Below are 72,089 nucleotides of genomic sequence, written 5' to 3'. Positions count from 1 at the left end.
TTATGGTCAACCTTTAGTGTCACAGAAAACTTGTGCCACTATAGAATATCTTTATGGTTCCAATGAATCCACATATTCTTTGGTTTTATGGTTAACATTTCTTTATGTATAACAAGACATATGCATAAGGCTAATAACCAGATGCTCCTAGCATTCACTCAAGGTTTATACAATACCTTGAGACTTTTATGAATATCTATTCAACATAATAACAACACACTCAAAAATATTTTATTGAATGCAAAAGTTGATACATATCAAACTGTTACTAAGTGTAATGAACACAGATGTAAAATTTATTAGAGTTAAACCGAAATAGCTCCCACTAAACAACAACAGCTAATGATGCTCCTAAGCTCATATTAATGACATGTTGTTCAAAAACAAAAGAAGGAAGTCTTTTAGTTAGTGGATCAGGAACCATATCATATGTGGAAATATGTTATATTATAACGTCACATTTCTATATCGTTTCTTTATGGTAAAAAAAATTGATTGCCATATATTTAGACCATTTGAGACCTCTGTTGTTAATAAAGAATACTACAAATTTATTGTCTCAATATAACCGTATGGGTTAATCCATAAAGTTAAATACGGTCAACCCCTTAATGAGGTTCCAAAGCCTAATAACCTAAGTAACAGCCTAAAAGAATGTTACAAACTCTGCTTATGTAGTAAAAGCTGACATAAAGCTTTATTTACTACACTTCTCATTAACATAAATATGTGTTCTGTTATTGATCTCATATCATCTATAAACTTTGTTAGTTACAAGACTTGAACATGTATGTAAATAAGCATATAACGCAAATCAGCATAAAACTGTAAGACATAAGATACACCATTTAATTAGATTTTCTCAATATCAAAATAAGGATAATATAGTGGATTCGGTCCATCACCCTTAATGATAGAAGCAATTACAGGCTTGCAATGATGTATATTGAATATTTCCAAATTACGATCAGCAAATGTCCTTTGAGATAAATCCAATTAAAATTCAATATATTTTGCGAGAACAATCCTTACAGATCTCAGTACAAAGGACAAAAGATACCTCAAGGTTACTACTTGTAAGTAAAATATCATGTATATAGAGTATGGGAAAAAATAAATTTCCTCCCACTGACCTTGCAGTATATATGTACTAAATTACTTTGTTCCCAATTGAACAAAATAACAACACTACGAAACTTTAATAATATTGTCTAGAAACTTACTTAAAATTATGAATAAGATTTTTTAGTCTATACACAAGTTAACTTGAATTATTTGCTGCAAAATCCTCCGATTGCACTATATATATTTTGTTACCGGCGTGTTCATTTAAAAAGATATGATCTATTTAGTGTAACTCTATAATAAAAAAGAGCTATCAATGTCATGTTCACTCTGAAAGAATCTTTAAAAAATACTAGAAAGAAATATTTATTTATTCATTATTAACTATCTACCCCTCTTTTAGAGTGAATATTTTGGCTACCAGTTTAGCTTTAAACTCCACAAAATTCTTCTTTGAAATCCTTTAAGTTTTGTATATCTATTTGCAACTAATGAGCTTACGATCTATAGGCAAATCAGAATGTTTCCAAACACTATAATATTTCATAGATTACATATTATCTCTTATGGCATCTAATGACATACTTGATTGAGAACAAGAAACAACATTTATATAAGTCACTAAATCAACAATGCAGTAGATATTGTAGTCATGTTCTCACAGATAGACTATATAGTCTAATGGTAGAACTAATCGTTTTTTCCTAACAGATCTCCTTATACAACAACTTCATTCTACACTCAAGAATAGTACCTTGAACCTCAACAAGTTTAGTTTATGGTATAGGAGATTCCTCAATTGTTTATATAGGCAAAGACAAAGATATGATTTCAAGCCATTAAAGCTTCCATCATTTGCCTAGCAGTGCAATAAGCTTGTAAACCATTTTTCAAATGTTCATAAATGAAACACTTCATGGATAGTAAGCAAATTCTATTACTCTTTTCCTAAGCAGCAAATCCTATTTCCACTACTTAAAATTTAAACTAGTGAAAACCTCAATAATAGTGGAGTTATTAATTACGGATAAGATGACTAAAATAACAAGCAATGTATGTAATTAGCGTCATATGAGCACTCTGTAACTTGACATATAAGTATACATCCAGAGAGTTACATGCAAAATCATATAATCACATTTGAGCAGAATACATAATGTGCAGTTATACACTCCCCACATGATAACGATTATGAGAATATATTCTAACATTTATGAATTCATTACCTTTGGGCATATGAACTACTCGGATCAGTCATTTCTCTACCACACCATCATGTATCATTCTATGAACTAATATACAATCACCTCCTTTGGGAGTATGACCATGTATTAGACCAGGAGACATCCTAATCATTATACGAGATCGATATTTCTTAAACCCAATTAAGTGTGCCACTTTGGCGGTCATAACTCAATTGAATCTTGAAACTTTCTCATACTGGGGATATAAACCTTACTTATCACATATACCATATACATGTGATTTTAACTTTAGTGATAGGGGCAACATATTACTGAAATCATATATCATACTAATTATACTGCTTTATTCATTAATAAAAGTTAAAATTTATATATATTATTAATGAATCATACTTTTATAATATTTATATGATAACACACCTGTAAACTAACACTTGTATTTCCAAAATCACAGAAAAATACATGAAAAATACGTGAAAATATACTAAAAATACATGTATTTAGGGTTTCTTATGTATTTTACATCCATAAAATCATTAAACGTATAAAATAAATACACCACAATATAGAGAATAATCATACAAATCTGTAGTCGCTAGCCACGCGTCGATCGGACTCACCACGTGCCCGCATGCGCCACATGAGTGCGCAGCGCGTGGAGCTCACGCACGAGTGTATAAACTAGTCAAAACCGGTCTAATTGGTAGCAATCTAATCGGTTCCTGGCTCGACCATCCGGTTCGACTAGTTGACTGGTCCAGTCCATGGTCGATCCGGTCGGGTCGGGTCAACGGGTCATAGGTCGGGTCAAGCCCCCGGTCGTTGACGTCATCATGACTTTAGCCTCCGCATGTGCGTCGCACGCACGAGTGGCGCATTACTCGTGGGAGCACGTGAGGGCGCGTAGGGCCTCCCTTGGCGACGCACCGCCCACGGTCTTGCTCGTCTCGACGAGTCCAATCCGAATTTATAATTTAATTTAATTTTTTATTGAACAAGAAATCATGAAAATCACAAAAATATGGCGAAAATTGTATGCACGAGTTTTAGGTTATGGTTGCTCTGATACCACATGATAGATGCAAAGCGTGCAAACCCATGATCTCCATAACTAGAACAAAAGCACAGATAATTAAGTAGAAAGATTAACACACCAGTTTTGGAATCCATCGTTCTTGATGCGGAAGCGAAAAAATGATGATCCACGCACAAGTTCTTTTTCTCTATTGCCTTCTGTATCACTAGCTCAATGAGATGACCCCCTTACCCTTTAGTGAGGATACTTGTGAAAATTAGAGTTAGAGGAAAGATTTGAGCACTATTTATAGAGTTTTGAACCAGGCTGTCACGCCTCGATCCTCCGAGTGCGTGCCCATCTCTCATTGGTCGATTAAATGGTGACATCCTAGGACACATTGTTGACCCATTCATTTTTATGCACATGCGGAAGCAAATAAATAATCCCTAGACAAAAAATAAGATGGGATATGAAAGTAGGGCCATAATTTTGAAAACCAACATCACACTTATATATACATATCACAACCAGTCATGTACAATACGAACTTATATATATATATATAAGGTCTACAAAATAGGGGGGGTCTCATAAAACTACAGATCTTCCTCTTCCTCCACCTCCTCACTCTCATTTGAGCCTGCAGTTGAGTACACCAGAGTTCTGGGATCTTTAAGATCCGAGTCTATCTGGTCTACCACTGAACCTTTAAGGGGATCTGCTATGCCTTTTCCAAAAGTAACCTCTAGCACATACAGAGGTATCTCAAATTCTGGTATGGGACCCTCTCTCTAGCCATCCTAAGCCTGGCGGTACTATGATCTGTATCGGTGACGTACCTTTTTGGGTAGAACCGTATCAACCAAGACCACAGACCTCACCAGCTTATAAGTCCAGACCCTAGGGCTCCTATGCAGCGAAATGTAAGACCTCTATTCTGTGACCTTCTTCGACTGACCAAAATGCTCAGGAGGAGCTGCCATTTAGGGACCTAAAAATATTATCCCACAACGGGGTGAGACGACGTCTCGGCGAGTTCAACTCCCTAAGCCCCGACTAGTAAGAAAATATGCCCTAAGGGCTACCTAAACACAAACACGAGTCAGAGGACTTACCTTTGCCTCCACTCCATCATGCAAATCAGTTTAGTTCAAATACTCACAAATCATATCATCTAATCAAATCAGATCGAGTCATCGATCAATCGACTCAGTTAATTCCATGTCATCATGACTACTTCTCAATTAAACCACACAATACCATCTATAAGGTCCTATCAAATCAGGATAGCTCACCTTAAGCTGAAGATATATAGCATAGCTCACCCAAAACTAATAACTTATTGCTCACCAGAAGCTGAACACAAAGTATACTGCTCACCCTAAGTTGACATATCGAGGCCTGTAGGCTGATATAGTATACTAATAATGTTCACCAGAAGTTGCTAAGGTATATTGCTTACCCAAAACTGATATATCATGGCCCTCAGGCAAATATAGTAGACCGGTATACTGTTCACTTAAAGCTGACATATTAGAGCCCGAAGGCTGATATAATATACCATCCTGACCCTCTAACCAAATCACCATTTTTATCATACCCGATGAAAATTATCGTGTGTCGGTACACAGTCGGCTTTAGCTAAAATACAATATTTTCACTTTAGAAAATCCCATTAGTTATATAATCGATAAAAACATTTTTGGCGTTGTAAACCGATGGCCGGTGATTTTTTTTTATTAAATATTGAAATTACTAAATTTTGGGATAAATTCTCAAAATTGCAAATTACACTCAATCAGCACAAATTAGCAGTCAAATAAATAATTCAATCACATCATTGCAATCGCATAAAATTCTGTCCTTTGGTTATCTCGGTCTAATTTCCAAAAAATAAATAAATAATTAAATGATTTCAAAAATTAATTATTAAATGCCAATAAACACAACTTATGCCGGAAAAGCCTAATGAAAAGCCAAGACGGGTCCGGAAAATTTTTGAACCACTCTAGAAAAATACTATAGCTTGTCCGGGCTCTAATTACACTACTCTAATCACCTAACATGCAATAATGATTGATTAATTCACTAATATATTATAACTATCCACCAAATCCATACTTAGTTTAAACTAATCAACTCTTAAACGTCATTAACTTACTAAGTAATGATTAGTGAGTTAAACTCACTAGATTAACGATCCACTCGGATCAAAATGACGGGGATGCGGCGAAGATCAACAAACTCCAAAGTGGGATCGCCAAGCGGGGTCGGGAAAGCCATCAAAACAGGCCAAACAGTGCTGGAAATACCCACAATGTTTGGTTATGGTCTTGGCCAAGAAGGGCTACTTCGATGGCTTGAAGCGGCGAGGATGGTTAGCTGGGATTGCAGCAGTGCTCGGCAGAGCTTCACAACGGCAGGCGGGCAACTCGACAACTCCGACGACGGCGGGGGAGATGCCATTGGTTCGGGGGACTCCCTGGGGTCACGGCGGAGGTAGAATGGTGGCTAGGAACGCGTGGGTCTGGCGCGAGAGTAGGCGAACGGCAATCGGGCTCCAGGGGCGCGACGATGGCATGCGGTGGTTTTGGTAGGGCTTCTGGCTCGCTGGTCGGTTTTTCTGGGTTGCTGAAGACTTCCAGGAGCTGCAATGGAGGAGGGGTTGACGGATGAGGGTAGGGAAAGGAGGGGGAACCGGTTGGATGGAGGGGCCACCTTTGGTCTCAATCTCTCATCATTTTGTCCCCTTGGTGTGTCCCACCAAGCTTGTTGTCATCCACAGCCAATTTCCCAGCCCTTTGGCTTCCTCTAGAAGTCTTGAGTTGGTCCAAAAGTTGGGTCCAAATGGGGTATACGAATTTTGGTGTGATTTCCCCAAAATTGGACTTTACTTGCTTCTTGAATCAACTCAATTCGACCTCTATAAATTCCATTATCGAGTCCTCGATCAAATTGGCATTTTTCCTTGCCAATAGAACCTACTTGCATCCCAATTTTGCGATAAAAAAAGGGTCCTCTGATTTTCCCAATCGAAAATGACGCTACTTTGACTTTTTTCGCCAAAACCTCGATTTGCAAAAACAAATCTTTAGAGACTGAGTCGGTATTCCTAAAATGACTTGTGACATGACAAAATTTTTAATTTATGAAATTGGATTCAAATTCGCGGTTAATTTCACTCACTGGCGCGATTTTAGCATAATCTAAGCTACCGAGGTAGCTTTCATAAATTCTTAGTACAAATGATTCGTGGTCGATTTTTTTTCGAGCCATAATGAACCCATTCGACACATTGGTGACTCTCGGTTGTCGCGAAAATCTCGAGATTTCAAATACAAATACAATGTACCAAAATGATAGAAAAATCAGTTTAGTGTCGATCGATGAGAATTTTGCAAGTTAGTGGAACCACCCATGTTAAGCCACACATCTCTATCAAACCAACCAATCTCTGATCTCTAATCAACTTTTAACTATGCCATAATGATCTTTGCAGATGAGCACGGTCGAGTAATCAATTCTTGGTCGAATTTTCAAGTCTAATGCATTAAAATTCCTTAATGACTTCCCAAGATAGTCTAGTTATCCCAGGAGTGATCAGCTCTGAGAACAGTACTATAGGCGTGTCGATGAAAGGCCCGATTTATTAAATTGAAAACAGAATTGCAAATTTCAGGATGTCACACAGGCCCTCTCATTACGGGTTAGACTCAACTCGGCCAATACTAGCCAGCCCCATATTAGACTAGTTAAAAAGCCTTTTATCTCACTTTAAACCAACAAACCTCGTAAAATGGTAAATTACAATATCAATTAATGTAATCCACATCAAGAAAACTCTTACAGTTGCATCTCCTATTGCAGTAGCAACGTCGACTTCACCAAGGAGACCATTTGTTCCGCTCAAGGTTGCTGTCAAGCTTCCATCCCAAAGGGGCTTAAGATCATCGACATTAGCATCTCCTACATCTACCAAAACGTGTTGACCTCTCAAATTAGACTCTCATGAGGTTTGAGGATGTGGGCAATACCCGGGCCTCGTTGTGGACTGAATGGTCGAATCGGACGTGACTTGCAGATAGGCCATGTTGAACCAGTCGAGCTGTGCCTGGGGTAACAATGCAGAATGCTAAGGACTTCGACAACGGACAGGGTCGTTGACTCATTGTTACGTTTGCAAGGCTGGGTAGGAGGGGAATCCGTGTGATCACATCCAAGGGGGTACATGTAATTAACACATTTATAACTCCTCCTGCATTATCACACTCGAATGAATGATGTAGATTACTAATTAATTACTCACCATATAAGAGCTGGATAGCGAAGTAGTGTATCCGTATATTGATTCCATCTAGTTTTACCCCATTTGATAGCCACCGTTTGATTTGTGCTATTCATGAGTCTAAATTGTACCTCATCTCGGCAGTAGCCAAAATGAAGGAGATGAAATTTGCTTGCAAGAATGGCGAAGATGAAATTGCATCGACCTTTCATCAAGAGAGATGAGGCAATGGTTCATGGAGGTGGAGTCGTGACCTTAACTCATTTGAACATCAATATCGACGGGCGGGGATGGCAATGCAGAGGTCACAATGACTGCAACGTTTGCAACATGGTTGGGCTGCAGTGTTGGTGGAGGGGATGTTGGGTTGAGTGGAAGGTGATAGGGGGAAGACGGAGGAAGTGAGTTTTGCTCATTTATTAGATGTGTCCTCCCTCATGATATAATTCTAATATGAGGCCTATATAAAATTGGGGAATCTCATCTAGATCCAAATCCATCTCCGAAATTGATCTTGTCGACTTTACATGGAACCCTCATGATTAATGATTTTGATAGACTCAATTGAGTATATTTGAGTTTGGCAAAAAAATTTCTTGAAGTTCAAACTTTTTTCATAATATAATAAGTCAAGACAGTTGCCACCACCCTACCAACATCATAGCGAAAATTTCTAGTGACTTTATTCCCATTTTACAAAGAAAATTTTGCCTTCTCTCTCAAACCTTTTTGCCTCCACTCCAATATAGGTATGCATACTATGATGCATTTAAAGGGTTAGATTTGATGAGTCCATGTATTTAGTAATTCATATGCATATTGGCACATCCACCTCACTCATGGAAAAAAATCTCATATTTATAATTTATTGTATGTATGTAAAGATCAACCTACTCCTTCCTAGGCTCAGTCATTGTCCCCAATGAGCATATAAAACCCCTCGCTGGCTCTTGCAACATAGGGTTTATGCATTATTTCAAAAGCTCGATTTCTGCAAGTTCCGTATGCCAGATTCTTTACTAGCTCATGTGCTCTTCATGGGTCTCGTATACATAGTTCGAGGCAACGTCAATTTCCATCAATGGCGAAGAACAATGCCATTGTTGATTTCGGATTTGATGTGGAGAGAGACAGAGAGTAGAGAAAGAAAATATATCTTGAGAGAGAGTGGACGCATGTCACGATATTATAATCGAAAGCTAAATGGGTTAATGTTATCTGTCTAATAATCCATGCACAAACTATTTCAATTTGTTTTTATCATTAACTGAGATAATAGTTTAATTTGTCTTCAGCATAATGTAGACATTGATGAGTGCAAGGAACCAAAAAGACACCCATGCCATGGAAAATGCAAGAATAAGCCCGGAGGCTACACATGCCAATGCCAGTTTGGAATGTAGGGCAATGGTAAAGTCCATTGCTGAATTTCTCGTTGGCTCATAGTTGTTTCAGGTCATTTGATATACATCTCCTTATCATTCATCAGACGTTTCATTGTTAATTTCGCAGTAGATTTGATATATTTTAGGGATTATCATTATACCGTACTTAGTTGGTGTAACCCCCAACACAATCAATGAGCCACAAGCTGCCACGTGTCCCTATTTAGTCCTAGGCTAACGCCTGTTACATCTTTCCTTAGTTTATTTTTTGCATATCTTTTTTCGTCCTTTTCCCCCTTTTTCTGAAGCTAACGCTTTGAAACTCCACTTGTGGGAGGAGACACGGCACCTTTAAGTGAAAATATCTCCTCCTACCAAACCCACAAATCATGGAGCAAAACGAACAACTGAATCTTCTGATTTCAAGAGGAGAAAAGCCCTAATAATGGTATAAATTTCAAGAATTTCTTTCTTCTAACATCTTGTGAATTGCTGAAGTAATAATGGCTCGTAAGCACTAGAGCGACACGAAGGCCAAAGGCCACTGCTTGGTGAACTTGCGCATAAGGATGACCTTCAAGATCGATGAAGCTCAGCGGGATTGCCAGAATTCAAGAAACCCAACTCACCTTAAACGATCACATCGATGGATTAGATTTGGGCTTATTTTTAATTTTCTTTTGCAAGATCCTTTTACAGGAATTATTATTCAGACTTGCAGGTCTTGGTTGAGTTTGGATTTGGGTAACAAATATTCCTTGTAGGTTATTATCCCGTAAATGGTTCACAAGATGTTCAATTGCTTATCTAATAAAAGAGATTAAAGAAAAAGAAATGGAAAAAAAATGTAAAATAGTAGAAAGAGACAAACAGAGATTTTTAAATAAACAAAAGTGTAGCTATTGGACACGTGACATATCTCACTTGCAATGCTTGTGCAATTTGAGAGTAGATTTGTAGAGTACAGTATAATAATCCGCGGTAATAGTTTAATTGAGATTGAAGTATTAGTTTGTCCGGGGTATAAAAATACATTTTCTCATCTATCTTACATACTTAAAGTTATTGAAGTTAAGCATATACATAATTAAATGTCATATTTGGATAATAAGCCACAAAAAAGGAATGTATCCATGCCCAAAAACCTGGGGACGGCGGGGTCTGTTAGGATGGGGACAAGGCTTGAGGAATCTCTGCCCAGGATTGCATTAACACTGCCGCGTCTACACTTTTAAGAAAAATTATATTTTTATTTCTTTTATTTTATTCGTAATAGTTTTTGTAATAATGATGATGACAACAATAAGAAGAAGAACGACGACAACTCTTCTTACAAGTCTAGCTTTTTCTTGGGTCTGAACAAGTCTTGCTTTTAAAGAAGATGCAAGTTTGAATAGTCCTTTAGGTAAGCAATGTGGTACAATTGTTTTCTATATATTTCATCTTCACATTATCCCACGTTGACCAATTTGTAAAGATTGGAGGTCGTTCGGCTCTATAAAACCAGCACATGAGCCCGCTCATTTTGTATGAAATCCAGTCCTGAAACCATTCATTCTTATTAGTATAGAAAAAAATATTTGATGGCCATCTAAAAGAAAATATATTCCATGGTGGTGCCCCCACACAGGGCATGGAGAGGCGGTGAGGTAATTTTTTCATTTCAAGATGGTTAAAATTAGGTTTAGAGACATAATTAATATGTAAATGTAAATGGTTGTGTGTTCTTTCATCTCTAACTAGAGTATATATCCTTAAATCATGTTTTTTAATTGGCATGTTATATATTAACTAGATAAAAATTTGAGCGATATCTATGTTCATGCATAAGTGGTTAAAAGATTTGACTGAGTTTTCATACCATATATAGGATGTGAATGCTTCCTCATTCTTTTTTCTTTAGGACAAACTTTCTTGATTATAATCAAGGAAAGACATTGCGAGAATTAATAGAAGACGCTAGTAATATGTACTTGAATTGAGTTCAATTGATTACTTATTCGGTTTTGTAATGACACGCATCAAATCTTAGATAAGGACTCACATAAGGGTTGTTATATGATACATATGTAAAGCCTTTCAAAAACCATTTTTATCACCATTAAATTGGTTAATTGTATTCTGAAAGATGGACTAATCGTCCCAATAGATGATAATGGATGTGGATTATGTAATAATAGATTAAATGGGTAGTCCATTTGAAATTCACTTATTTTATGAATTATGTGAAGCGGATGTGGATTACGTGCTCGAATCACCAATCTAATGAAATATATACCTTGGCAGCGATTATTGGAGCCTTCTTCTTCATGGTTGTTGGTACTTTAGTCTTTGACGAGTGGCAAAGGAGGAGAGTCAAAAGAAAAACTTGAGCCGAAATAGAGGAGAGCTCTTGAAACACTAAAGTGTCCAAATCTTTACGAAGACCGAGCTGGCAAAATCAACCAACAGTTATGATGATAGCAATAAGCTTGGCGAGGGCAATTTTGATTTAGTCTATGGAGGCAAAATAGCGGGGGACACCATGGTCGCAGTCAAGAAACCTAAAGATGTGTGCAAGTCTCTAATCAATGGGGATTTCCAACATGAACTCAAAATTATGATGCAAATAAACCACAAAAATGTGGTGAAGCTCCATGGCATGTGTTGGGAGACTAGAATATCCTTGTTGGTTTATGAATACATTTCAAATGGTATCCTATTCCAACACATCCAGTAGAATGCATCAACCATCTTTAAAATCATGGAAAAACTAGTTGAGAATAGCTGCCAAAGCTGCTCTTGCACTCGAGTATATGCAATCCTGTTTGGAACCCCCAATCATTCACGGCAACATCAAGTCAGTGAACATACTTCTGGATCAAAGTTACTTTGTAAAAGTATCTGATTTTGGAACTTCAATATTTACGTCACTAGTGAGAGTGCTAGTATGAACAAAATAAAGGAGTTAGGGAAGAGAATAAGAACACAGAAATTATAGTGGTTCGGCTTAATCCAAGCCTACGTCCACTCTCCCACGATAACAGCCTTCTTGGCTGGATTCCACTATGCAATCAACAAGAGATTACAACTCCGAGTGCAAACACTTAGTAGATCACACTATCTCACTAAGTCACTCTCTTGGTATTTCTCTCACGATTACAAACGTTTAAGCTCTCAAGAGACAAGTATATGATCTAAAGTCGCTTAGACTTTGGAATTATAAATTCTACGCTCTGTCTCTTACTTGCTCATCGGTCCATGATCTCCTTAAATACTCCTCCACTTCCAAACTACCGTTGGACAGCATCCCGGAGAATCGTCTTCCAATATACCCATTGGACAGCTCTGTATCTTAGAAGATTTGGTAGCCGTTGAGTGACAAAGGTAAAATCCCAAATTGATTCCGATCGCCCATACAAACGAAATCTTGGTTTCCATAAGTAAAGCTTCTTCGTATAGAAAGATCTTGTCTTCAATCAAATCAATCTTGATGTGGAATCCAAACCAGATCACTAGCCGTTGTATGATTGGGCTTGAGTTACGATTCATCGAATCTGGATGTAAAGTCTGAGTCTTGAGACTTTACGATATGAGTCTTGAGACTTTACAATCTGGGTCTCTAGACTTTACAATCTGAGTCTGTAGACTTTAGGTCTGTACCCAGTTCAGCTTCAGCAAAGAGTCTGTCTTCTGGTTCAGCTTTCAGCATAGAGTCTAACAGTCTTCAGACTTTGAGTCTTGAGTCTGACAGTCTTCAGATTTTGAGTCTTGAGTCTGGCAGTCTTCAGACTTTGATAATATCATTTACATGTTCTATTATCTGCATGGTCTATTACTCAACCATCAAACATGTTAGTAGCCTTTGATTTATTTTGTCATCTTCAAAACATCATAAGGGATTTCCCTAACAATCTCCCCTTTTTGATGATGACAAAACAATCTCTGAATATGCAGATTTGTAAACATGCTTTTAAACATTTAAATCAAAGGATATCAGAAGATAACAAATAGATTGAGCATAATAATATTTAGAAAATAATCACAGCTCAATATTATGCCATAAATAATATCAACAAATTAGCACATATGCATATTCATATCTTCTCCCCCTTTTTGTCATAATCAAAAAGTGATAATGGATTCACGTAGAGAATGATAACAAATATCTTGCATGAATCACAATTTTCAAAAATCAGCTTTTATCGAATATTAAAGATATGCAATATAGCTCACTTCGATTATATCAGCAAATATCCAATAAAAATCACGGATGCATCATAAAATTTACGTACCATTTTTGTCATAAAAGATTTGTTAATGACAAAAGGTAATAAGAGATGCACTAACCGGATTTTTGTAGAATAAATTCTGACACAATTACCTTTCCTTCCATCCATAATAAGATCACGATCAATCAAAAAGATTTTTCCATAATTGATCAAAGCTCCCCCTCAATTTGTTGCCTTTTGAGATGATCACGATTCTTTTCCTTTTCTTTTGGATTTGATTTCTCCCCTTGATTTCCTCATCGGATTCTGAGTGCAGTTACGAATGAGACTGCATTTACAGTACGTATCTGAGTTAGACTCAGATTCTGAATGTGCCATCAAGCATATATTTCTTTGCACATCATCTTCTTTCGTTGTTCTTTTCTGGCCATTCTGTTTGTATTTTCTTCCATCGAAATATGGTGGCCTTGTGTTGCTTTGCCCTTCCATAAGTCCTGGTGCTAACATAACAGAAATTATAAAAGTGTTTTTACTTTTGAGCTAAAGATTCTTTTTGGCTAGTATGTTGGCACCAGGACTTATGGAAGGGCAAAGCAACACAAGGCCACCATATTTCGATGAAAGAAAATACAAGCAGAATGGCCAGAAAAGAACAAAAAGAAGAAGATGATGTGCAAAGAAATATATGCTTGACGGCACATTCGGAATCTGAGTCTAACTCGGCACAGAGACTCGGGGGAATCGAGTCGATTCGAACCGACTCAGAATCTAATGAGGAAATCAAGGGGGAGAAATCGAATCCAAAAGAAAAGGAAAAGAATCGTGATCACCTCAAAAGGCAACAAATTGAGGGGGAGTATTGACCAATTATGGAAAAATCTTTTTGATTGATCGTGATCTTATTATGGATGGAAGGAAAGGTAATTGTGTCAGAATTTATTCTACAAAATCCGGTTAGTGCATCTCTTATTACCTTTTGTCATTAACAAATCTTTTATGACAAAAATGGTACGTGAATTTCATGATGCATCCGTGATTTTTATTGGATATTTGCTGATATAATCAAAGTGAGCTATATTGCATATCTTTAATATTCGATAAAAGCTGATTTTTGAAAATTGTGATTCATGCAAGATATTTGTTATCATTCTCTACGTGAATCCATTATCACTTTTTGATTATGACAAAAAGGGGGAGAAGATATGAATATGCATATGTGCTAATTTGTTGATATTATTTATGGCATAATATTGAGCTGTAATTATTTTCTAAATATTATTATGCTCAATCTATTTGTTATCTTCTGATATCCTTTGATTTAAATTTTTAAAAGCATGTTTACAAATCTGCATATTCGAGATTGTTTTGTCATCATCAAAAAGGAGATTGTTAGGAAATCCCTTATGATGTTTTGAAGATGACAAAATAAATCAAAGGCTACTAACATGTTTGATGGTTGAGTAATAGACCATGCAGATGTTAGAACATGTAGAGGATATTATCAAAGTCTCAAGACTGCCAGACTCGAGACTCAAAGTCAAGACCGTCGACTCAAGACTCAAAGTCTGAAGGCAGAACTCTATCTTTGAAGGCTGGCAATCTCTAGACTTCAGTTGTAAAGTCTAGGGCCCAGGAAGTCTCAAGACTCATATCGTAAAGTCTCAAGACTCGGACTTTACATCCAGATTCGATGAATCGTAACTCAAGCCCAATCATACAACGGCTAGTGATCTGGTTTGATTCCACATCAAGATTGATTTGATTGAAGACAAAGATCTTTCTATACGAAAAGCTTATGGAAACCAAGATTTCGTTTGTATGGGCGATCGGAATCAATTTGGATTTTTTGTCATCAACGGCTACCAAATCTTCTAAGATCTGAGCTGTCAATGGGTATATTGGAGACGATTCTCAGGGGGATCTGGTCCAGCGGTAGTTTGGAAGAAGGAGGAGTATTTAAGGAGATCATGGACCGATGAGCAAGTAAGAGACGGAGCGTAGAATTTATAATTCCAAAAGTCTAGCGACTTTAGATCATATACTTGTCTCTTGAGAGCTTAACGTTTGTAATCGTGAGAGAAATACCAAGAGAGTGACTTAGTGAGATAGTGTGATCTACTACTAAGTGTTTGCACCGGAGTTGTAATCTCTTGTTGATTGCATAGTGGAATCCAGCCAAGAAGGCCCTGTCGTGGGAGAGTGGACGTAGGCTTGATTAAGCCGAACCACTGATACTTTCTGTGTTCTTATTCTCTTCCTAACTCCTTTATTTTGTTCATACTAGCACTCTCAATTGGTCCTGGTGCTAACATACTAGCCATAAAGAATCTTTAGCTCAAAAGTAAAAACACTTTTATAAACCGAGCACTTGGCTCTGATACCAATTGAGAGTGCTAACATACTAGCCATAAAGAATCTTTAGCTCAAAAGTAAAAACACTTTTATAAACCGAGCACTTGGCTCTGATACCAATTGAGAGTGCTAGTATGAACAAAATAAAGGAGTTAGGGAAGAGAATAAGAACACAGAAATTATAGTGGTTCGGCTTAATCCAAGCCTACGTCCACTCTCCCACGATAACAGCCTTCTTGGCTGGATTCCACTATGCAATCAACAAGAGATTACAACTCCGAGTGCAAACACTTAGTAGATCACACTATCTCACTAAGTCACTCTCTTGGTATTTCTCTCACGATTACAAACGTTTAAGCTCTCAAGAGACAAGTATATGATCTAAAGTCGCTTAGACTTTGGAATTATAAATTCTACGCTCTGTCTCTTACTTGCTCATCGGTCCATGATCTCCTTAAATACTCCTCCACTTCCAAACTACCGTTGGACAGCATCCCGGAGAATCGTCTTCCAATATACCCATTGGACAGCTCTGTATCTTAGAAGATTTGGTAGCCGTTGAGTGACAAAGGTAAAATCCCAAATTGATTCCGATCGCCCATACAAACGAAATCTTGGTTTCCATAAGTAAAGCTTCTTCGTATAGAAAGATCTTGTCTTCAATCAAATCAATCTTGATGTGGAATCCAAACCAGATCACTAGCCGTTGTATGATTGGGCTTGAGTTACGATTCATCGAATCTGGATGTAAAGTCCGAGTCTTGAGACTTTACGATATGAGTCTTGAGACTTTACAATCTGGTCTCTAGACTTTACAATCTGAGTCTGTAGACTTTAGGTCTGCATGGGCCGTTCAGCTTCAGAAAGAGTCTCGTCTTTCCGGTTCAGCTTTCAAAGATAGAGTCTAACAGTCTTCGACTTTGAGTCTTGAGTCGATTAGTCTTGATTTTGAGTCTTGAGTCTCGGGCGTCTTCGACTTTGATAATATCATTTACATGTTCTATTATCTGCATGGTCTATTACTCAACCATCAAACATGTTAGTAGCCTTTGATTTATTTTGTCATCTTCAAAACATCATAAGGGATTTCCCTAACAACTAGAGCATAGTCATGTTATAGAAAATGAAATACAAGGCACGTTGGGCTACATCGATCCAGAATATTTAACCACTGGTATACTAATAGTTAAAAGTGATGTATATAGCTTTGGAGCTGTCTTTATGGAATTGCTCACTAGAAAGAATGCTATAAGTTTTATTACTAAGTCCGAAGACTGAATCAATATTATCCATTATTTCATCTCTTCTGTGAAGGATAAGACACTCTCCAATGTCATAAGTTTCAAGGCCGCTAGTGAAGATGAAATGGAGAGGGTAAGGATGGTTGTCGAGATTGCGGTGAAGTGCTTCAACCCAAGTGGTGCGAGGAGGCCAACAACAAGGGAAGTGGCTGAGCAACTTGCTAAGGATTAACCGCGAGCTTGATAGCTCAACATTTGAAGAAACAATGAAGAGATCAAAAGCATGGTTGATGAAGAAAACATTTACTCCCATGCGACTTCAACTACTTTCGAGATGAGCCAAGGTGGGATGACAGGCTCTCATTTCTATTAAGCAGGTTTCATCATCTGATCCTTTGTTATTATAATGACATGTCTATTAATTGTCCATAAGGACTTCTCGGGTTGATTTTGTATTCTAAATATATGTTATGTTTGCCATTTTTTTTCGACTTACCGTTGTGCAAGCATTTGCACAAGTTTAATTGTCACAATCTAATATTATAGTGCACTAAGGAGTAGACTTATAGAAGGCCGAAATACGGTCATTTTGGCATTATCATTATCTCTCTTTCTATAACATCCTCAATTTTGACTCTTATTTTGATTTTGACTAGTAGGCCACAAAACCGGCTATAGGACCGTTTGATTGGCCCAAAGACTGGCTAGTAGACCTAGTCACGAGTCCCTTTAACTTGGTAAAGGGGAGCTCGACCTCGGTTTTGCTGATTAAGCCCGGCTGTATCCAACTCTGTTTGGCCATGGCTTACCCGTGAACCTCGAGTCAAATAAGGTAGTCGATTGCGATTAGACTCGATTAACTCCCACCTAATGATATGGCCTTCAAACTTAGATATCCTTTTATGCATTTAATGCTCTTGGAAGGCAGTTAATTCATGCTTGTTGACAAAGTAGGACACTTGGCACGAATGGTCTTACCCTTGGGAGGTAATCATGAAACTTTGGATTTTTGTACATTAACAGAGGGTGAGTCATAAGCCTAGTAAGAAGACTTGGAGTTTAAGCTAGATAGGCCAATCTTCTTTTAGATCAAGAGTCAAATGCATTAAATGGGGCTAATCAATATAGAGACTTAGGTGTCTCAAGTAATTAATGAAATGGGGTGACACATGCCTTAAAAGAACGATGGCAAGTGATCTTGCAAGCCTAGTAGGGCGCCACCTCTTCTCCATAGACTTGCCACCTTGACTTTCATAGGTTTTGGCTTTCTAGTTTTTCGCAACTACTTGACCTTTCCTAGTTTCTAATTTTATATAGCTCTTTGTGGCTCGAATTTAGAGAAACTTCATTCATGAAAGTTGTTCAAAACATTTTTCCCTACAACATACTTAAATTTCGGCAAAAGATTGCTTCAAGTGCCAAAAGTTAACACAAATGGACACTCATGTGCCAAAAGTTACGAAAGTGATACTTAAGTGCCACTTTCGTAGAAAAGTGCCACATTCGGCGAAGCCGGCCGGAAATCATACGTGGCAATTAAATATTAATATTGCTCGCCTATGTGACTCGTCAGAGAACTAACTCAGCTCTAATTCACCCAAAACGATGTTGTTTCTATAGTTGGCCAAAATAGAGCCCTTAAATTGGCTAAAACAACATCGTTTTGGCATAATTTAAATTTTAAGATAATATAAAAATTAATTAAATTAAATTTAAAACATAATAATAATTTATATATATATTTTTTAAATGGAAGAGGAGGAGGAGGAGGAGGAGGAGGAAGGCAGCCAGTGGTTGAGGGTTGAGCCCTAGTCACCGCCACCTCCCCGCCGTCGCCGGAAGATGGGGGAGGGTCGTCGGCCGAGTGGCGGCGGCAGCGAGGGTTGAGTCCTCGGCCGCCGGCTACCTCCTCCTCCTCCTTCCCCCCCCAGGTTTTTTTAATTAATTAATTTTTTTTACAAATTTAATTTAATTAATTATTATATTCAAATTCAAATTATACCAAAATGATGTTGTTATGTGATGTTGAGATTAGAACGAAACCTTACCGTATATGCATTTTGCCATGCTTGTTTGAATCATCTAGAAATCAAATCTTGTTAGTATGCCTTCTTGACAATTGAATTGCATGTTGCAAGGTTTGCGTACATGTTTAGGTTATATCATTTGAGCATCATCTTGCATGTTAAATTTGGGGATAAGTGCTGAGAAAGTCCTAAAACTTGTCACGAAAATACAATTGAGTCATAAAACTTGCAAAAAGTGCAATTAAGTCCTAAAACTTGTTAACATGTTTCAATTGAGTCCTAAAATCGACGTTGGCATTTTCCGTTAAAAATGCTGACTTGACATTTTAAATAATTTTTTATTTTCCGTGTGGATTTTTAATTATTTTTTAAAAAATTAGATTTATTCATTTTATCTTATTTTCACCAAAAACTAAAAAGAAAAGTTAAAAAATTTATTTTTAAAAATTGTTTAAAAAAATTAGTGACTCCTCTCCCTCGCCACCTGTCGCCGCCCATCGCCGGAGGGCTCCTCTCTTCTGCCGCCGTCGCCCGCCGTCGCCCGGGCGGCGAGGCCTCACCCTGGCCGAGGCAAGGGCCGGCGACCGTCACTCAGCCCTGCGGCGATGGGCGGCGGGGAGAGGAGCCGTTGATTTTTTTTTTTTTTTTAGTTTTTGGTGAAAATAAGATAAAATGAATAAATCTAATTTTTTATTTAAATCTATTTTTAAAATGAATAAAAAATAATTTAAAAACCCACGTGGAAAATAAAAATTATTTAAAATGTCACGTCAGCATTTTTAACGGAAAAAGCTAACGGCGTTTTAGGACTCGATTGAAACATTTTGACAAGATTTAGACTTAATTGCACTTTTTGCAAGTTTTATGACTCAATTGCATTTTCGTGACAAGTTTTAGGACTTCTGCAACACTTATCCCTTAAATTTGTGTCACAAAAGTGTTCATCACACTTGGGATTCCCAAGCATATCATTAAGAATCTTGAATTATTTCGTAATGTCATCTATATTATATGACATTTTGCATTTTGACTTAGGGTTAAATGATTATCCAAATTTTTCTGTCACATCCAATCCTAACTCCCATGTGATTTTTTCATGCCTTTTGTGCATTATTTGAATGATTTTGAGATTTTCTAATGCATACTGGTGTTTTGTTTTTCTTAGTTATTGACACGAACACCTTTAGAAATCTCGATCTTAGGGTACTAAATTGACTTAGTTTGGACTCGAGTAATTTTCAGAAGTCATAAGGCACACTAGAGGTTTCCAATGTCACTGATTTTACAAAGATCGCTCATCGTTTGGACCACTTTCTATTTTTTTTTTCAAAGCTAGATCAGAATTTGGACATGGGATCAAATTCGAACCCCTGTTCTAATCCTTGTTTGGACAGACCTTTGACATTTTTGTTCTATTTTTTCTATGAGGATCTTGCACTTGGCCTCTGAATGAAACTTGTTTGTCAACATGTTGGCTATGTTCTGTGAAGATATGGTAATTTTTAGACCTATTTTGATATGACAAATCTTGTATACTAAATATCCTGCTGTTTTGACAATTTTCTGACATATTGTTGCTTGTTGTTTGATTTTTGTAAAATCATATGTAGCTCTTTTAGGAAAACTTTCTTCACGAAAGTTGTTTGTTATTCTGTTGCGCATGTTATGGAATTTTCATCACCAAATTGTTATTAGGCATTGCCCAATTTTGTTGTTTTTATATGCTTGTTCTGAAATTTCCTAACATGAGCTGGATTGTGATCGTTTAGGTAAACTTTCTAGTTTAGTTTGTACATGAACCTAGGTAATTCCATCTTCATAAAATTTGCTTATTACCTTGATATTCATTGTTAAATGATTTCCGAAGAGTCTTCTTTTCAAATCAAATTTAAAAATACTTTGGTACATATAATGTTTTTTTTAAAACAATTTATCAAGAAATTCTTTTCTAAAGCTCGATTTGGCTTAAGGAAGAGTCATGGTTTGGACCATATTCAAAATGTCTATGATACTTGTGAATGCATTTATGCGAGTCTCGAGCTAGCCTTAGTAATTGAATGTGTTCCATAACCTAGATATTCCTAATCCAAAATATTTTCAAAATTTTTCTTAAATCCTTATTTGACATCGTGAAGTCACGGTTTGGATTGTATACAAAATGCTTGTGATACTTGTGAGTGCATTTATGTGAGCCACGGGCTAGTATTGACAATTGAATGTCTTTCATGGCCGAGACATCACTTTGTCTTAAAACTTTTTTTGGATGATTTCAAAAGATGTCTTCGAAACATCGTATGTACCCTCCATGCATACAAAAATGTTATTCATTTAGTAATGCTTGTGTTTGTGATTGGTGCATTTTTTTGGTAATAAGTGATCCGCCGACGGCTCAATCATCTATTTGATTGATTGAGAAATAAGATCTAAAAGACTTACATGCATGTTTAATTCCTACAATACATGTGACTTTTAGATGTATGATAGGGTTGATGCATGATATCGAGGGAAAACCTTGAGATCACATAGATCGCTAGGTTAGGAGACTTATAAGTGTTATTGGCCATGTGATAACACAATTGGTTAATAATGGCTGTAAGTTATAAAATGAATCGGATAAGTGTCTTAGAGTGACCTACGCATTAATTACAAATACCGACCCCGAGGCCAAAATCTTCTTTTTGCATTGAATTTTTTTCAAAAGATTGATTTTAGTACGATGTTGTGCTTTTGATTGTTTTGACATGTATGCTTGTTTCTTTCCACTATTTACCTGGTTATAGATTTCCTAGACTAGATCTAGATTAGGACTCTAAAGATGAAGAGGACATGAAGACGATGAAAGTCGATGTCCATTCTGACCATTATTTTGTATCATTCATCCTTGACATATGTCTCGAATTCTCATCGTTTATATAAAAACCCAATGAGTTGCGGGTTCTTTTTGTTCTTATCCTTTTCAATTGTGTTTTCCTTTTATATTTTTTAGGATTACATGGTCGTTTTCATTGATTGTTTAGTTTATGTATCGTAATTTTCAATTCAATTTGATGTTTCCTTTTCAGATTTTTTTTTAAATAAATTAGCACGAAAACAACCAACCATGCAGGATCGCTTAATTTAGGGCTAATGATCCCGAAAATGTAAGAAGAAATACATGGATACGTTAAGTAAACACAATATACTGTTTAGGTACAAAAAGGGCACTAATAAAAATATTGGTGTAACCGAAGTCTCCAAATCTAGATATTTGGTTGTGTAGAAATTGAGGAAACACTCAAAAATGATGTTAGTGGAAACTCCCGTCTTATTTGTAGGTTGTCCTAAACAACTAGACCGTATAAATGAACCCGTTGCGCAGGGTACGGGTCCTAAAAGAACTTACCATGGTTTAACATACTCGCATGTGGAAAATTCCTAATGGATGAAGTGATGCTATTCTAAGGAAGGAGTACCAGAGGGAGGGCTAACATTCACACCCAACCTCCTCTCTCGAAGTGTGTCGCCCGTGTGGGTATGGGTCGCAACACTCCACTTTCACGTGAGGTATGAGTTTGGGAAAACTCGCAACTTTGTAAAGGGAACTCACAAGAGGTTCGTTCGGAGGGATGAGGTGATGACATCTCTATGCTTGAGAGCTGTGAGGAAACTTTTATACTCAAATACCCATAAATCCGACCTTTTCCCCTTTCCTTTTCCTCGCAAGAGGGATCGGACAGCAAAATCGGGTCATGACAAAACCAAATTAGCAAAACCTGCAAAAAGAAACAACTATTATTTCAACATGATGGACTTTGCATCTAATATAAGAAAAGACGGTTCGAGAGGCCTCTATGATCAAAACCATTTGGTGTTAACTTCTATCAAATCATTTTGTTTTGCAATATTGAATTATTGATCGAATGATTAAATGTTTAATTTATATGCGGAAAATTTCATTGTAAAGTCTCGCATCCTAAATAAGCCTCGCCAACCACAATGTGGAGAAACTTTACTAAATATGTTTGAACAGGTGAACTGCGTATGTTTGTTATATTTGTTCAAGTCGAACAGTCTGGATACTTTATTGTACTCATCAAAAGCATGGGAAGCATAATTATGAGCATTCATTTAAAAAATATGTCCTTGCAAAAAGTGTTAGATCTCAAGAATATCAACCACTACAAATGAATCAATTTATTATATTTGTTTAGAATTTCACAGTCCACATGACTCATAACTTGAAAATAACATATGTTTGTGAGAGATCGCGTTGAATAGAAAGGTTGAATTTGCAAACTAAGATCACAATTTAAAAAAACACAGGTCCGTCATGCAAAATTTGCGTTCTTACCTCAAAGAACACGTTGGTGGAATTTCAAAAAATCTGCTTCATTAAAAAGACATGCTATTATCCACCTTCAAGAGGCACACCAAAACAAGACATCTTTTTCATGGTACTTCATACGAAAGTGGCTGTTATTAAAGAGACTTTGGCATAGCTCGCATAAAGTCTCTTGTTCATATAATTGCTACTTTAGATTTCCCACAAAAGCAGGGGTTATAGTTATTGGGTTTACGATTAGTGCGTTAACACAGAACAAATTGAATTATTAGCGTTTATCAATTGATCTACCTTTGTCTTTTAATTCTATCTACCGTAAATCAAAATAATAGTTTGTATATAAAGATCTAAATACAATGTTGAGTTTGTATATATGGGTCAATCCATTGAAACTGATTTATTTCACAGGTAAAGTAAAAAGGTCTCTATTCATGATTTTAATCATTTTAAACTGGGTTTCAAAATTTCTATGATAGATTGCAACATGATAATGCGAATCAGACTTCTAATAAAAGAAAGCCTCCACAGTCGGATGGAGCAATTATTGAAGCTCGAATCATAGAGATATGAGTCAGCCATGTAAGTTGTTACTTTGCTTTCCAGGTCAAGACCAGAGTCATGATTGGAGGGACGATCTTGTCAAAGATTCCTTCCTAAAGAGGGAAGATAATGGATGTCTTGGGCCCACCATTTGGAATACAGTGTTGCTTTTGTCAATTGCATCTGCTGGTTGGACAAGGAATGGCACTGAACGCATCTTTGTTTCAAGCTAAAGGAGCAAAGGAAGTTGCCCTTCCTTAGAGAGTTAAAATCAAGAGCAATTATGATAGAAATTCTACTTTGATTTTTCTAATGTTATTTGGTTAAAATCAGGTGTGGCTGGTAAATGATTAAAAAAAAATTAATGGGTCCGACTTTTTTTAGTTTTTCTTGACTATTACTGCAAAGTATGCCACACAACTACCATTGCAGATTTCGCAAGTTCCATGAGTTTTTTTTGAAATACTAGGCCACGCCAAAGCTTGACAAGATGTAAGACCCCTCATTGCACTTGGGCGACTCTCTTGTTTTTTGAATTTTTCAAAAATATTTATTATTTCGTATTGATTAAGGTTTTTGATGACAAAATGCAACACCACATTTGATGCTAAAATGGCAATAAAGTGCAAATTAATGCCATATTATGAGCACTTTCGTCAATTTTTCAAATAGATGGCCAAATACAAGTAAAAAAACACACACTTAAAAGGACCTAGTCAAAATAAAAACATTACGAGCTTGATTGAACATTGTAAAAAAAGTTCTAATGAGAATAAAACACATACTAGAGACTCTAGTAACTATATATATTTGGTGAAGGACTCTAGTAACTATATATTCATCTATTGGAACATGAAAAAACATATCGGTTAATGGCCAATTTTTTTTTTATGTAAGTCAAGCATGTTTTATGATGAAAATTATTATTATCATATGTTAGCTACTTTCTTCTTCTTCTTAAAATTTTGTTTTATAACACTAACAAACACTAAATTTGGTGTCATAGAAAAAAGTTTGGGGTTTTTGGTATCACAAAAGAAAAGTATGGGGTTTTTTAATGTCACAAAACAAGAGTTTGGGATAAATGTGTTACACTGTACAAATTTAAATTAAATGTGTCACATAGGTATAAGTTTGATATTTTTAGTATCACAAAAAAATTAGGATAAATACGTCACAATCGGCATAATTTAAGGTTTTTTGTGACTTTTATCCTTAAATTAAATGACGACCTCATTGAAATAAAAATGCAACAATAGGAATATGAATCTGCGGAAATGAGAAAACATCATTATTTTCTTTGGATGCTGCTGTTGTTATAATTCATCATTATTTTCTCGGTCAAGTTTAAGAAGACCGAGAAAGACACTTTGTGGAGCCCATGTACTCATCTCCTGGACGTCCATGGCGATAGAGAATGGTCGAGTGAGGACCACCTCGCGTAGCAGACATATCGTCATTGAGAAAGGTCATCCTCCGCATGGATTAGGCTGAACCCCACCACGTCTTTTTTGGATGCTCTTTCTTTGGCATTTGTCGTGTTCTTCGAAAGACTTTGAGACGACTTGTGGTTCTTCTTGTAGCGAGAGAGATTCTCGTGTCGCCATCACCTTGCAGTCACCAGGTGTTGGGCCTAGTGATTTTAGTGCGGATCCAAGCCGCACTTGCATAAACTAGATCACAAGATCTCAATGAATTTCAGTTCTTAGATAAGGTCAATCGTATATGAGAATCACATAAATCAACGTCCAATATCAATTAGGCTCATTTATGTACGGAGATTGTATTCTTTTTTTCTTTTTTTTTCCTTGAGTGCAGGGCAGGTCAGTTGGGTCCAAAGCCAATACAAGAGGTTAACTCCCCCCCCGGGGCCCGCAAAAAAATCAAGGTACTTTTTTATATTTAAATTTTGTGTGTAACACGTGTTACTTTAGTTTGGTAAAGAGAGAGGGGTGCAATGGACTTTGCATATAATATAAAAAAAAAATAACTCGAAAGGACTCTATGATAAAATAAAAATATGAGGATAATTTTCAGCCAAATTTTTTGTTTTGCAATCTTGAATTATTAGTTGAGTTATCAAGCGTTTAATTTGTATGCAATGAATTCTATCAAAATGTCTCACATTCATAATCAATCTCGCCACAGAGCTTTAGTAGATGCATGTGAACACACGAATTGCGTGTGTATGTGACATTCTTTTAAGTTGAATAGTTCAGATACTTTGAACCGTAAAAAGAAAAAAAAAAAGTTATTAACTTGTTTTGGACTAAGTGTCAAGAATTTTTGGGTTGTGATAGCAAATGAATTACCCTTTTAAAATAAGATGGTTTTAATGAAAATTAAAATACGATCATTATTCTATTCAGTTCCTAAGTACAATCTTCTCCTATTGGTGATCTTAATTACTACATAGTACCACTAATAGTTTAGAAAATTTAGATTGCGCCATCATGTGCTACAATTATATAAATTTTCAAATATTAAGAATGACAACACTAGTTAAGTAACGAAAAGTATATATATATATTAATAGTTTTAATACCGATTTTTATTGTTATGTGTGTACTGACTGTGTATAAATCAAATCCTTTTCCATTAGAAGGTGGCATTAATTTTTCAAAACTCAAACACAAAGTTAACTAAAATTCATATATTGACCCAAAAAAAAAAAGAGGCTAGAATTCTTTTTTTTTTTTTTTTGGTCGATTAACTTGAATTCATATGACATGGATTTTGTGATTGACTTGTCACATTATATCCATATGCAACCAATTTATGATATTAACAATAAAATTTTAGAAAAAGAAGAGTATTCCATCTTTTAGGCATACTTAATCATATTAATCGCTAAACACTAAAGTATTGCATACAAAAGGACATGACTCCCAAGTTCATTGGTTCACAACTTTAAATAGAGGTGATTTTCCAACAAAAACATTGCGGAGCTCACTTATGTGGTCTACATGATCAATGGCTATGATGAATCTAATCCAATGGTCTTAGGTGCATGAAAAGATTCTGCTAAGAAAGAAACACATTTAATAAGTAGTTTTGCTTAAAAACGTAGTTATCCAAAGATTACAAATGTACTTTTGGATGCCTGAATCAATTACTACAGCATATCATTAGAAAATTCTTGAAATTATTGCAAGATTGTTGCTTTTGATGATTTTAATACATTTTTGTATAACCCTAAATATGATTACAAATACATGTTGAGTCTATCCAAAGAGTACACAATATATGTTAACCATACAAATAAGGGGATTGTTTTTTTCAAACACTAGAACATCATTATCTCTGCTATTTGTAATGTGAAAAGTAACAGTCTTTTTTTGAAAAAGACAAAACAATGGTTCTCGGATTAAAGGAAAGATAACTCTAGGTAGAGATAATCTTAGTTACTTTCTTGGAATCCCCACATATCTCATGTCTTTGCTTTTCTCTCGCATATTATTGTTTACTTAGAAAGATTCCAAGACGACTGTCTTCTTCCATTGTCGTCACCAAGTCTTCCCATATTAGGATCTTGCGGTAACCAGGCATCGGGCCTCGAGCTTTTAGTGCGCAACCCAGGCCAAACGTGCCTGAACCGGATACACAAAATCCCAATGAATTTCAGCAGTTAGATGAATTAGTTGCATGTGGAGCCCATGCAAATCAACGTTGGAGATCCATTGGACTCATCAAAGTGCGGAACATGTTGTTACTGTTGGGACGCAGGTTCAGGCCAACTGGAAAGGAAAAGCCTGAAAGGATAATAAAAAGGTTGTTTCCTATGTTTCGCTTTTGCCGTGAAACACATTACTTTACTTTTGGCCTCGATAGAGGTGCGCAATGCATAATATAAAGGCGACTGCCCAAAAGAGGACTCAATGAGCGCTTTCAAAAACCAAAAAAAGTTTTCAAAAAGAAAAAGGACTCAATGATCAAAATAGTTTGTTTACAATTTTCCCCGCCTAATCATTTTGTTTTAAATTCTTGAATTATTAATTGAATGATTAAATATTTAATTTGAATGTGATATATTCCATTATAGAGTCTTACATTCAGAGTAATCTCGTCTGTCTCCCTGAATATATAGAGCTTTACTAGATATATGTGAACATGCGAATTGTGCGTATTTGTGACATTTGTTTAAGTCATATAGTCCATATTCTTTGTAGTTAAAAAAAGAAAAGAAAAAAAGCAATATTTTGTTTTGAACTACATTGGAGATTTTCAAGGTTTTGATGGCAAGTCAATTACCATTTAATTTAAGAAGATTCAATAAAATAAAATAAAAAATCTTTGTTCTATTCATTGCTTGAGATGGGTTTTCTCCCATGAGTGATCTTAATTACTATGCATAGTATTTACTAATAATTTAGAGATTTGAATAAAACTAGCATGCGATACAATTATATGAACTTTCACATATTAAGAAAGAGGCACTTTTATGACACTTATTAAGTAATCGGACAAAAGAAGATGTACATTGATAATATTTTTATCATAATAGATGTAATTAATATTTATCAATCAAATGCTTTTCCAAACGGTATACTTCACCCTGCTCTTAAGACCTCATAACAATATTTCTTATGTTTATTTAGGGCAACGTCTTAAAGTGTCTTTTCTTCCATTGTGTTCTCAACAACAACAAAAATCTAATAATAACACCACAACTACAAGATTTTCTCCATATAAACAATTTTATATGTAGTTGAGATAATTAATGAGTGGAAGAATTGACCAAATATGAGAATAATGGGAATATCAAGCAAGAGAAAATTGAGAGTGTAAGAATTCAAATAATTGACTTATGTTCTCAAATCATGTTAAACTTATCATTTTTCTGAAAATTTTAAATTATTAAAAACCGTGTCAACGATTTATTTATGACAAACTACATCAGAAAAATTGCCGCATCATACATTCTTGTAGTCGATTTATTGCTGAAAGCATGAGACCCAACACAAAGCATGCCTTCATTTAATTATCCAGAAATCGCATGATGCATCATCTAGCATGTATAGTTCACTGTATCTTTTGGAAATATAGATCATACATCGCCAACACAAAAGAGGTTTCATATAAGCAATCTCAGCACCTTTGATTTAAAGATTATTACTATCAATCTTTTAAATCAATGGTATATGCGGTTGTTCTTGTAAAATTTATTTATGCCAGTTGCATATGCTACAATTACTCTATCTTTTTTCCGATGTAGCTTTTGGCAGCTTGCAATTATGTACCTTGACAACGGGGATACTTGTGTAAATAAAAAATATTATTGTACATCGTAATAGCATTACCGTTATAGTATATTGGATAGGTAAAGTGGAAGGAAATTGCAGCAAGCACTTGTAACTAACTCCCACTAAGGATTATCATAAGAGCTCCCAATGCATCATATGATGTTTCGTTTAAACTACTGCTAATTTGAGCGGGCCCATCACTGTCAGCTCACCACGCTCTAGTGAAAGTACAATTAGGATAATTTTATGTCATGACAGAGTCAAATATACTAACAAACGTATTAAGATTTCTCAAGGCCAACAAGCATTTAGGAAGTTTTGAGCTTGTGACCAAGGTGGCTCGAGATGTCCGAAACAACTAGAAAGTAAGCTTTACTCAAAATGATGATAATAAAACCTTGATATGTCTTTCATATATCTGTATATATATTATTTTGTCTTGCATTTCTTCATATATGCAATTGGATCCTTCAATTTTGTCCTATTGACACAATTAGCACTCTTGCCCTCTATTACTGTACTTAATTTCACCTATTTGTCCATGTGAGAATATAATGAGATTTTGCTAACATAATAGTCTTTGAATATTGTGAGAATAACAGTCTATTATGAGCCATAAATTTGTAAAAAAATGAGTCCCGTAATAATTTATAATTATTTGTGAATTAATTTTTTGTCATCCAAAATAGATTATTATTCTCATAGTACATTAAAAACTATCATACAATCATTTCCCAATATAATTGGTTGGGGTGAGCAGCTCATACTTGAATCCCACTCTGTGAACAAGGACCAGAAGCACAAAGGTCCCGAAAAGGAGAGAGGGGGAGAGAGAGTCTGGGAGAGTTTTTTGGAAATGAAGATAGTGCGGCATCTTCTACTGGTGGCTGTAGCCTGGTGGTTGCGACAAGGCGGCGCTCCCACCGTGGCTGGACATTGTGCACGCAGGTGTGGGAGCATGCCCATACCTTATCCCTTCGGGCTCGAACGCCAGTGCGTGAGGTCCGAAGAGTTTTTGCTCCATTGCAATAAGACCGAAGGGAGAGGTGGTCGACTACTGTTGGGGAATTATTCGATACGCAGGATCTCAGTCAGCGACTCGACCATGGTCATCAGACTCCCCGAACTAAACGACTGCTACAACGAGTCTGGCTCGCCATTAAACACAAGCAAAAATCTGTACATCGATCTATCTTCATATTCACAGTACAGATTCTCGGCCACCCGGAACGCCCTCACAGTCCTCGGTTGTGACACCTTCGCGGACATGAACATGACCGCGGCGGCCAACAAAGATAATATTTCCCAGGGCGGCTGCAGTTCCTCCTGCAACGAGGACGTTGACTTGGCGTACGAGACCACTTGCTCTGGTATCGGTTGCTGTCAAGCATCCATTCTGAGGGGGCTCGACAAGCTCCAAATTAGAATCGGCTCCTTCAACAACCGCAAGAATGTATTTTCATTCAACCCCTGTGGAGTGGCCTTCGTGGGGGACAGAGAGTCATTCAATGTCTCCAGCGAGAGACTCCCGACCTTCAATGATTTGGGCAAGAGGTCGGACCTTGTTCTGGACTGGATGATCGGATGGGACGTCACTTGCGCACAGGCCAAGTCGAACCAGTCGAGCTACGCCTGTGTCAACAACAGCACTCACTGTAACGAGTTCGCGGATGGACCGGGTTACCGTTGCTTTTGCAAGCCTGGGTACGAGGGGAATCCCTATAATCTCTCCCGCGGGTGTCAAGGTAATTAACATATGTGACTCATGCATTATCGCCTCTGAATGAACTGTGTGGATAACTAATTTATGCATGGTTCCCATCCAGTTTACCCATTTAGTGAGGCGCCGTTTGAATTTTACCTCCCTCCCTCCCTCCTCTCTCTCTCTCTCTCTCTCTCTCTCTCTCTCTCTCTCTCTCCACTCTCACGACATTGCCGCCGCCACATCATTCGCCCACCACCTTAGGTGAGCCTAGCGTCGGCCTTCATGAGCGTCGGACCCCACAGCCGTCTCTCTCTACCATACCAAAACACACTCCCGCTCCTCCACGGCAACAGCTACTCCACTTCGGAGATGACAACAAAGTGCCTCCACCACTCCGAGCAACGACTATGACGACTTTCTCTCTCTCTCCCGAGTCTGTCTTGTACATCTCAGCATTGAAAAGTCCCCCCGAATGTCTCCTCGCAATGAAGGAGATGAGATATGCTTGCTAGTCTCTTCCTTTGACGGAGGAGACCATATCTATAAGTCTCCTATGAAGAAGACAAAACTGATGCAACATTTCATAAAGAGCGACGTGGCAATGATGCGGGCGTGCTGGTGATGGGGAAGTGGGAGAAAATGTTAGAATACCAGCTCAGATTTACAATGGTCCATTAAATGAATGACACGTGTCATCCTTTGGGTCCACTGTCAGAAATTTTGAAATTGTCTCTCTCCGTGTCACATGACGCTCTCTGCTCTCTCCTTCCCCAACGACGCTTTGCTCTCTCACTCCCCTTCTCGACTCACGATCTACTCTCTCTCGCCGCCGCCTCTGCCTCGTCCATTGCCTCCACCATCGTCTCGTCCACCGATCCCCCTCCAGCGACGGCTCCACCAATGAGGTCGTCCGCTGCCCCCGGCGGCCACCTTTAGGTCCAAAAACTAGCCCATGTCCCCAGTCGTCATCACCTGCGACCCTAAGCTCTCCCTCAGCCCTTACATCCTAAAGGTCGCTTATAGCTTGGATGACGTCGCCTCCCTCCACTGGTCATCCGCCGTCCCCCGGGTCTAAGAACAAGCCCAAGCCCCCCTTTGTCCACAAGCCCAGGCTTTCTGTCAATCCCTGCATCCTCGAGGTCTCCAGTAGCTCCGATGTCGTTGCCTCCCTTCACAGCTTCTAGATATGGCGATGCTGTCAAGGTGAGGGCGACCCTTGCCCTTCCTGCTAGGGTCCAACCCTTGTCGACTCTGGTGAAAGCGACACTTGCTTGTGGTTGGATGGCCGACTATCGGCCACGGGCCAAAGGGAAAGAAAAGGGAAAAAAGGGAAGAAACTATGAATAAGAAGAGAAACCAAGTGCAAAAGAGAAGAGAGAGACAGATGGAAGAAAGATAATTTCAAATACAAAATGTTTATGTGATTGTCCTTAACCTACCATGAGAATAACAGCTTGTTTTAGGTCATAAAAAATAAATTACAAATAATTAGAAATTATTGTAAGGACCACTTCTTCAAGAATTTGCGATTCACAACATGATGTTGTCATAGTAGTCCAAAGATTATTATACTAGCAAATCCCATTTCAAAATTTCTGATGGTGGGCCTCAAAGTTGGCACGTGTCACCATTGCAAATCTGCCGTGGTATCACTTGCGTACATAATATTTTCTCGAGGAAGTGGCCTTAACTCACCTAATATTAATCTCAACAAGGAGACGATGAGCCCATGGCTCAATAATGTTAGTTGCATTGCTGGCCCTTGGTGGTGGCCAAGCGGATGGTGAGTTCTTTGGAAAGTGATAGAGGGAAGGGAGAGCGTGTTTTGATGTGTACCACCAAATATAATTTTAATGGGAGGTCTATATAAGTTTAAGTGATCTTTCTAGGACCTAAATCTATATCTAGTATTGAGCATGTGGAATGTGAGATTCACATGATCAACAATTGTGATAAGCCCGATCAAATGAATTCAAACTTGGACAAGTGTTTCTCCCCAGTTTTTGACTTTTTGCCTAATAGAATAAGTCAAGGCTGTTGCCACCATGCTAGGACGTCAGCGTGTATTTCTAGCGACTCTATCCCCACGTTTCAACAACGATCTTCCCTTCTCCTTTAAACTCTGTGCCACCACCCTCTTAATTATATATTCACTAAACCTAGTACACGTACTAAAATGCATCTAAATAAAAGGATCCGATGAGCCCATCGTATATAGTAGTAGGTATACGTATCAGCACCCACCTCACTCATGCTTGTAAAGATCAATCTTCTCATTTCTAGGTAAATGATATGGAAACAGCAGCCCCTCGCCTTGCTCTTGCAACGTGGGGTTCATGCATCACTGCAAAAGCTCGATTTCTACAAGTTTTGTATGTAGATCCTTTCCGAGCTCTTGTGCCCTCAATGGGGTCACGTACATAGAGTTCGAGGCAGCAATGATCTCCATCGATGGCAAAGAACGATGCCATTGTTGAGGTCGAATTCCACGGGAGAGAGACAAAGGGTAGGGAAAGAACTATGACCAAAACTTGAATGGGATAGCATTGCCCGTCTAATAATGCACGCACCACCTTGTTCAATTTGTTTTTGCCATTAAACAAGATAAATGTTCAATTTGTCTTCTGCATAATGTAGACATCAATGAGTGCGAGGACCCACAGAAACACTCATGTCGTGGAAAGTGCAAGAATCTGCCCGGGAACTACACATGTGAGGTCGTTGATAATCGTCGCAATATAGTTGTTGCAAGTAAGTCTATCTCCTCATCATTTACCTAATGTTGATATTCTATCCATTCTTGATTTTGTAGTAGGTTTATATGTTTTAAAGATTATTATATTAGTTGGTGTAATCCCCAATAACACAAGTAATGAGCCACAGGCTGCTAGGTGTCCCTATTCAGTCCTAGGCTAAAGCTATTTACATCTTTTCTTTGTTTTTTTTTTTCTTTTTAACTTCCCTCCTCGCCCTTTTTTGTTTTCTGTTTCTTCTGAAGCTATCACTTTGAAACTACGTGCGTGGGAGGATACACAGCAGACCTAAATGAAAATCCTCCTCAACCCAAACCTGCAAATTTTGGGCCAAAAAGAACAGCTAGGCCTGCAGATTTCACGAGGAAAAAAAAACCCTAAAATTTAAAGTGAAAGTGAGCACAAATTTGGACTAGACAAAGAAAAAGGAAAACTGGAGCACCGAATTAACCAATGACATATGAAGGTGATTGTTGAAGAACGCAAAGCGGTTGAGCTTCCTTAAAATCTTAACTGTGAAAATATTGGCCAAAAAAGCAGCACGGGAAGAGCCTAGTGACTCTTGAGTCTAAACGATGATTTATTTCCGAACTTTCTCAGCTCCTCTTGTGAGTTGCTGAAGTGACAGTCGCTCTTGAGAATTAGATGGACGCGATGGCCCAAGTGAGACAAAAAATATTGGCCCAAAAAGCAGTGAATGTATTAGTTTTTCTTAGGATATAAAAAGATTTTTTATTTATTCTACATATTTAAAGATACTGTCATTATATATGTATGTGCGTGAAAAACTTGGCGAATCCGCCCCACGTACACTTTGAAGAAGAATATATAAATATTTATATGTACGAGTATATTTATTTATTTCTTTAATTTTATGACAATAATTTATTTTAAAAATATGAAATAATAATAAATCCTTAAAGACAATATCTTCTCCTTATCAATCTTGCTTTTTATAGGAGATGCAAGCTTGGCGAGTTCTTTAGACAAGTGATGTGGCACAATTATATTTCAAATATTTCATCTTCACATTGTCTCAAACCGGCTAATTTGTTAAGATTGGAATTTGTTTGACCATATAAAAGCAATCCCCGAGGCCACTCCTTTCTTGAAAAATTCACCCATGAGGCCATTCCTTTTTATAAAAATAAGAAAAATGTCAAATTGTTATCTAGAAAACGGTTTATATCTTTTTTAGAAGGAAAAGAAATTCTGGCAGTGCCTCGCATGGGACGGAGGCATTTCATTCTAAGGGGTGGGGATGAGGAACGTGATCCTCATCCCAACCCCTCCCCGTGCCCATCCCTAGTTAAAACTAGTATTAGACTAATAGTCAATCTGTAAATTATAAATGGTTACATTTTCTTTCGTCTCTAATTAGAGGAAATGTCTTTCAAGCGTGCTTTTAATTGGTGAGTTACATATCATACAAATTATCCACGTGTCAACTCAACTAAATATAAATTTGGGTAATGATATATATGTTTGCAACACATCAATTAGAGTCTCCACCAATAGAATGGACAGATAAAAACCTTTAAGCGTGATAACTATAAGGTGCATAATTGGTTAAACAATCCCCCCAAGTTTTGATACCATTAGTAGATGGAAAGATCTTAAACAATGTGAGCTGAATGCCTTCTCATTCTCTTTTATTACAAACCTTCTTCATTATAATCAAGGAAAGACGTTATAGAAGTTATAGAAGATGCTGGTAATATATATTAAATTGAGTTCATTTGATTGCTTATTCACTTTATAATGACACATGTCAAATTTCAAGCAAGGGCTTTCATAAGGATTGTTACATAGTATGTAATATGTGCAACTCATTTGTCAACAAAACAATTTCTATCACCGTTAAATACCGTTAAATTGGGTAGTTATAATTGAAAGATTGACTGACCATCCAAATCAATGGTGATGTTTATAAATATATATATATATATATATATATATATATATATATGTTCGAAATTAATCTTTTTCAATGAAGTATGTGAAGCATATGAGGATTACATGCTTGAATCAATAATCTAGTAAAATATATTTTTTGGCAGTGATTCTTGCACCTATCGTTTGCATATATGCTGGTGTTTCAGCCTCGATCACATGGAAGTGGAGAATTAGAAAGATAAACTTTAGAAAAAATGGAGGAAAGCTCTTGAAACATCCAACAGTTCGAATCTTTACGGAGGCAGAGCTAGCAAAAGCAACCAACAACTATGATGAAAGCAAGAAGCTGGGAGAGGGTGGTTTTGGTTCTGTCTATAGAGGGAGAATAGCAGTGGACATGGAGATCGTTGTCAAGAAGCCTAAAGATGTGCACAAGCCTCTAATGAAGAACAAATTCCAAGATAAACTTAAAATCGTGATACTAAAAAACCGCAAAAATGTGGTGAAGCTCCATGGCATATGTTTGGAGACTAGAATACCCTTGCTAGTCTATGAATACATTTTGAATGGTACTCTCTTCAAACACATCCATCCGAAAGTGTCGACCATCTTGAGCTCGTGGAAAAACCGGCTTAGAATAGCTGTTGAAGCTGCTGTTGCACTCAAGGAAATGCATTTCGACGAAATCATTCATGGCAACATCAAGTCGGCGAATATACTTTTGGATCAAAATTACTCGGTGAAAATATCTGATTTTGGAACTTCGGTACTTATGTCACCGGAGCATAGTCATATCGTAGCTACCGAAATAGGAGGCACCTTAGGCTACATTGATCCGGAATATTTAACCACTGGTAAGCTAACAATTAAGAGTGATGTATACAGCTTTGGAGCTGTCCTCATGGAGTTGCTCACGGAAAAGGAGCCTACAACTTCTGTTACTGATGAGTTTGGAGATCCAATCAATATTATCCCTCATTTCATCCTTTCCGTGAAGAAAGGGACTCTCTCCAATGTCATAAATTTTGAGGCCGCTAGTGAAGATGAAATCAACCAAGTAGAAACGGTTGCAAAGATTGCAGTGAAGTGCTTGAACCAAAGCAGTAGGAAGAGGCCAACAATGGGTGAAGTGGATCAGCAACTAGCCCCAATTAACCAGAGCTCGATGGTTGCAGAAAACATTTAAGTGATTGTAACAATCGGTCCCTCGGCTAAGATTCCAGTGAGCCAAGATGCGACGTCAAGCTGTCTTTCTTGGTTGAATTCAGTATCTTCCTGCATTTGGTCCTTTATTCCTAAAGCAACGTGTGGTAATTGCCCATAAGGACTTTCAGTGTTGATTGTGTGCTTTGAATATGTGTTGTGTTGCCATTTGCTATGGACTTATGTTTGTGCAAGCATTTGGGCTAGTTCAAGTGTGAGAATCTAATATACTATATGTAAAGTTGTGCATTGAAGTGGACCTATCTTATGTTGATTTTGAGGTTATAATAATCTCTCTTCCCTTTATCTTTTCTTGCTTTTCATTTTTCCCTTCATACAATAATAGGTCACAAAATCTATTCAATCCTTTATACCTTTTTTCTTTCATAATCTTATTCCAATTCACTCTTATTCCAAATAAAAATCTCCATTCACTTTTAGTCTTTGCTTTTCCCTAATTATATAGCAGTTAATCTTAATATAATTTTCATTTCCAGAAAAAAAAAAGATAATAATTGTTGGTTAAAAAGACAAAAATAGGCCAGAAAAATATACACCTTCACTCATTTTTATCTTTTTCATTATTTGATCTTAATTTGACATGATGGCAAAAAAGGACAATCTCATTTTACCTTACTTTTCCTTAATTTATAGTTCATATAATCTAATTTGAGGTTGAATAATAAATCTGCAAAGAGAGTGGGAAAGACAAACAAATTCAAAACTAAAAAAGAAAATGCCACGCATTCCAACCATGATAAGATTATTGATAAATATGATAAAGGGTGATAGTCAAACCTATTGGACTCTTAGAACTACATTATCTAAGTTAATTCAATAAGAACAAAAAGATCTTATTCAAACCTGTGAGACGATCATAAGATCGAGAAAGGGAAATTACTTGCTTTTTTTTTTTTTTTTTTTTTATAGAAAGATTAAAAATGACTTTTACAACATTAACCGCAAGACACACTATCTTCCATTTAAGATGAAAGAACTTGAACTGCGTTATAAGTTTGATACCTAAAAACCGTGATGAAAGACACTAATTAGCAAGGAATACCTAACCTCTCTTATCGTCAATGGAACTTTTTTTTTAATTTCTGCCTAGGTTTACAAATTAAAGGCTTACACAATTTTTCAAGGAAAAAAAAAGGCTTAGAAAATTTATTTTGTAGTAATTGACCGTGATTTTAAGTAATATCTCAGAATGACAGCGTAAAGAACCAGTTGCAATTATGTTCCACCAAATAATCATGAATAAAATTAACAAAAAGAGAAAATTTATACTTTTAATTAGTTTTTAAGGGTGATTTGAACTTAGCATTTGTTTTCTCCGGAGTATTTCAAGAAAGCATCTCTCAACAAGAGATTGAAAAAAAAAAAATTACGGAATTATCGGAGAAATATTAAAGTAATCACCAGATTTTGTTGGTCCGTGCTAAGGCTAAAATTATAGTCAAACGCAAAGACATCCTAGGTGTGTCTTAGTTGGATGCTTTTTTCTGATAGTTTTTCTTGTAGTTTACCTTTGAGTAATGCATCTTTGAATTTTTCAAAAAGATGGATATTTTTTGTCATATTATTTTAGGTGTTTGACAACCACATCTGATGGCACTTGTGGTGCTAGAATGGCAATTGTGCGCAACTTAATGCCATGTTACAGGGCTTTCATCATTATTTTAAATGGATGGGCCAATACAAATTAAAACAAAAAAGACTTAAAGGCCTAGTGCAAAAAAAAAAAAAAAAAAAAAAATATATATATATATATATATATATATATATATATATATATATATATATATATAGACTTAATAATACAGTGTGCAAAAGTTCTAATCTAATAATTGTGGCGACTTAACCTCGGGTAACCTACCTAAGATTTGGCAAATAGATTTGTTGACACCTAAATTTTTGGAGTTGATTTAAAAAAAAAAAAACACATGGCATATAGTTTAGAAGCATTTTATTTTCATTTTGTTTTATTTTATTTTAGGCCGCCGGTGAAGGGAAGATTTTTCACATATTCCGTTCAAGTTTTTAGGCAATATACACCAAAGGATGTATTTTCGAGCAAAAATGAAAATTTTGGATAGAATATGTGAAAAACACAAAAGGGAAATATTGTGTGAGTTGTGTATATTTCAACGGTATATTTAGGGGTATCATGTGCAAACAAAATAAAAAAAGAATATATTGCAAAGATACATTTTTTTCACCTATAAAAGACATGGTGCACAACATCCTAAGCATGACGTTAAAAGGACGTCTTGAAAAAATAGGATAGAGGTCGGGAACCGGACCTCGAAAAATATACCGGCCCCATTGGGGCCCTGGCCGCATTCCCCACCTGACTACTGCGGTGCCTTCCCCTGGGCTGCCAGGGTGCGGTACAGTGGGATGATGGTGCGCAAATTAAGTTGGGGGGTTCTTTTTGGTCTTCGGTAAAAAGTACACGAAAAAGCAAAAGGTGAAAAGTGAGTGAGGAGAGAGAGAGACAAAAAACGAAAAAAAAGAGAGAAAAAAAGGGGAAAACCCTAATCGGGACTGTTCATCTTCCCGAGGGTTCCCCCCGGCCTTGCCGGCGCCGCATCTCCCCGGCGACTCCCCCCTTTTGACCGCACCGGCGGCCGAGCCGCCGACCTTCGCCAGTTGCAGTCGCCGACCGCTGCCCCCGCGCCGCCGCGGGCGCACCACCACCGATCCGCCTCCACCGCGTCCGCCAGCCCCCGCGAGCAGCGCCGCCGCCCTGTCGATCTGTTGCCGGAGCTGCAACCCGAAGCTCGCGCCGCCCCGACACCGCCTCCGCTCGCCGCCTGCAGATCTGAGATCCCCACAGCAGCCGATCCAGATCCGACGCCGTCCCTGCCGTCCCTGCAGCGCCCCACCGTTCGAAACCCGCGGCCCGACGACCCACGATCCGCGATCCGCGCTCCTGCTCCGTCGCCCCTCCTCTGCCCGCGAAGTCGCTGCCGCTGCCAAGCCGAGATCCAGACGCCAGAGCTCCTCGCCGCGCAGCTATCCCCCCGCGACGCCCCCTCGCCGGAACCCTAGCCGGCGATCTTCCCCCTCGCTGGAGCCCCAATTTGCAACTAACATGCAAAGTTATTTTTTATCTAAGAGTCCCAATTTATAGTAGACCGATTAGATATTCATGTAAAGTAACGAGAGAATGATTTTATTGCTACATACAGAAAAATTTAGGGTTGAGGAACTCGATTACCCTAATTAATCAACTAGTGCCATGCATTTTATACCATTCATGAGTTTTAAGATTCAATTCCTAAGGAGGCTAAGGAAACAACAACCCATGTATCAAAATGACACAATCGAAACAATGGAAATGTGCAATCAACAAGCCAACATTTGTTTCCATGAATATTCAATCCCTATTGTAAAGCTTTGAGGGCTTATTCAATTTTGAGCATAATATTTTATTTTTTTTTGAGCACTTTCCCAATTTTTAAGAGAAAACTATTCAAAAACTAATTTTTAAGCTTTTTTCTAACTTTAAAAATAAAATAAAAAATTTCGGAATTTTTTAATCTTTTTCTAAATTAAGTTTTAATCCGGAAAATAGGGACTCGGACTGGGCTAAGTCCGAATGTGGATCTAGCCTGGGCTTGGAAGGCCTGGGCTAGTAATACCAACTGGACTGAAAGAAGCGGTCTCCGAGTCCAAATTCAATTAATCTAAGCCCAACCCAGATTTACTAACACAAAGCTCAAGCCCACTTCCTATTTTTCTGTTTTCTTCTCTATTTCCCTAAGCCCTTCAACGTCTCCTTGCGTTTCCACTACCCCACGACAAACCCAGATAGAACACACCAAAATGCAAGACGACCGCATGAGGACTTCAACAAATCAAGGCTCATCATTAGACTAACACATCAGTATATCGCATGATACAGATTCCGCCATCAAGCGGTCATGACCGAGACCCCCCAAACGAAATCGGGAAACGACTTTCGAATCTGGCTAAAGAAATATCTGAGCAAGAGGCAAAACGACGTCGAAAATCCAGGGCTATTCAAACTTTGTAGATATAAAACCTGGCTAAAGAAATGTATTCAGCCATCAGTAAAAAAAATGTTGTACAGGACAAAGTGCATCTACGGATCCTTGGAACAATCCGGAATCCGAGACCGATAAAGCGACCGGTTTTGGTTCGAGCATTCCCTCAAACACGCGGTGTGCACGGATCGAGAAGAAGACATCGAGCTATAGCCGGCTGTCCCTGTGTTGCCAAGTCGGGATCCTCGGGAAGACGGCGGATCGAACCGACAGATCCACTCGCCAGAAATCGAACGCCGTGAGGAAGGGGAAATCTGCGGGCTCGGTGGTGCTGACTAGGGCGCCGGTTTGTGTCGAAGGCGGTCGAATGACGCTCAGCCGGGAACGAACCTTTTTGTCTTCTTCTCTTGGCCTCCTCATTTTTCTCTTGGTCGTGCGTCTAATACTCTCTCTCTCTCTCTCTCTCTCTCTCTCTCTCTTCCTCTTTTATGGTACTTCTCCACAGTTCGACTTGTTGAACGTTCCAAGGCGGAGGCCCTTTGCCCTCTGGTCTCCCGTGCGCCGCGCCGGCCGGTCCTTGGCCTACACCGGCGGTCCTCCCCTTGCTCTCTACTCTGCCGCCAGTCTGTCCTCTGCCTTGGACAGAATTGCGGCATTGAGCTCCTCCCCGAATTTACAGCTTGACCCGTCACTTCGCCGCCCATTCTTCCCTTTTAACCGGCAGTTGCTTTCGCCGTCCCTAGTCGCACGTGTGAATGGCCGGAGGGGAGGAAGGAGGGGCCAGGCCGAGGAAGAAATAAGGAGAATGGGCCTGGCTCGGGCGGGAAGGAAGAAAAGGAGAGGGGGAGTAGGCCGGGCCAGGCCGGCTCCTATTTATTAATTATTTGTTGTTTTGTTATTCTTTTATTATTTTTATTAAAAAATTAGTAAAATTTAGCAATATTGATGTAGATTATCCTAATGCCTACATGCTATGTAATCTAATGAAAATTCTTTTTGATAGGGTAGAGTCAATCCCTAATTTGCTAATAGGCCTCTGAAATTTAGGTGTCAACAATAATTACACAATTCCATCAAGCCATAGAATAATCTCTAATAATCTATTGGCACATAAAGAACATCTAAGTCAAGCATATTTGATGATGAAAATTAGTATTATCATATGTGTTGCAATTATAACTCTTACGGCAAGCCAACTTCTTTTTATATTTTTCCTTGATTGATTGATGGTCAAAATTAGCATCCCAACATCCAATTCCAAATCGACTACCTTTTACATTTGTTTGGAACCGCAATTGCAAATGTACTCTTGGATGCTCATCTTACTTAACCAAATACTTTCATGTGTTATTGGAAAAATCTCAAAATTATTGCAAGATTATTTTCTCTTGATGATTTTATGGTTATAAATATGGTTATGAGTGTATATTGAGTCTACACGAGTGTACTATATTTTTTAAAATTCATAGAAGAGGGCTACTTTTTAAAAACCCTCCAATGTCATTATATCCGTAATCTGAGATGTAAAAAGGGACTCCTATTAGAAAATAATAGTTCATGGAGTGAAAGAAGAATAATTCTCTATAGAGATAATCGTTAATTCTTCTTTTCTAGTATAGCCATACACCTATACCATATAAATTCAACATTTTCAATTTCCCAAGATTTAGACAACTCAAAAGTTATAGAAGTAACATAATTGAATATGCAACGATCTTATTTGACAAAACCTTATTGAAATAAACATAGCAATGTATATCCATGGCATTGCGAAAAACATGTCATCCTTTTTGGGTTGCCCCTGTAGTTGTACTTCATCATCTTGTGATGATCCACAAAATCCCGAGGGTTAGCTTAAGAGGATTGACAAACACTTTGTGAAACTGTTCCACTGAAATTCCTTCCACGATAAAATACATTTCACTGGAAGTTGTTATTCAGTTTTTTACAAGAGGAGACAAATTATATGATGACTCCGAACAAGAAATATTATAGGAATACAAGAAAACTGATAATTTCACTTCAAACAGAACTGAAAATACGTAATTTTTGCCAGTATTTAATGGACAACAAAGCCTAAGGACATACAAAATCTGGTTGGCGTGAGTTGTCAATTTTGATTAATTGGAAAAATTATAGGGCTAATTAGATGCTAAGTTTATATTGTATAATATCTTTATTTTGAAAATCAACTAGATTCTTAACCTAAGATAATGCATAGCCTAGAATAGTTTTTTTTGGTAGTTTTTTTTCTCTGTACAATTATGTATATTTTGTACTCATTTAGAAAAGATATTGAAGAGAGAAAAGCATCTCTATTCATCATGGTATTGAAGTCGAGATCCTAAGGTTTTTTGCTATGATCAAACCTCGACACAAAAATTAGAATAGGGAGGAACCAAACCTAATCAAAAACTATATAAAAAACAATTGATTTAGTGGTGCACCAACAAGGCGAGAGTCCTTCTACAACTGTCATCCTTAAGGATTTAATGACTCGAATAACACAAGTCTTGACCCAAAATCAAACTCAATCTAGGCGTTAAGCAACGATTCTTCCATTACACATATTGGCGTTAAGTTGGATGGCACCAACTATGCCTTATGGTCCTAAGTAGTTGAGTTTTATATCTCTGATAAAGACAAGTTGGGATATATCAATGAGGACTTTCCACAACCTCAACCGACGGATCCAACCTTTAGGAGATTGAGAATTGAAAATGCAATTATGAAGGAATGTTGATTAATTCCTTGGATCCAACCTTGATAAGCAATTTTATTTGGTAAAAGAACACTTGAAGTGCCAAAATTTGGCATGAGAGAATACCTAAGTGCTAAAATCGGAGCAAAATAGATCAGTTAAGTGCCAACGGTGAGAAATTCCAACCGAAATTTGACGTGGCAATTTTTTGGCTAGATAAGTACAAAACGACATCATTTTACACACCGACGTGATTCCACAAGTGCAAAAATGACATCGTTTTGCTAATATAGTTAGATAATTAATATAAATATTAATTAAATTAAATTTAAAACTAAATGTATTTATATATTTATTATTTTAAAAAAATGAACATTGTAGGCGACGAGGGCTAACCCTTCACTGCCTCCTCCCCATGGGGAGGGCTGCAACCCTCACCCCTAATTTGGCAGCAGCGAGGGCCCTCACCACCGGTCGGCGGGGTCGTTGACCCCCGGTCCCCACCATCACCAGCATTTTCTAGCAACATTGGGGAGGTAGCGACAAGGGCTCGGCCCTCACCTTCTACCTCCTCCTCCTTTTGTTTATTTTGTTTATTTTTTATTTTATTTTCATAAGTATGAATATTTTAATTTAATTAATATTTATATTAAAATTTTAAAAAGACAAAACGACGTCGCTTTGGTTCTTCATCGCCGACTCAGCTCTTTGGCATGCCATGTAGGCGAATTATATTATTAAAAAATTGACATGTAGGATTTTCGACCACCTTCACTGGACTTGGCACTCAATTGTTCCATTTTGAAAAAAAATGACACTTAAATATCATTTTTGTAACTTTTGGCATTTAAGTATCCCTCCGTGCCAAGTTGTGATACTTCAGGTGTTTGGCTCCCAATTTTATTTGTTTTCCAATCGCAAAAATGGCATGTCATTCGATTTCTACAACTTTGTTTGATGGAACTAACTCCTCTCAAATGTATAATTTGAAAAGACATGTGACTAGAATGACACAAGCTAGAGGACCAATTGAAGCACATTATAATGGTCTTCAAGATTTATAGAGAGAAATTGACTTTTGTCACCTTATCCCAATGGAATGTCCCACTGACATAGAGAGGTATAACTTGGCTATATAGGAAGATAGAGTCTATATTTTTCTTGATTATATTTTTCTTGATGGGTTGGATGATCGTCTAGATAAGATACGGGTTGATATGCTTCAAATTTGACCATTCCCTATGGTTGAACAAGCCCATGCTCATGTCCGAAGGGAGGATGTAAGACAAGTAGTTATGATACTAGGCATGAAATTTACAAATGCCAGTTCCATGGCCTCCAAAGGAGTCTAGACAGAACCTTAGGGCGCGTTTGGCAACGATTCTCCTTCCCGGGAGGTGATTCGACTAGAAATGATTATTTTTTATTCTCGTTCCCAGGAACCGATTCGAGTAAAAAGCGCATTTGAATCGTTTAAAATTTTGATTCTGGAATAGAATTGCGTTTGGTACCGTATTAATTGATTCTATTCCAAATTAATTTCTTTTGATTTTTAAATAAATTTTAGATAATTTCTTTACTTTTTTACTTTTTTTTTCTTTTTTTCCTTTTTTTTTTTTTTTTTTTTTCTTGTTTTCCCTTTTTTTCTATTCTTCTTCTTCTTCTTCTTCTTCTTCATTTGGCCGGTCGCCGGACCGGCAACCGGCCGACGAGGGCCGGCGACGCTCACCGGAGCGTCGCCGACCCTTGGTGAGGTCGGCCTTCGTCGGCCGAGCCTCGCCGGTGGCCGCGAGCCTCGCCGGCAGGCTGGGCGAGGCTCGCCCGGCTTGCTCTCCGGCGAGCTCGCTGGACCTCGCCCGGCTCGGCGAGCCTCCGGCGACCGGCGGCGAACCGGCGACCGGCGGGGGGCGGCGGGCGGCGGCGAGCGGTGGCGGACGGCAGCGGGCAATGGCGGATGGCAACCGAGATGATGAAAGAGAAGAACAAGGGTTTTACGTTTTGATTCTTTTTCTGATTCTCGGACGTAGAATCAAATTTTTTTTTATTCTCAAATCTTGTCCAAAATCGTTCCCGGGAACAAATTTGTTCCCGGGAACAAAAATTTTACCAAACGCGATTCTCGTCCCAAACTGATTTTGGGAACAAAAAATCAGAATCGCACCATTTTGGCACGTTGCCAAACAGCCCTTAGCGACCACCAACACTCTAGATTTTCAAACCAGTTCTTCCACTCTGGGAGGTGAAAAGATGAATATAACAACAAAGGCCAAGGCACAATTGGAAGGAGGCTTTACACAATATGGAAACATGAAGCATACTCGTTGTTGACACCTAAATTTTGACTAATCATTTAATAATTAATTGCATGAAAATTTAGGGATTAATCTTTAACCCCTAAAAAAAAAGAAAGTAAAATTGCACTTTCATATAGTCGCATTTGCATCGATACTAAAAGGCAACAAGACGCAGCGGCTCGTGGTCGATTACATGCACAAAAAGACGGTCTCTCTCCACTGGGTCCGAGCACGCAAAAGAGCGAAAGTCAAAAAAAAAAAAAGAGAGGAAGGAAGTTCTTGCATGTCCGTTGTCTCTCCTCATTAATGCATGCCCATGCACGCACAAATTCGACGAACGTACGGATTCTAGAGGAACCCGAGAAGCAAAATGAGCCCATGATATAATATTATATAATATGCTCTCTCAAGTGTGGGTTGTCGTGAGAAGTAAACTAGAAATTTGTTGAAGGAGGAAGCCAATAATAAACAAGACAAGTCAAGAGTTGCGGCTATCCTATAGAAGGAAGGGACGTGCAAAGGAGAAGCGCCCACTGTTCTTCTCCTTCGCAAGATTTTCCGCTGGTTTCGCAGCCGCGTCCGCGCCGCTCCACCGCTCCTCCGCCGTCACAGCTGCCAGACCGAAGGCCGAGCCACCGCACGCCCGAGCGACTCTACCGCTGCTTCGCTCCGCCCGTAACTGCAGCAAAGCTTGAGCCCCCGTTCGTCTCCGAGCGCGCCACCGTCTCCGCCCGCCACCGCCGCTTCGCAAGCAGCACTTCCGCAGCCGCGAGCACCCGACGGGCCGCCCACCACCGTGACTCGCAGCCCGGTCCCGTAGCCTTCCGTGGGTCTACTCCTCAGGTTCGCTCGGTCGTGCAGCAATCCGACCCTCGCTGTGCGACGCCGGTCACCCCGTGCGAACACCGCCACGCCCGCCTCGCTCCGCCACGCTCCCACCGGCGACCCGGCGTCAGCCCACGCCGACGCTGCCCGGAGCTGAAGACCAGCAACCCGACGCTACAACCCAAGCCGCTCCACCTCGCCGACGCCCAGCAGCCCGCGCCTACGCTGCTCTTCGCTCAAACACCAGCAGCACCCCCAAATACCTCCGCACTCGCAACCGCGCTTCGCACGCCTGCGACCCGGCCACGACGCCGCTCCGCTGTCCTCATCCCGTCCGTCTCGTGAAGCCGCCGCTGCCCGACGCCATTGCTCTCCATCGCCGCTCGGTCCCTCGCGACACCGGCGCTCGTGAAGCCACCGTCTCGCCCGCGCCGCACTTCCGCCCCGGTGCCCCAAGCTGCTCCGCCCTTGCCGCCTCGCTTTCCTCTCGCCCGACACCGCTGCACGCCGTTGCAGCAACCGCTCGAGTCCGCCTAGCATCGCCAGCCGCCGTCCCCTCTTCGAACGACGCCACCACGGCAGCCGCTGCCCGCTCCAAGCTTGCTGCCCTTCGCCGGAGCTCCGACGATCGCGCCCACCGCCCACGGTCGCCGTCGCAGCAACAGAGCCATCCCACCCGTGGTCTAAGTCTCCATCGTGGTCCATAAAACACCACCCATTAAGGCAAATTTGGAAAAAGTTCAAACTAGGTAGGTTTATTTTATTAGGTAGATCCATTTTATTTTATGTTATTGTATCTTTAATATTTCGCTTTTATGTTGTGTTATTTTATGTCTTCGTTTCTTTATTTGAATTAGTTCTTGATGCATGTTTGAAAATCCCGGACGTACCACCTAATTCGCAACCGCACAATAATTTTTTATTTCATCTATAAGGCTTTAGATGGAATAATTAATCACGTGGGAATAAAATTGATATTTTGATCTTTAAGGCTTAAGATCAATTTATTAATTTTATTAGCGAAACAATGGAGGATTTGGTATCTTTTAATTGTTTTATTCATCTAAAAAAATACAAAAAAAAAAATGCATTTGCATTTCATGTAGATTAGAATTGATTTTCCTAGATAAAATTACATGATAAAATAGATAGCTTTTTTAAAAAAAAAAATGCATGTTTAGATGGCATCTAGGTTAGATAAAATCTTTTGAATTAAATTGCATGATGAGATAATTTTCTAAGTTGAGATAGGAGTTAGATTAGTCTAATCCTAACTTAAAATAGATAATGTCTCGCTTTAGTTAGATTTTTTTATATTTTAGCAAATTTTAATTACGAATTTTCATTAAAAAAATCATGCGCATGTCATGTAGAATTAGGTTCATGAAATGCACGTCATTTAGTAATTATTGCTAGGTTCATTTAATTAGAAATTGCTCGTCATTAGAATTAGGCCATTTGGTTAATTTAGATTGCACATTTAATTATTGGACAATTTTCATTTCGAATTTAATGAAAATACCAAAAAGAATTAATTTTATTGCTTATTAAGAAAACACAAAAACATCGCATTTGCATCATATAGTTTAGGCCATATTATCATGTCATATTATTCCATGTTAGATTAGTAGCATGCATTGCATATTGCATGATTTTTATTAAATAAGTGAAAACAAAAAAAGAAATTGCGTGTTATTAGAAATCATATCTACATCCGTTGATGTGAATTCTGATCTAACAATGCAGATGCTTTCGTTGCTACGAGGTAAGTCCCCGCATTTTTTTTTATTTGCTTTCCTTGGGTGTTAAATTGGTGTATTGCGCACCCGCATGATCACATCACATGTTAGGAAAATAGATTTAAAATCAATCCAAAATTTCCTGCAAAAACATTTTTGAAAATAAAAGAATGGTACCGAAAGGGTATTAGAGAAATCTAGTGTAACCAAGTCCCCGAACTCACAATCTCTGGTTCGTAGGAGTGAAGTAATTCTTCCATTACTTTACTTGGGTTTCTAATCGACCCACCAAAAATAGATTAGTGGCGACTCCATGATAAACATCATTTGCATATTAAGAACTTGAACTTAAGTCGCGAATTGGTATGGGCTTGGGAGAGCCCGAGTTAAGTCTAGGCTTAACAATCCATTAACCTAAACCGTAGGTGGTGCACCCGAAATTTAGGTCGCGACAGCTTGGCGACTCCGCTGGGGACTTGAGTTGAAACTCTTAGTGGACTTAGGCCAATTTTCTTTTTGAAAAAATATTTTGTTTGGCAGCGAGGATCCCAGGTACGTCTCTAATGTTTAAGGTGTTAAATGTTCTTGCAGGATGGGAGGTATAAGGGGAAGTGTTTGCTAACCTTTGTTTTGTAGGGAGGTATAGGAATGTAAGGTTTACTTTCACATATGAAGTGTTGTTTGATATAAACTGTTGTGCATGCCTATGCATTTACACTTACACTATTGCACACACAACCTGCCGCCGGACTTGGGCCGCACTAGGACACTTAGGATGGTATTGAGTTGGATACGACTTCGACCGCGAGGCCGCGTAGTAGAGGTTGCCCAACTCAATCCCGAAAGCTTTTTCTTGGTGTCAAGAATGTTTACCTCTACCCGCGAGACTGCGCCGCATTGGGGTATCATTCTTGATTGAGCCGGAGTTAGGAGGACTTGACTCAGTATGCGAGACTGCAACTAGTCATCCCACCCTGTTAACTTCACTTTGCTAAGCCTGTCTAGAGTAGAAATCAAGCCTCACATCTCATGTGATTGCCATTGACTTTCCTCGGTGAGGTAAGTCTTCTATCCCCATACTATGCAATTTACTTACTTTGTCATATTTTTAGTCCGTCCATGACAATCTTGGTCAATCATTGATTTAATTCCTTTGTCAATTACAAATAAAATGAGGAAATTGTCATGGAAAATAACCAAAAAAAAAAAAAAAAAAAAAAAAACTTTAGAGAATGTGTTTTCAATTCGAGTCTTTATTGTTTCAAAATTTGGTTTTTTCTAGTTTAGGAAATTTGGTCTTGCTAGGTGTTTATTTTTCTAACTCTTAGGAAATTCCCTTCTTGTACGAACTTTTCATGAATAAAAAAAAAAATGAAAAAAGTGATTAGATCATTGTCATGGATTGACTCTTTATTTACACCTCGTGCTTACATATTTTCATTCAAACTAGGTGACAACAGATCCCCCACGTTCGCCTATTGTTACATGATCAAGAGCTGAAATGGCCGATCAAACTGAAATGCGTGATCGTATCTCTACTGTGGAAGATCAACTCCAGCAGTTAGTTACCTCTATGCAACTTCTGACGACTCAAATCCAGTTCCTACAAGCAAATCCGACTCTTACACCTGCTCTCCCCGAGATAGTAGTTCCGAAGCAGGAAAACAAGGCCCAAGTGGGTGATGACGACATGCCCAAGCTGGAGGATGACCCATTGCCAGTCATTGTTGACAAGGCCAAGCTTGACAACATCCCTAAGACGGAGCAAGATGAACGCTTCGCAAAGCTGGAAGAGAAAGTGAAGCAATTGCAAGAGTCACAGAGTTCACTCTCGTTTGACTTGTCAATTTATGAGAAGGTCAAGGTACCAAGCAAGTTCAAAATGCCAGAGTTTGAGAAATACGATGGCACTTCTTGTCCAAAGGCTCATTTGCAGATGTACCATATACGCATGGCCCAACATGTCAAGAATGAGCCCCTCATGATCCAATCATTCCATGCGAGTTTGACCGGACCCGCACTGAACTAGTATGTGATGAAGAATGTCAATCTTCTCGACACCTAGAATGAAGTGGCTGACGCATTTCTCAAGCAGTATAAGTTCAATATGGACATTGCACCTTCCCGAGAAGATCTTGAGAGGATGGAGAAGAAGATGAGTGAATCATTTAAGGAGTATGCTGTGAGATGGCGAAATCTGACAGCTCAAATCACTCCTGAGCCTACTGATAAAGAATTGATGAAGTTGTTCGTCAAGACTCTCCCGTATGAGTTTCGTAACCGGATGGCTAGCACATACGTCGAAAACTTCAACCAACTTGTTCCCGTGGGAGAACAAATTGAGACGGGGATAAGAGAAGGGTGGTTTACTGAGCCATCTAACAAGAGGTTTTCTACCAAAAAAGAGAAGGACCTTGAAGCTGAGATTAATGTGACATATTCTCAACCGAATCGTGATACATCCAATCGCACTCCAGCAATTAAGACTTCTACTGAGCAACAAGGTGGAGGACATCAGTTCTCTGGTCGACGACGTAATGTTAGAAGACAGTTCACACCTCTTCCTGGACCCCTATCCAAAGTTTTGCCCGTCCTCCAAAAGAAGGGATTACTCTCTACGGAGCCGAAGCGACCAAATCCTGAGCATTATCCGGCATATAATCCCTCTGAGAAGTGTGACTATCACATGGGAGAGGTTGGTCACTCCACTGATGATTGCTATGTTTTGAAGCATAGGGTCCAAGACCTCTTGGATACAAAGGCGTTCTCTTTCGGCAGTAATCAGAAAGACCCTCTGCCCAACCATGACGAAGGCACAAATGCTGTCACTGAGTGAAGAAGTTCTCATCTTCACACTCTTCTACAAAGGAGTCTTTTTTATGCTTTCTAGGATTTCAAGTTTTTAAGGATTTCCTGCTTTCTGAGACCTCAATTATTGCTTTCGTATCTAGGATTTGCTTGTTTGCATTTTCCATTCCAATAATGTAATCCATTACAATTTTAGTTCCAAATTTGAGGACATGACGGGGTACACCAAACCAGTCCGGTGACGATATCCAACAATAAAAAAAAAAAAAATCATCCAAGGAGAATTCTGAGGACTGGGCTTCTTCATACTTCCTCATCCAAAAAAAAAATTCAAAAAAAAAAAACATTTTTTGAAGCCATTTCCAAAAGCATGCATTAGGTTAGCTCTGTTTGATTTTCTAACTCATTTACTTCATGTTTCAGAGCATTTGGAAAAGGCACATCAGATGACAAATTGGGGGCATGACAGATTTTGGGGCAAAAGCAAGAATTCATCAAAGATCAGATTTTCAGCTTCAATTGATCAATTCGTGTGGGGCAATCCAAGGGCACCCATTGCTGAAACAGTCCCTTCCTGGGACAATTCCTTGAATGAACGCTTGAAATCATGTTTTTCATACTTATGAGAGCATTTTTGAGTGTAGTAAATTCTCCTTTTTGAAGTCTCAAAGCTTCTCATGCTTAAATTGTTGAACTCTTTTGGAAAGAGAATTTCGATAGTGGTTTTGCCTATTTAACTCACCAATTTCATGTGGAGATTTGTCAAGATAGACAATTCAATGGAGTGACATCAATGTTTAAGAACGCTGAATGAGACATGTCGGGATGATGAAAGGCAAACCATATCCTATACACAGTCCCATATTCATACACTTGTGAGATGAGTGTAGGAAGGTTCATATTCATAAGGTAAAGAATTCTCTCGCAAAAGGTACGGCATCCGAAATGATGAGAGGCAATTCATTTCTCTATCCCAAACACTACAAGTGATCCATTGCTTAACCCTTTTGAGCCCATACACTTATGGATATTCTTTTCAAATCACCCTGTCAAGAATCACCCCACATCGGGGCAACTAAGAGATAAAATTGCATCATGAGGTGAGTAAAATGAATTGAAATTTTCTTGCTCTCACTTGCATCAATCTTCAAGTTGTGCTATTACATTGAATTCATGTGTTAATTTAAGTGCCTTAGGATGACGAAGAGCATTTCTTTCTCTATCATATACACTTATACCCTTTGCATAGCCCACTTGAGCCTACAATTTCATTTCTTTTAAACCCAATTGGTGATCATCCCCCACACTGGGGCAAGGCAAAAGGAAGATAAAGACCCTTGAAAGTTTGAGTGTCATTCAAAGTGTAATCGCTTGACGCATGCATTGTGCGCAAGAATTGAAATCAAAATAGAACTAAAGGGCATGAAAAAGCAGTGTGCCTGGTAAAAGCAAGGCTAATGCCCATGAAAAAAGAAGTGAAGAGAAAATGAATGAGAATTAGGGGCATGAAAGCAATGTGCTTGATAAAAGCAAGATCAATGCCCCAAGAGAAAAATCAAAAATTGGTTGTAGAAAGTCGTATCCCTTGCCGAGATGTTACAATCAATGGAGTTTTGATACGAAGAAAATCTTTGACAATGAAGAAGAAGATTGGTGGCAATGTCAAGATGATTACCAACTCTGATCCCTCTAAACACATTTTGAGCCTAATGAGCCTTTCGTTTCTCAACCCATGAACCTAGCCTACGTTACGTCCATTGCAAAGTCTCTTCTGATTAGGGCACTTGAATTAACGTAGGAGTTCACATGTCTTAAGCATTGCTCGAAGAAGTGCGAGCAAGATTATTTCTTTCTCATTTTGCAGGGTTCTTGACTTGTAAACCCGAAGATGATTGCTGAGTTGTCCTTTCAATAGCCTTGACTCAAAGAGTCCCTTTGTTAAGCCGTTGACTGAGCCCTCATTATGGTCCCTGTTAAAGACCTCTCAGATTGGTAAGATCGTACCGCTTGCGAGAATACTCGGACCCATGTCAATATGATAAAATTGAGTGATTCTCATAAAATAGTCATTCTAAATGAGAGTGAGTGAAAGTCCTTTCTAACCGAAAGTCTCTCATTTAGTATTTTTAAGAAATCCATGTCATGAGTGAAGATTGTCTTAAATGATAATTCTCTCCAATGGAAATTTGGGTGATGCAAAGGTCATTATGCATAAACCCTGATTGAGTTGATGAAAACCTCACTGAATTTTGAAATGTGCATTCTAGAGTTGCTTAGATTGTCTTTGATGAATGCATATAAGTTTTTGCTCTAAATCATGTCTGACAGGTAATTCAAGTTCCTTTCAGAATGTTTCATGATATTAAGAGATGAGAAACCTCCACCATGAGATGAAAGACTTCCACATGATATCTAAATTCCAAAAGACATATCCCCAAGAATTAGAGATATCACCAGGTAAGTATATCTCTACCATACTCTAAAATACTTGTCATTGTGCAGGTATTCTCTCTCAAGTGCATCAACACTTGACTTGGTCAAGTTGTCCAGTTATATCGACCTGGTGTGCTTTCGTAGCCCAGAGTCCCTCTTTATCGACTCGGTGTGCTTTTGTAGCCCGATGTCCCTTTATATTGACCTGGCGTGCTTTTGTAGCCCAGAGTCTCTTTATTGACTCGGCGTGCTTTTGTAGCCCGATATCCCTTTATATCGACCTGGCGTGCTGTCATAGCCCAGAGTCCCTTTTGAAAACACCGACACTCGACTGAGTTGTCCCCCAAATATTTTCCTCCAGATTCAATCGATTAAGGCGACCGAAGAACGATTCGGGTCCTGGTCGATTGACCTCTCAAGGCAAGGCGGGCGAGAAGAATGGTTCGGGTCCTAGACAAGCAAAACCTCGTTTAGGCGACCGTAGAATGGTATGGGTCCTAGACAACATTTATTGCTCTAACAGGCGACCGTAGAATGGTACGGGTCCTCGACAACACCTATTCCCTATTTTAGGTGGCCGTAGAGTGGTACGGGTCCTAGAAAGTGAATCCCCGTTTAGGCGACCGTAGAATGGTACGAGTCCTAGACAACATCTATTCAGGCGATCGTAGAATGGTACGGGTCCTGGAAGGTAAACCCCATTTAGGCGACCGTAGAATGGTACGGGTCCTAGACAACATCTATTTCCTCATTCAGGCGACCGTAGAATGGTACGGGTCCTGGAAAATGAATCCCCGTTTAGACGACCGTAGAATGGTACGGGTCCTAGACACAACCAAGCAATGCTATACTGGGCGACCGTAGAATGGTACGGGTCCTGGGAAAGCAGTCTTTTTGCAAAGCCATGTTACTATTCTGGGCGACCGTAGAATTGTACGGATTCTGGACATGTAACACCAATCTATCTTGAGTTACTCGAAGGTAAGTTATTCCAGGTTAGTTCCTTTATCATTTTCATTAGCATTTTCATGCATCATATAAATTCCATTTAAAACAAAAAAAAAACAAAAAAACAAAAAAAATATATATAGTCCCGCCAAAGTATCATCCATTGCATGTTCATGATCAAAATTTAGGTATCATGTTATCTTTGAATGCAACCTCTGCGAGCTCACCTACAAAGAGGGGCAGCTGTTGACACCTAAATTTTGACTAATCATTTAATAATTAATTGCAAGAAAATTTAGGGATTAATCTTTAACCCCTAAAAAAAAAAGTAAAATTGCATTTTCATATAGTCGCATTTGCATCGATACTAAAAGGCAACAAGACGCAGCGGCTCGTGGTCGATTACATGCATAAAAAGACGGTCTCTCCCACTGGTCTGAGCACGCAAAAGAGCGAAAGTCAAAAAAAAAAAGAGAGGAAGGAAGTTCTTGCATGTCCGTTGTCTCTCCCTCATTAATGCATGCCCATGCACGCACAAATTCGACGGACGTACGGATTCTAGAGGAACCCAGAGAAGCAAAATGAGCCCATGATATAATATTATATAATATGCTCTCTCTCAAGTGTGGGTTGTCAGGAGAAGTAAACCAGAAATTTGTTGAAGGAGGAAGCCAATAATAAACAAGACAAGTCAAGAGTTGCGGCTCTCCTATAGAAGGAAGGGACGTGCGAAGGAGAAGCGCCCACTTGTTCTTCTCCTTCGCTGGATTTTCCGCCGGTTTCGCAGCCCGCGTCCGCGCCGCTCCACTTGCTCCTCCGCCGTCACAGCTGCCGGGACCGAAGGCCGAGCCACCGCACGCCCGAGCGACTCTACCGCTGCTTCGCTTCCGCCCGTAACCTCCGCAGCAGTTGAGCCCCGTTCGTCTCCGAGCGCGCCACCGTCTCCGTCCGCCACCGCTGCTTCGCAAGCACTTCCGCAGCCGCGAGCACCGCGCAGCTTCGCCCACCACCGTGACTCCGCAGCCCAATCCCGTAGCCTTCCGTGGGTCCGCTCCCCGTGTGCGCTCGGTCGTGCAGCAATCCGACCCCTGCTGTGCGACGCTAGTCACCCCGTGCGAACACCGCCACGCCTCCGCCTCTGCTCCGCCACGCTCCCACCGGCGACCCGGCGTCCGTGAGCCCACGCCAACGCTGCCGGAGCTGAAGACCAGCAACTGATGCTACAACCCAAGCCGCTCCACCACGCTAACGCCCAGCGGCCCGCGCCTATGCTGCTCTTCGCTCAAACACCAGCAGCACCGTCCCGAATACTCGCACTCGCAACCGCGCCTCGCACGCCTCGCGACCCACCCACGACGCCGCTCCTGCTGTCCTCATCCCGTCCGTCCGTGAAGCTGCCGCTGCCCAACGCCATTGCTCTCCATCGCCGCTCGCCCTCGCGGCACCAGCAGCCCGTGAAGCCACCGTCTCGCCCGCGCCCGCACTTCCGCCCGGTGCCCCAAGCTGCTCCGCCCTTGCTGCCTCGCTTTCCTCTCGCCCGACACCGCTGCACGCCGTTGCAGCAACCGCTCGAGTCCGCCTAGCATCGCCAGCCGCCGTCCCTTCGAACGACGCCACCACAAAGCGGCCGCTGCCCGCTCCAAGCTTGCTGCCCTTCGTTGGAGCTCCGACGATCGCGCCCACCGCCCACGGTCGCTGTCGCAGCGGTAGTAGCCATCCCGCCGTGGTCCGAGTCTCCATCGTGGTCCATAAAACACCACCCATTAAGGCAAATTTGGAAAAAGTTCAAACTAGGTAGGTTTATTTTATTAGGTAGATCCATTTTATTTTATGTTATTGTATCTTTAATATTTCGCTTTTATGTTGTGTTATTTTATGTCTTCGTTTCTTTATTTGAATTAGTTCTTGATGCATGTTTGAAAATCCCGGACGTACCACCTAATTCTCAACCGCACAATAATTTTTTATTTCATCTATAAGGCTTTAGATGGAATAATTAATCACGTGAGAATAAAATTGATATTTTGATCTTTAAGGCTTAAGATCAATTTATTAATTTTATTAGCGAAACAATGGAGGATTTGGTATCTTTTAATTGTTTTATTCATCTAAAAAAAAATACAAAAAAAATGCATTTGCATTTCATGTAGATTAGAATTGATTTTCCTAGATAAAATTACATGATAAAATAGATAGTTTTTAAAAAAAAAAATGCATGTTTAGATGGCATCTAGGTTAGATAAAATCTTTTGAATTAAATTGCATGATGAGATAATTTTCTAAGTTGAGATAGGAGTTAGATTAGTCTAATCCTAACTTAAAATAGATAATGTCTCGCTTTAGTTAGATTTTTATATTTTAGCAAATTTTAATTACGAATTTTCATTAAAAAAATCATGCGCATGTCATGTAGAATTAGGTTCATGAAATGCACGTCATTTAGTAATTATTGCTAGGTTCATTTAATTAGAAATTGCTCGTCATTAGAATTAGGCCATTTGGTTAATTTAGATTGCACATTTAATTATTGGACAATTTTCATTTCGAATTTAATGAAAAATACCAAAAAGAATTAATTTTATTGCTTATTAAGAAAACACAAAAACATCGCATTTGCATCATATAGTTTAGGCCATATTATCATGTCATATTATTCCATGTTAGATTAGTAGCATGCATTGCATATTGCATGATTTTTATTAAATAAGTGAAAACAAAAAGAAAAAAATTGCGTGTTAATTAGAAATCATATCTAGGTCTGTTAATGTGAATTCTGATCTAACAATGCAGATGCTTTCGTTGCTACGAGGTAAGTCCCTGCATTTTTATTTATTTGCTTTCCTTGGGTGTTAAATTGGTGGATTGCGCACCCGCATGATCACATCACATGTTAGGAAAATAGATTTAAAATCAATCCAAAATTGCCTGCAAAAACATTTTTGAAAATAAAAGAATGGTACCGAAAGGGCATTAGAGAAATCTAGTGTAACCAAGTCCCCGAACTCACAATCTCTGGTTCGTAGGAGTGAAGTAATTCTTCCATTACTTTACTTGGGTTTCTAATTGACCCACCAAAAATAGATTAGTGGCGACTCTATGATAAACATCATTTGCATATTAAGAACTTGAACTTAAGTCGCGAATTGGTATGGGCTTGGGAGAGCCCGAGTTAAGTCTAGGCTTAACAATCCATTAACCTAAACCGTAGGTGGTGCACCCGAAATTTAGGTCGCGACACTCGTGAAACTTGCTTTAAGTTACATTGGTACCTAGAATGGTGGAAAGAACTCAAGGCATGAAAAGATTCTAATAATGGGTTGGGATGAGCTTCTTTGGTAAATGCAGAACTTCACCTATCTTTAATTCCACAAGTGAAATCAACAAGTAATTCAACTCTCAATAAGCAAGGTAATCATGATTATGCATGGGTTAGCTATAATCAAGATAATTACAGTGGATGGATTGTGGACTCGAGAGCAACTAACCACATGACATTCAGTTCAAATGAATTCATCAAGATTACTAACCAAGACAAAGTAGTGTTGCCAATGCTAATGGGGTCATACACCTTCTTACAGGAGCTAGGACTATTGCTCTCTCACCCTTTTTCTCTTCATCCAATACTTTGTTGGTTCCATATCTCTCGAATAAATTGATGTTTGTAGGCCAAGCTACTGAAGAGCTAAATTGCGTTGCTCTAATCTATCCTACTTTTTATCCTTTGTAGGATATTCTCACAAAGGAAATGAATGGGTGTGGTATCAAGAGAGGGGGGTTATACTACATGGATGATTTTAGTCCTAGTAAAGCAAACAATGTGCAATACTCAACTAATATCAAGGGAAGATAGATTTGGCTAGGGCATCGTTTATTGGGACATCTGTCATCGGTTATATGAAGTACTTATTTCTTAATCTATTTTCCAACTTACAGGAATTAGCTTTTAAATGCGAAATTTGCATTTTGGCTAAAAGTCATAGTGTACCTTTCCCAATAAGCCTGCATAAAAGTGATATTCGCTTTGTGTTAATTCATTCTAATGTTTGGGGACCCTCTCCAATTACTACTGTTTTCAAAATTCTTTGGTTTGTGACATTTGTTAACAATTGTACTCGAATGACTTGGTTATACTTGATGAAGCACAAAGTTGATGTTTTGGGAATGTTTCAAACTTTTCATGCTATATGATTCATACTTGATTTTTAGCTAAAAGTCATATTTTTTGTTCTGACGATGGTGGAAAGTATGTTAATAGGGAATTTCAAAATTATTTCAAGAATCCCGAACTTCTTTATGAAACCTCGATACTCAAACACCACAATAGAATGGAGTTGTCGAATAGAAAAACAAACATATCTTATAAACTACTCGTGCATTATTGATTGGTTCACATATATTGAATAGACACTGGGACAATGCATTGGTCATGACAATATATCTATTGAACCGTATGCCTTCAGAGGTGTTGAATTTTAAGACTCTAGTATAAGTTCTTTCCAACCATGTCACTTTACCATCCATTTTACTGATTCCTCTCCAAGTTTTGGGATGTCTTGCTTTTGTTCATCTCCATAAAAATCAACATACTAAGCTTGACCTTTGTCCAGTTCACTATTTTTTTTTTAGGATATGGCACATAAAAAATGGGATATCGATATTCCAATCCCGCCTCCAAGCGTACGTATGTCACCATGGACATAACCTTCATGGAATCTAAAAGTTTTTTTTTTATTTTTTATTTTTTTTATCATTATCAGCATCCAATTCTTCCTTTTGGGGGGAGATACTAGTTGAAAGATAGAATTGGTGGGATTGCGTTGTATCCAAAGACACTCTAGTACAAACTAAAACTAGACAACCTAACAGTCGAGTGAGTGAAAAAAGTGAAGCAATGGTTAGTGAGGAGGATAGGATTGATATTGAGCGAGAAGCTAGTTAAATAGTAAGAATTGACAATGATGGTACCACACAAATTGTTGAACCCCTCACTCTTCGGTACCCAATGACCCATCTCCTAAGAATATTCTTGAGGTAAGCTCTCCTACTACACCTTCTTCTCTTGATGACTTGAATACCTTTGTCAGTTACTACTTACATTTCAGGCAGAATCGTTGAAAGTCCCCAAATTAGTACTCACCGGATTTTGAGGAAAGGAGATCAAAATATCATATTGCAACTCATGTATCAACTTGGAGTTATCAAAACCTCTCTAGGCATTTGAATACAACATGTCTTCAGTCCATGTTCCCAATGGAATACAAGAAGCCTTAGTAGATCCGAAGTGGATGCAATTGATAAAAGAAGAAATGGAGGTGCTAAAGAAAAATAAAACACGGAATCTTGTTCCATTGCTGGATAGAAAAAAAGACAATTAGGTGCAAATGGGCTTTCTCCATTAAACATAAGGTGGATAGATCTATTGAAAGATATAAGGCGAGACTTGTGGTAAAGGGATGTACACAAACATATGACATAGACTATCAAAAGACTTTTTTTACCAATGACAAAATTGATCACTAACAAGGTCTTATTGTCTCTGGCTGCAAATTTAGACTGGTCATTATACCAGTTTGATGTAAAGAATGTCTTTCTTTATGGCGACCTTGAGGATGAGATTTATATGGATATTCCACTAAGGTACAGTGTTTTCTAAAAAATAGGGGTTGTGTCTAAGTTGCAACATTGTATGATCTAAACAATCACCCTGCACATGGTTTGGATAATTCAGCTTGGTTATGAAGAAGTATGGTTTTTAATAGAGTAATTTAGATCATACTCTATTCTTAAAATAACGACGGGGAAAGGTAATGGCTTTAATAATTTATATGGATGACATGATTATCAAAAGGAATAACATGGGAGAGATCTCTAGACTCCAAAATAGATGGGCGATGGAGTTTATAATGGAGAATCTTGGGGGTCTCAAACATATGGCATAGACTATTAAGAGACTTTTATGAATTGATTGATTGAGAATCAATGTCTTTGGACTTAAGGGCATGAATCCATAATTCTTTGCATGTGATTTTTAGATGGATGTTATAGGATCGATGCATTACGTAAACCAAAAGGATACACCTAGACCCTAATTGATACACAGGGTATGGAACTTTGATACATGATTTATGTGGCTGTGGGCTCTTAGCTAACTAAGGTGGTGTGATTCTCTCATGGTGTTAGTATTGATATGATAATTAATTTATGGTGCCATCATGAATTGATTGATGCCATAAAAGATATGCTTAAATGAATCATGATTCCATACTTCAAAATTCTTGTATAGAAGAATTTAAGTTTTTTTTTACAATGAAATCATGAATATTACTAGTGTACTTAAGAGAAAAAAGAACTTGCTAAATTTGTTCGTTCAGCTTCATCCATTCAATACATTGGCAATAAATTTATCTTCTTCTTCTGCCGATAATAATGAAGTAAAAAATGGAACAATTGATTGAGAATAACTAAAATTATTAATTTCTAATCATGCACGAATTTTATAATATTTGGGTATATTGGCCAAGGTAATTCGCAAAATTCAATTGTGGTCGATTCTTTTCTATTTAATGAAAATTAGGGAATGCCTTACTTTACTTATCCGGATAAGTGACTTTTTTGCCTATTTGAATTAATTGAATCTAAACCACTGAGGGTTCGCCTTAGTGGCCACCCTTCCAACTTGGAAGGGGGAGGTTGGGGTTCAAATCCCCACATTCTCAGGGGAGGATTGGGGTGGGGACAATGAAGAAGAAGAAGAAGAAAATTAAGGTTCGGATGATGCTTCTGAGCAAATTAAGAAGAAGAAGAAGCAAATTAAGGTTCGGATGATGCTTCTGATGAGCATCCGATGCAACACCTGCGGGAATTACATTAACAAGGGTACCAAGTTCGAATTCGAAGAAGAAGAAGAAGAAGAAGAAGAAGAAGAAGAAGAAGAAGAAGCAAATTAAGGTTCGGATGATGCTTCTGATGAGCATCCGATGCAACACCTGCGGGAATTACATTAACAAGGGCACCAAGTTCAATTCCAGGAAGGAGGACGTCGTCAGCGAGGTCAGTTGCACACCTTCGATTATGTTTCCCAATTCCAAGTCGTCAAGTTTGTTCTAACTCTCGGTGTTCTTTTGTTTTCGGAGCAGACGTATCTGGGTATCCGGATATTGAGGTTTTACTCTAAATGTACCCATTGCTCTGCTGAGCTCACCATTAAAACTGATCCACGCAATTCTGATTACCTCATGGAGTCAGGGGCCACGAGAACTTTTGAGCCCTGGCATCTGCAGGATGAGGTACAAGATCTTTCTTTTCTTTTTTCTTTTTTTGGTAAAGGGTAATATATAAATAGAGGAAAGGCCAAATGTATAAATAGAGGAAAGGCCAAATGTACAAGATCTTGTCTTTTGAATTTTCTGTTTTTTTTTTTTTTTAACAGTTTGTTGATCTTTGGGAAGTGTGTGACTCGGGCCTCTTCATTTGGGTCTGGGCAGGTGGTGGAGGGTGAGAAAAGAAAAAGGGAGACTGAAGAGATGCATTATCGCATCAAGTACTTGGAAAATGAAACTTTAGATTCCAGGAGGGAGATGGACACTCTGGCGGCGCTTCATGAAATGCAATCTGTGAATGTGAGTTTCTTGATTTGAATATGTATTTGTACAGATATCGATATATGGTAATTGATTTCCTTGCTTTTCTGTTGCTTAGAACTTTTTATATTCTTGTGGTGCTAAAGGGTGGGCATTATTTTTTCCAGTCTGGGCTTGCAACCGTGAGCACTGATGCAATGCTGCAGGGCTTACAACGTACATCTTCTGCGAAAGTATGAGTTGTTTCTCATCTGCTTTGAATTAGCATTCTAAATAAAGTGAGGAGGGTCAAAGCTCTGGCCACTGTCACTTTGTAGAATTCATTGCTCTTCTTACTTCGACTTCGACCTGATTGTCGGATTATCCCTGACTTTGTTGATATGACAGGAAGGGAAATTGGAGGAAGAGGACGAAGTGCTTACTAAATCAGTAGTATTCCATGTTAGTATTCTTTCTATATTTCACTGAACTTTTTTTTTTTTTTTCATTCTTTGCATTTATACTTATTGCTTCCCTGAAACTTTCTTGCAGACATCCAAAAATTTCGTCCGTAGGGTCGAACATGAAGATTTGACTCAACCTTATGCTAGTAATGATGAATCACTGAACAATACTCTCAAGGTTAGTAATGCTGTAATAGTCAGCATATTTGCTTCCCCGTCGGCTATCTTTAAGGGTGTGAATTTGTTGAGAACAGTCTTAAATGTGTTGCGCATAACTTCTGGTTGAACTGGTCATGTGCTCAATAAGGTGCCCATGTAGAAGTTTATAAAATGTAAATGGTACTTTAATCTACATATAATCTTAGTTATATCTAAAAGTTTGAGCTCGTTTGAAGATACTATATTGCAAAATCTTTGTTTTTGTGATCATTGATCCCTGTTTCAGTATGGAATAAATTTACAATTGTCTTGCTTCACTTAAATTAGATGTATATGCATTAACGATGTGATCTCTAAATATACCGCTTTCTTTTGGGTTATCACCCGTTGCTTAAGATACTTTACTGACCTTCCTTCTGAACAAGACTCCCTAGATAAAGCTTCTTTGTCCAAATTTCTCGGCAATTTTTTTGAGGGTTTTTCAAATTAGAGGATTACATTGTGTGATATTGCTTTCTATGTGGTCACTATGTCAATTATATGCCACTTTGATGCCTAAGTTTTGAAAAATATGGCATTGATAGTTCGTAGTTATGCATGGCACTTGCTAATTTTCATTCCTAGATGTCTAGCTTTACTGGGCTTACTGGCTTCAGGGACTACTGGGAAGCCAAAAGGAATTGCCATAAGCCATTCAGCGTTGTTCATACAATCTATGGCAAAAATAGCCACATGTGGTTACAGTGAGAATGATGTACGCCCTTCCCAAGTTTCTTCTCTTTTGTTGTCTTCATGCTTGTTTAGCAATCGGAAATTCTATAATCATTGTCAAGATAAGTCTCAAGTGATTGTCTCCATATTTGGAAGGTCCCCAGGCAATTGGAGTCAAAGTAATATGACAAGTGAATTTCTTTTTATTCAATTTTTGCAAGTTTATTTGCATACTGCTCCTTTGTGCCACATTGGTGGTCTCTCATCGGCCATGGCCATGTTAATGGCTGGAGCTTGCCAATTTCTTACTGCCCAAGTTCAAAGCTAAAACAGCCATTGAGGTTACAGAGAAACATGATGTCGCTGCTTTGATCACTGTTCCGGCCATGGTCGCTGATCTAATATCCTTTCTCAGGTTATCTTTAAAGAGTGATCTTTAACGAGCAATGTAAATACTAAATATAATGTGTAGAGAGCATTGGCCACTTACATCATCTAAGTTCCAAGTTTTGCTTTTCGAGGGATACTTCTGCTTAATTCCTAGTTTCCTCAGGGAGAAGGGACCATGGAAAGGAAGACTGTGTCAAAAAGATATTAAATGGCCGAGGAAGTTTGTCAATTGATCTTATCAAAGAAGCTGGCAACTTCTTCCCAAGAGCCAAGATTCTCTCAGCCTACGGTGTGCTTCCTCTAAACCATAATGCTGTTAATTTTACTACTTCAATGCTAGTTAGAGTAGAACCTGCTAGCAAAGTGCATTGAACTTCTTTCCTCATCATACTATTTTTTCTCCTCTGTTTTCTCAATATGCAGGAATGACAGAGACTTGTTCTTCACTAACGTTCATGACTCTCTATGACCCACATTTCTCGTTTTCCTACCAGCCCCTTCATTTTCATGTCGGAACAGATCTCAGTTCAGTTCAAAGACCACGAGGCATTTGGGTCGGCAAACCTGCCCCACATGTTGAATTGAGGACAGATGGTGATGATTCGATTGACGTTGGGAAAATTCTAACCAGAGGTCCATATTTGATGATTGGTACTGGCATCAAGTTCGGTCATCAGTCTCTAAAAGTCATTCATGGTTTGACACTGGTGATGTTGGTTTCATTGATGAGCATGGTCAGCCGTGGATCATTGGTCGAGAAAGTGGTCGGATCAAGACTGGGGGAGAAAATGTTTACCCTGAAGAGGTAATAGAATTTATCATGTATGAATTGGCTTAGAAATGATTTTTTTTTTTTCTTGGACCAAGCATAGATTTCTGATGGGTAGAGGCAAATACTGAACCTGTTTTATTTTTCTATGTTTTCAATGAACCTGTTTATTTTCTCAAAATCATGTTTAGCTACCATGAAAAGATAGACTCTCTGCTCATTTTCCTGGGACGTGTTCTTGTTTCACAACATAGGTAGAGGCAATACTGTTCCAACATCTAGGAGTAGCTGGAATCGTCATCGTAGGAATCCCTGAAGCTCGCCTGACTGAGATGGTTGTTGGATGTATTCCTGTGAAAGAGAACTGGCTTTGGTCTGATAAAAGCCATGAATTTGGAGCTGAAAAAGAAGAACGTTTGTTGTCTGATGAAATTCTTCGACAGTACTGCAGAGACAGGAACTTAACAGGGTATTGCTCTTTCAAATATGCAGCTACTTTGATCCTAAAAACTCTCTCTCTCTCTCTCTCTCTCTCTCTCTCTCTCTCTCAAACACACAACCCATGCACACGGTCACGTGAACTTCTAGGCGTATGTTGATTGATTAATGTCTTATCCATCATTATCGATCTTATCAACCAAAATAATATATCATTACTTTCTTTGCAGGTTTAAGATACCAAAAACTTTCATTCCTTGGAAGAAGCCTTTCCCGACTACTACGACAGGAAAAATACGAAGGGATGTAGTTTGCCAGGAGGTCATTTCTCATGTTCGGTTCATACAAAGCAATTTATGACTGCTGACACTGACTTCCCAATTGAATGATGAAATATGAAATGACTCCAGTCTGGCTCTTATCGTTCTTCAATGCAAAACTCCCTCCCATACAGATTCTGCATCAATTTTTTAGAATAGGATTTTGCATCAGCCGTAAAATTTAGGAAGAAAGATGGTGGGGAATTGAGGTTTTCTGTTTGAGGGCTTTGAAATAGCCGATAAGCTCGAAATCACCTCTACAGCTATTACCAGAAGCCTCTAAAACCAAAAAGCCGCTTAGCACAAATACCTCATGAGACACCAAAACAAGATGCTGTTCTCTCAAAACACAAAAAAGCTTGAACAAACAGGTAAGCTTGAAGACACAGGATATGCTAAACTTGTGTTCAAGAGAAAACGAGCCGGTTCAGCTCTAGCCACGTAGTCATATCCACTCGTGCAATACTTATTGTACACACTCTTGACACTCCTCGCTTTTTGATGGAAAGTCACCTTTAGTCTCAAGCATTCCCTGTACAAAGGAAAATTAACCAAAAGGAAATGACTCTATGTCCCTAGAGGATATAAACAGAGAGATGAAAGATATAATAAACAATAAATTGAAGTCTCTCCCTACTTACAAGATTCGTAAGGCACTACAATTGGTTAACTACTATAGATTATACAGCATGGCTTACACCCTTTAATAGTGGTCTGGGCAGTGTAACTTGCAGCAACAATGATATTGAAGGTTGAAATGTGAGGGTGTCACGCTAAACTAGGCAAAGATTGACGAAGAAAAAGGACAAGTGCTTGATTTGTTCGGAGGTACAAATAAAAACCCAAATCAAATCGTGTTCGATACTAATGAAATAAGATCAAGGGAAAATTTCAAATAAGGGTTTGAATTGCTCTCATTTTCTCAACTATGGGCTCAAAGTGGACTTTATTTTAAATAAGGGCTTGAAGTGGCTATATCAGTCTCAAAGAATGGCCTGAAGTAATTATGATTATTTCAAATAAGGGTTTAATCTCTCCCATCTTTGGGGAGGGCCAGTAGGCCCTCGCCTTTGGTCAATAGGGGTCGCCAGCCCTCACTTAGACTTCGGCAACCCTATCGGCCGTCGTTGTCGCTGCCACCCCACTAGCGATGTGGTGGCAACAATAGGGGAGGAGCCTTCCCGCTTGTGTTTTCCTTTTTTTCTTTTTTCTTTAAGTTTTAGTTTTATTTATTTTTTACTAAAAATGAAGAAAAAAATTAAAAAGACGAAATTACCCTTCATATTTGGTGAGTTCGGATCCTTATTTGAGATTGATATGGTTACTTCATATTCTTATTTGAAACAATGCCTACTTTGGGTCATTGTTTGTAATTTTTCCTAAAATCAATTTATAACAACATCAAATAACATTAATATAATAAACCAAGTACCTTCTCATCAGATTTAGTTTCCTTTAAGGAACTTCCAAATAAATGTGGACGAAGTCGCAATTGACAAGTCATATTCTATAGTGTTCAATATCAATTCCTCCTGCATAATGCCAAAGGACAAAAAGAGTTATTTAAGAATAGAAAGGTTAATAGGGAAATAGAAACAGAAGCAAAATAAGGAATGAGTATTTCACTTCTCTCTAAAGTTTACCATTTCTAGATACTCCTATGCAGAGCACGAAATCTCCTCCACAAGGCACGATGTAAGCGCCAAGTTGGAAAACAAATCGACACAAAGGATGGATCGTCTTATTCCAACGTACTTAACAGCCAATCGCAGGCCGGTTACTCCAACCAAATTCGTTTTCCTCTTTTCCACTGGATGAACGGCCAAATAGGACTATAAAAGATTGATAAATATAGAGCCTCGGTTGGGAACTCGAACACCTCGTGTGCCTAATTATGCAACCAACGGCACTTTTTCCCGCCAAATCCCTCCTTTCCTTTGTGATTTCAATTATCCAATTGGGATCCCTTTAATTGTTTTTCCTCCTTTGAATATTAACATACATTCAAGTATGTGTTAAATTGTTTTCCCCCTCACTAGAATGAGAAAGGTTTAGAATGATCATTTGCGTCGGTTTTTAACTACAATGGAGTGCCTAAGCTAAGCCTTTCTCGAGATCGATGGAGTGTGCGTAAGCTAAGCCTTTCTCCAGATCGACGGAGTGCCGAAGCTTTTCTCGGGATCAATCACTCACTCACTTGGATCGTGAGAGAGAAAGTTTAGAGAAAGTACCTTTGTGAGAGAATACTTTCTATAGCAGAAATGTTTAGATGGATACAAATGAGAGGGAATGCTTCCCCATATATATAAAAAACTCTTTCATTCAACCTTTGTTGACTCTAGATCTAATGGATGAGATTGCATCTCCCAATCCATCAACTACCGACATTTATGCCTAGAATGCTCTAGAACTCGGGATAATTACTCTTTCATTCAACCTAGGTAGGCCCGGTCTTCTTGGATCACACATGGTCCTTCGATCACAGGAAACCTCAAGACCGCGACACATTAGAGACTGTTATGAAATAAAAAACTTGGGACCTCTAAATCAGATTCTCTCGGTTCGACTAACGGTACTTTTTCCCGCCAAATCCCTCCTTTCTTTTTGTGATTTCAATTGTTCAATGGGGATCCCTTTAATTGTTTTTCCTCTTTTGAATATTTACATACATTCAAGTTTTTATGAAATTGATTTCCCCTTCACTAGGATGAGAAAAGTTTAGAATCAAAATCCCTCGTCCATTAAATTGATTTAACTAAGTCGAATGACGCATGCACTTGGACTTTTCTAAGCCCAAAACAATTGAAATTTTTAACAAAGTACGAATCTCAGCACATAGGTTGGCACATAATCTTTAATAATTTTTTGAAATATAAATTATATTTAAATTTTCACGGAAAAGTAAAAAGTCAATCTTTACCTCGTAATTTTGGTAAAGAAAGTATCAAATTCTTTTCTAATGGAAGATAATTATACCAACCATTAGTTTTTGAGGAAATAATAATAAATAATACTTTATGGTCTCTGATATACAAAGAAGAGGAAGACAAAATATATTTTACCTTCATTTCAAAGACCACACTAGCCTATGTGGAGTCAGACTATTCCTTCCTAGCTAGATATTTTTTTAGCTTTGTCAAGGCGAATTGGAAGTCATAATATGACATAGTTCAATTGTTTCTTTAAGTATGGAAGGCTAACCAAAATGTCCTTCTAGGAACCCTAAACTATGCCTACTGAAACACATTTATTTCAAATGTTTTTTGATGACACAAAAAACCCCTAACTTGTACAATACATTTATCTCAAACTTTTTTCTTATGACACAAAAAATCCTAAAGTTGTATTCATGTGATACATTTACCGCAAAATTTAAGATAAATGTGTTACACGGACATAAGTTTAAGATTTTTTTGTGCTTAACCATTTGATACATCACATAGAAATTGAAATTGGTGTTCAAATATGATAACGTTGAATCATTGTTTTTCACTGATGAAGATCCATCTAAGCAAACTCTGTGTCATTTCTTGTTATCAAACTCTTAGTGAAACTGACTCTGACTCAGATTCTGAAGATCTTTTCCATATAGCCCTTACTTCTTTAGAACAAGACCCCAGTATATTTTCAAGCCAAATCCATTGTCCCAATTTTCCTATAAAAATCTTTACATCAAAGTTTGTTAAACCAATCACAATCATTGCTTTTATAGACATTGGTGCAAGTTCTTCAATTCTAGACACAAAAGTTCTTCTTGAAAAATATTGGATTTTCTGTGTTTAATATTTCAATTTTGGATTAAATTCGGATTATCCATTCATACATCCTTTTATTTGGAAGGAAGATGATTTCCCTGATCAACTCAAAACGTTATTATGGTACTTAACCAATAAGTACTTAATAGCCATTGAAATTCCAACCAGAAGGTTCATTGCCAACTTCACCAGGATTTTCTTACTTGGGAGAAATATCGAGAGAGAAAGTGATCAAAATCTTTTAGACTTTCTCAACTAATTCTATCCTCCTACTCACTGGAAACATCTCTTGGAGAAAGAACTAAGAACCATGACACCAAATCCCGAAGTCCATACCATCCTGTTTTTCAGACGTCCATGGCATTTTTTCAGAAATAATGGAAGCATCATTAATGCCCCCTCAGGAAATAGGAACCACATTCTATAAACCTCACTTGGAAAACAGAGAAGCTCAGATTCACAAATCTTATCCAAGACCCGTTAGATCTTGTGAACACCAGTACCGAGAACTTCAGAGAATCTTGTGCCAGGAAAACAAAACCATTCCTCAAGATGCATGGAATAATGTACCCACTACGTGGGATCATTATGACCTAGCACCAGAAGCTAGAGAAGCACTTAGGCAATACAAACAAGCTGCATCATCTCAAGATCATGAAATGATAGGAGCAGATGATATTGCCCAATCCACTCAGGACCCCTATGCACGCTTTGGAGGCCTTCTGTCCCAGGATCCCTATGACCAAGGACCTTCGTCCTTATCTCAAAGCATAGACACATCTTTCTATGCACAACCATCCAATTGGCCTCAGCCAAGCATTCCTATCGACACTGGCGAAGATGACAACACAAACTGGGCCGAAGAAGAAGCATCCCACTGGGCATACGAAGCCTCAGCATCCACATCCCGTCAGCTCAACCAGATTCTATCACCAGAAGACCTTGAAGCACTTGAACAAAAGTATGATGAACATTGCTTAGCAACAGTACACAACTTGGATGACTCCGACTATGACTACAATGCTCGTAACGGACGAGACCGCTGAGTCTGTACAATTTCACTGTAGCAAGTTACTGTTCACTTTTACTGTAGCACTAGGCTAGGGAAGAGACTGTTCACAGTACGATCACTGTTCATAGTGTGCGAATAATTCCCTCTTGGAAGTTTCCGGTGCCTCTGTTTGTATTTGGACCCGTGAGCCGGTCCTTGTGTGTGTTTTTGTGACCTCTTATCGTCTATAAAAGGCGAGGATGGTGTAATGTGTTGGGCAAAGTCCCTCGAAGTAAAGTGTGTGCTTTGTGAAAAAACCTCTTCATGGCTTTCTAAATTCCTCTTCTTCTCCAACCTGGTAAAATCCTTGGAGAAATGTAGCTTGGGTAGGTTAGAAACGCTGCCATCCTAGCATCTTTGGGTGTCTCTAGGCTCTTAACTAAAGGGCTGAGTGGTTTTATGCTAAAAGGCTATCCCTGAAGGGCTTGAACGGGTTGTTCGCCCACTGTGGGATGCATACCTGCAGGAAATTTACTCTCCTTCCCTAGTTCTAAGCCTAGGTCCGTTCATGGTATCAGAGCCATGGTATCGTTTTTGATGTTATCCATTCCATGCGCTAGGTAGGTGAATCCAGTGCTGAGAAGATCTCATCACATCATGTCTACAGAACCAGAAATCCTTGAAGCACCCGTTTCTCTTGCTCCTTCTCCTTCATCCTCAACCCCTCCAGAATTTCGTGTTTCCATTGCTTCTAAGATAGATTATCTCTATGAAGTCTCTCTTAGTGATGAAATAAAGATCTCAGAAACTTAACTTCCTCTCATGAACCCTTACTCCGCCTTTGCCAAACCAAACTTGTCATTTTCACCCATCCGCTCCATTCGACAACTTATTCATCAAACCCCAAAGCAAGTAAAAGAGTACATCCAGTCCTCCAAATTCGACCAACATCCCATTCCTGCTACTGAAAATGAGTATTTTGTTTCTCTCCATATCCCTCTAGAATTTCCCAGACAATGGGCTCAATAGGGATATACTCATGTCCATGGAGCTGTCTGTCTTGCTCTTACCTTTCATGGTCGTAAAGGTTTGCCAGTTGTGGCAAGAATTGCGTTGTTAGATACCAGGTTTTTACAATACCAGCATGCTTGCATCGGTATTGTCCAAACTACTTTGAATGTTAGAACAGTCTTCGTGACCTTGTATCCAAACTTCAATATCGCTGTTTCAGACCCCCAGCTATTATCTTTCTTAAAAGTTCAAGTACAGCTCACTGGAGCTCCTCAAACTGCTGACTCTGTAGCTGCAACCCTACATTACTAGATGGTTTATCGAGTGCAAAATCATGCTCTTGACCTCAACTTCAACAATGGTAATGAAGATGCCTTGTTTATCTCCATGCAGAATGATCAGGCATCATGCATCCATGTTCCCAGACAGATCCCGAAGGATACGTTGGCCAAGCTCCTTCCAGAGACTTGGATCACCAACTATGAAAAGCTACACCAGCATAACAAGCCTTTCCAGTCTACGGACTCTGAGTTCGTCCGGAAAAAAGATGGAACTGTTTCCATCAAATTTGGCAAGGAAAAGGAAGAAAGTCCTTCTATCTTCTGGATCCTACTCATGATTGAACCATGCGTTCCAAAATCAATTTCCGAACCAGATCCCAAAAAGCTTGTTCGACACTTCAACAGTGATGGACATCCTGTCCATTACTACAAAGACAACTATGGTCATTGTTTCTGGGATCCTTTTTGCCAATGTTCTTATTGTACAAATTCCCCTGATGAGGTAGATCCCTTTGCCAAACCTCCACCTCAATGGAAAAGGCCAAAGGATAAGGTGTACCAAAGATACTTAAACGGAGATCCATTCGTTGATACTCTTGGTGAGGATGATAAATACCAGTTCATGGTTTCTTATGCACCACCTCCTCCACCAGAGTTCAGTACTACATCCCAAGCTCCACTAGATCTACCAAAATCACCCCAACCATCTCCTCCTCAGAAAAAACAAGCTCTCTCTCTGTTTTACAAGCCAATCATAATATGGGCTAAGAAGCACTCTTACCCCCTCGAAGCTCCAGCAGAAATACCACCCATTTCTTCTATTGCCATGTTCCATGAAACTGACTTTCCCCCTCTTGCCAGAGAAAGTTCTAAACTCTCGTTTCCCACTTCAAAAGAGTTTATTGATTCACATGGCAGATACCGCCATGTTCCTAAAATTCCTACCCCCACTGATGTGGATGAACATGGGAGATAGAGAAAGACTCTTGCTGCTGAAGCTGTTCTAAATTGGCAATTAGAGACTCTG

At 38.7% G+C, this 72,089-nt stretch overlaps 3 protein-coding genes and 1 pseudogene across 3 annotated transcripts; all 4 read left to right on the top strand.

The window, feature by feature from the left end:
- The first annotated feature begins 29,749 nt into the window (after window positions 1-29,749).
- On the top strand, window positions 29,750-36,433 carry LOC104442488 (wall-associated receptor kinase 2-like). The gene is made up of 3 exons (XM_039311505.1): window positions 29,750-30,638; window positions 33,236-33,349; window positions 35,454-36,433. Exons 1-3 carry the CDS (start codon window positions 29,750-29,752, stop codon window positions 36,431-36,433), a joined length of 1,983 nt encoding a protein of 660 aa, XP_039167439.1.
- Window positions 36,434-38,856: 2,423 nt separating this feature from the next.
- LOC120292940 (mediator of DNA damage checkpoint protein 1-like) lies at window positions 38,857-46,993 on the top strand. Its single transcript, XM_039311503.1, has 5 exons — window positions 38,857-38,897; window positions 39,018-39,418; window positions 40,553-40,812; window positions 46,035-46,272; window positions 46,323-46,993. The coding sequence occupies exons 1-5, from the start codon at window positions 38,857-38,859 to the stop codon at window positions 46,991-46,993; spliced, it is 1,611 nt and encodes a 536-aa protein (XP_039167437.1).
- Window positions 46,994-60,952: 13,959 nt separating this feature from the next.
- On the top strand, window positions 60,953-62,523 carry LOC104440691 (splicing factor YJU2-like). The gene is made up of 7 exons (XM_039311502.1): window positions 60,953-60,979; window positions 61,136-61,264; window positions 61,351-61,500; window positions 61,699-61,833; window positions 61,962-62,027; window positions 62,182-62,235; window positions 62,326-62,523. Exons 1-7 carry the CDS (start codon window positions 60,953-60,955, stop codon window positions 62,521-62,523), a joined length of 759 nt encoding a protein of 252 aa, XP_039167436.1.
- A 444-nt stretch (window positions 62,524-62,967) lies between these two features.
- On the top strand, window positions 62,968-65,064 carry LOC120292939 (annotated as a pseudogene).
- The last annotated feature ends 7,025 nt before the right edge of the window (window positions 65,065-72,089 follow it).

This window comes from Eucalyptus grandis, chromosome 4 (assembly GCF_016545825.1).
Source record: "Eucalyptus grandis isolate ANBG69807.140 chromosome 4, ASM1654582v1, whole genome shotgun sequence".
In the NCBI taxonomy this organism is placed as follows: domain Eukaryota; kingdom Viridiplantae; phylum Streptophyta; class Magnoliopsida; order Myrtales; family Myrtaceae; genus Eucalyptus; species Eucalyptus grandis.
This window is presented reverse-complemented; position numbering and strand designations above follow the sequence as displayed.

Coding starts and splice junctions, on each gene's coding strand:
- LOC104442488 (XM_039311505.1), top strand. CDS start 29,750: ATGAAGATAGTGCGGCATCTTCTACTGGTGGCTGTAGCCTGGTGGTTG. Junction 30,639..33,235: donor TCTCTCCCGCGGGTGTCAAG/GTAATTAACATA, acceptor TGCATAATGTAG/ACATCAATGAGTGCGAGGAC. Junction 33,350..35,453: donor TCGCAATATAGTTGTTGCAA/GTAAGTCTATCT, acceptor CTGGTGTTTCAG/CCTCGATCACATGGAAGTGG.
- LOC120292940 (XM_039311503.1), top strand. CDS start 38,857: ATGGTGCGCAAATTAAGTTGGGGGGTTCTTTTTGGTCTTCG. Junction 38,898..39,017: donor GGGGTTCTTTTTGGTCTTCG/GTAAAAAGTACA, acceptor CATCTTCCCGAG/GGTTCCCCCCGGCCTTGCCG. Junction 40,813..46,034: donor TGGTGCTGACTAGGGCGCCG/GTTTGTGTCGAA, acceptor CTGGTTTCGCAG/CCGCGTCCGCGCCGCTCCAC.
- LOC104440691 (XM_039311502.1), top strand. CDS start 60,953: ATGAAGAAGAAGAAGAAGAAAATTAAG. Junction 62,028..62,181: donor AACGTACATCTTCTGCGAAA/GTATGAGTTGTT, acceptor TTGATATGACAG/GAAGGGAAATTGGAGGAAGA. Junction 62,236..62,325: donor CTAAATCAGTAGTATTCCAT/GTTAGTATTCTT, acceptor ACTTTCTTGCAG/ACATCCAAAAATTTCGTCCG.